Source organism: Lampetra fluviatilis, chromosome 21 (assembly GCF_964198595.1).
Source record: "Lampetra fluviatilis chromosome 21, kcLamFluv1.1, whole genome shotgun sequence".
In the NCBI taxonomy this organism is placed as follows: domain Eukaryota; kingdom Metazoa; phylum Chordata; class Hyperoartia; order Petromyzontiformes; family Petromyzontidae; genus Lampetra; species Lampetra fluviatilis.
This window is the reverse complement of record NC_136295.1, coordinates 11,519,984-11,580,931: the sequence shown is the minus strand read 5'-3', so window position 1 is coordinate 11,580,931 and position 60,948 is coordinate 11,519,984. Positions and strand designations below refer to the sequence as shown.

Genomic DNA, 60,948 nt, shown 5'->3' with positions numbered 1-60,948 from the left:
AACGTGGAGAAAGCTGTTGTATAATTATCTCTTGGTGTTATATTCTTCACAATTACGCTATTGATGACTGCGTTTCGTACATTTTATAATTTTACTTTTCGTGTAAATGCGTGGATTATTCAGTCATGAGTTTTGATTACTTAAATGTAACTTCACATGTCAATTAACAATTGGTAATCAGGAAAACAAAGTTTAAAAAGTAAATTCTCAGGAAGGCCCCAACTCTTATCATCCACTCCCTGGCATCTCTGTGTGCTATGAAGCAGGGTCATTGCCCGAAACGTCGCCTATTATAAACATTGAGTTTTTGTAACTTTTCAGAGCACGCGGTTTTTATTGACCAATGTGTTGAGTTTGTTCATAAATTCATGTCTTAAGCGTATCAGCTTACATGGCTTTCCACACTTAAAAGTATCCGGCAGAATATATGTTTACGCGATTCAAACCTCTGCACTTGTTTTGACCTTGTGGGTCTCATCAGCATTTTGTTGTTGTTGTGATCATGATTACTTGGTGGGCAATGTTGACATCCAGATCGTTTACACCAGACATTGGTGGTGGTGGGGGGCAGTTGGAGCTGCCCCCCACAATAATCAAGCGACGTTGGGGAGCGACGGTGGTGGTGGGTGGGGGGGTAGTGGTGGGGGGGGGTGGTGGGGCGGGGTGGTGGGGGGGGGGGCACGGTGGTGGGGGGGGGGGGCACGGTGGTGGGGGGGGGCACGGTGGTGGGGGGGGGGCACGGTGGTGGGGGGGGGCACGGTGGTGGGGGGGGGGGACGAGAGAGTTGAGAGCCCCACGTAAGATGGCGCTCTGCCGACTCGCGCTCAGGCGCCAACGGTGAGTGGAAGGCGGTGGCGATCAGAGAGGCTGTTGGTGATCGAGGTTGGTGGTTGGTGGTGGTTGTAGTTGTTGGTGGCGGTTCCTGAGCAGCCCGGCGAACCCGAGTTCTCTTCCCGCTCACGGCCACGCCGACAACCGGTGACGAGTTCCTGGGGGCCTCCCCTCGCCTGAGGTCGCCTCGGCTCCTCAAACGAGTTGCCTCGGGGCCGCGGTAGTTGGTTAAAAACATCGCCACTGGGGGAGACAAAGGCGGCCGGGCGTGCGTGCGTGCTTGCTTGCTGGCCGTGCCGGCAGTCTGTCAAGGCTACACGGAGCAGGCAGGGAGGGAGGGAGCTGTGAGGGATTTTTGTCCTTTTGGCGGTGCTGGTGGTGACCGAGGAGGGAGGAGGCCATGGCGGTCGGGCGAACGGCGCTTCGGCTGCGCTTGGCGATGGCCGTGCTGGGATTCCTCTTCGGCGTCGCCGTCTTCTGCGTGTGGATCTTCGTGTACGAGCAGATCTGGACGGCCACGTTGGGCGGCCTCTCTGGTGAGAGACACGCGGGCGACGGCGGCGGGGACGAAGGGCCTGTGGGTAGAGAGAGGGCCAAGGGTCAGAGCCTGGATTCGTGCCCTGATGGACGTGGGGTGGTCGGCGGGGGATCTAGGCAAGGGGGGGTCCGGAGGGGATTACAGGTTTACAGGCAGTGGTTGTTACGTATTCTTGGTTCTTTCGGTAAAGTCACGTAGAAGGGAAATAATAAAATAATATAAAAGAATAAACATTCTCATGACGTTTCGACTGCAACACAAGCAATCATCATCAGGTGTGAAATCCACAGCAAGGAAATTGTGTTGCAGTCGAAACGTCGTGAGAATTTTTATTTTATATTTATTTTATTATTTCCCTTTTACGTGACTTTACCGAAAGAACCAAGAATATGAATCCCTGCAGTCACGAAAGCTTTAAATCAAAATTTGGTTGTAACGTGTTTGTGTTTGTTTGTGTTGTTGGTTGAACTTCTTTCGCACCGTACGTTAAACAACCGTGCTAATTGGAGGTGTGGGGTGGTCGGCCTGGGCACCCTCTCTCTGGGCAGTGCTGTGGTTTACTGACAGGGCTGTGGGCAAGGTGACATGTCTATGACGTGTGGGGATGGAGTGGTGGTTGTGTTGATCCATAATTAACTTCACCACCACGATGATCAGTGCCGGCTGGTAAAGGTGTGGGAGCCTAGAAGTGCAGTACAATGGATTTGCTGCACTGCTGCCCACCGCCTAGCCCAGAACTATTTTTTGTGTTTAGTTTGTTGCCTTTTCCCACACCTCTGTTTGGCTACGTACGGTGCGAAAGAAGTCCCACGTACTGTACGTACGTGGCGCGTTATGGTTGTGAAGGGCATTCAATTTGCATTCCTGCCAACCCCATACGGGTACCTCGTGTTCTTGTACAGGGAAATTGCATGTTCAGGTCCAGACGTTTCACAATACGGGTAAATTTTTGTATTTCTATTTCTCCCTCGTGATGGCACTTTGTGGGATGAACGTTGAGATTTATCGGGGCACGGGATGACCCAAAAGGTCTGAATTGGTTTGTAACAAGGTAGGGCACTGGTCAGGGGTTGACAGGTATGTGAGTGTTGTGAATCCACATATCAAGCAAGCAGCAGCATGCACGATCACAGACAGTAGTAGCATGCTAATTAGCATCATGGACACCAATTACCAAAATTAATATATGAAACAGTTTTTGTTTAGTAACATAATGTTTGTCTTTGTTTGTTTCTCCCTTATGATGGCATCTTGTAGGATGAACGTTGAGATGTTTTAGGGGCACGGGGTCACGAATAAGGTCTGAATTGGTAGGCACTGATAGGGGGTTGATGTGTATGCAGTTGTGCTCAGGGGATGATTGACAGGGAGGCGGCAAGGATCGTAAGATGTACAGCACAGACATGTTTGGAGGCTGCGCAGGGGAGGGATAGGGACATGATGATCAGGTCCGGGCAGCAAAGGACAGTGCAGGAAACAACAATAACAACAATAACAACAACAACAATAACAACAATAACAACAACAATAACAACAACAATAACAACAACAATAACAACAACAATAACAACAAGTGGTCGGCTGGACAGCCTCTCTGTGACCAGTGCTGCGATTTATTGCCAGATGTGGCAGGGTTCAGGGACAAGATTAGAATTAGGGCAGGAAAGATGACCTGTTCCCACTGTCATTTAATGTGAGGGATCGCGATGGCTGTGTTTACACAGCCGATTATAGAGACTTGCGGAGTCATACAAACAACCTTGATAATTAATCCACAACACCTCCGTTGTCCAGAGAGTCAAAGTTTGGTGACGATAAGAGGATGGAGTGATGGATCACTGTGTTTTTGTCCAGTCTCCATGTCAGGTCATGCCCTCTTAATAAACAAATGCTCTTTCCTGAAAGTAGATTTTGTTTGGCAGGTTTTTTTTTTGTGGGTGTGTATCTCGTTATAGTAAGTGGAGTGACAGGACATCTCTTAGTACAGAACATCAATAGTCACACGGTGATGGAGACATCAGTGTGTACAGTATACTTTTCAGACTTTTATCACACTGTTTTTCAAGTACGACCGCCACCCAACTGTTATGCAGTTGAGTTATGGACTCGGTTGAACGGGACAAGTCCTGAAATACAACAGATGACGAAAACAAAACAAATGTGACCATTTTTTGTCAATTCACATGCTCTTTATATAATTCTGAAATTATCTGGTGCATTCCTAAAAGTGGCGTTTTAAGGCATTAAACCCAGGTCTCACTTCAAAAGATTAAATGTCATGCCAATGGGCTCCCACCTGGTTACAGTTCCTTTATCTCTGCTACATCTGGTCAGCTGTGTTTGTGCGACCACGTTGAGTCATGTTGCCTTCACCAGATCCCTCCGTGTGAAACAATAGTTTTGTCAATAGACTCTCACTTGGTTATAAATAAGCAATTTGATTTATTGAGTGCCGGACAGAGAGGGCCCGCATGTGGAAATAGAAACCCAGCCCGCAGGCCTTCTCGATTGAGCTGCGTTACAGCTCGTTGAACAGGCCAGCTTGTCACCGAATTTGCAGACCCTAGGTTTTTTTAAATGTTTGTCCTGATGCTGTAAATTTATGAGCCAAGTGTATTTGGTGAAATTTGGCACATTGACACGGAACAACCAGGGTTTACTTTGTGTGATTGAAACAACAACAACAACTGCCATTCGCCACTAAGTGGCGGTGACGTCACCACGACGCTTGTGCCAGGCCATGTGCACCTTGAGACCACGTGAAGTGTCGAATGCCCGCTGGCAGGAGGTCACGGGGCAGACCCAGGTGCCACAGGTCGACTGACTGAGATGACCGAGATGACTGGCTGATGCACCGCCTGTGCCCCCTACTGTACCCGGCGCTCCGCTCGTTGTTGTGAGATAGAAACACGTACACACACACAGTCACTCGACTCCATCCAATGTGGTGTTTAATTTTAAAATGGGAGTCTTCAAATCTCTTAAAACACGAAATTCCAATGCTGATGTCACAGACATCCTGACCACAATTGTCCAATTTCGGGATTGATTGTCACGGATGACTTCCGAGCTGCGTATACTTGACCTTGTGCGAACGGTTAAATCATTCATGAGCTCTCATCAACTAAATAAGAAATTCCGGCCATTCCCAAATCACCAATGGATGTCAGTCATGGGCTTTTTACCACACTTCATGCTAGTCGGTGTGGGTTGGTGAAAAGGGGTTGCGGGGGGAGAGAATGGCATGATCCTATGACCCTGTTCCGATATCACTCACCACTGATGTGAGTCGTGGTCGGGAATCGAACTCTGGTCGCTGGTTTCTCAGCACAACGCCAACCCACTTGTACAGAGGAGATTTTTGGCCGGGTGGAACTGATGGAAAGGCAGAGTGAGCGCGTGAGGAAGACAGGGCTGTGCTTATAATCGGTAGCGGCTGCGTGGGAACGGAAGTTAAAGCCTCTTTTTGTCGTTTCATGAAGTGAGAGAAACCACAGCCATACTGTGGCGATACGAGGTGGAAACAGAAAGTGAAGAATGTCCTTTATGTATGACGAAAACCAGTTTCGACAACATCCTACATTATATTTCGATTTAAAGCTTTTGTAATAGATTATTATTTAATTATTTCCCTTCTACGTGACTTTACCGAAAGAACCAATAATATGTATCCTACATTATGTCCTGCGTTTCCACTATTCACTGTAATTGTATCGCATGTGTAATTGTTCCCGCTTGAATGTATTTCGGTGATGGTACTTAGGGGTAGGGTTGTGGCTGTACAGATACCGGGTGAGCCGAGTTTCATTCCCAGCCATGGCTAGCATCAGTGGTGAGCGATATCTTCACTTGTCCTGGCCTTAGACCACACCTTCAAGCTACAAACTGGCCAGCATGGTGAAAAACTTAATCGGCCAGTATTGCGTACATTGCATGGGGGGAGGCCTTCATCCAGCAGTGGATTGACTTCTGAATGAACCAAGACTGCAAAGAAAAAAATTAAATCATCAGTGGTTAACAGGTGTCACGTGGCACGCTATCCCACACGGCCAGTGTTGGGGTGCGGGGCGGTTGTAGGTTCCGACCACATTTAACAGGGGGCCCAATCGGTGCCCATATGTGCGGTGTCCACTTTCCCATGCATCCTGTGGGCGAGCAAGTTCCACGTCCTTTCCCTTTCGATTCTCCCCACCTGCCACTCAACGCCGAGGATGTTTGTCAGTCGCTGCCTCCTTTGCAGCCCACTAAAATATTTTGTCAAAAGTTGTTTTTGGCTGCGTTGTCGCTTGGACCTCTGCTTTCTGGCTTTCCCTGTGACTCGCTGGGGCTACTAGTTAGCAGTAGTAGCACCAGCTATCATTTGTCTATCACAAATGATCATTTGTCTATCACAAATGATAGCTCAACAAAGTGGCTTATCATGTGGAAATGTATAGCAGCCAAATACGTTAAACGCACGATTCTACATGTGGAGGGAAAAACTGGAAGACCCGGAGAAAAATCCACGCGACCACGGAGAGAGAGATACGCAAACTCCAAATATACAAGAGTCAGGGTCAGGATTGAACCCACGACCTCCTGTATACCAGGCGAGGTAGTTAACATATTGGGCTGCCCCTGGGGCTCGTTGGGTCCCGCGATTGGTTCGTCCCCAATGTGCTTGGCCTCGCTGTCTGGTCCTGGGCCATGCGCTGTGTCGCTCTCCCTCTCCTCTCCCGCGTGTCCCTGCCATCACCAGCCCCCCCCCTTCCCATTTCACCCTCTTCCACACGTTGCTCCCCACTTGCGTGAAGCCCATTGAGATGCGGTCGCATTGAGATGCGGTCGCATTGAGATGCGGTCGCATTGAGATGCGGTCGCATTGAGATGCGGTCGCATTGAGATGCGGTCGCATTGAGATGCGGTCGCATTGAGATGCGGTCGCATTGAGATGCGGTCGCATTGAGATGCGGTCGCATTGAGATGCGGTCGCATTGAGATGCGGTCGCATTGAGATGCTATTTAAATTGGAATTGTTGTCCTTATAATGTAAGAGCTTTACCCAGCAGTGGAAGCTGTGGTTACTCCACGGTGTACGTTTACAAGTAGTGCATTTGTCCCTTTAACACTAGGCCGTCACCTTGTCTTAAATAAAGGTCTTAAAAAAAAACTTATTTGAGGTGGCTGGTTTGCTTTGGTTGTCACAGAGCGCCGAGCTGACACCCTTAAGGTCCTGGATTGGAATCCAGGCAGCCGCTTGTAATTACACTTTTCAAGTATAGTCAACTGATGGTCTCAGCCCAGTTGCCAATGACTGCACAAAATGAACCATCATATACGTCTTTTTGGTTCTACGCAACATTTGGCTCAATTCTTTCTCTGAGGATTAAAAATATCGGTTCGACTGTCGCACAGTGAACATCGCCCCTAGTGGCAGGGCAGGTGAGAGAGCGCTGAATGTTCATGATGAAAAGCAACAATATTAGTATGACGGAAGAGGAAAGCTTTCAATCATTGCATATGACAAATTAATCAGGAACACGGACATTGATGTAGAAAATAAAAAAAACCCCGATGAGTGCACAAAGTAGCATAAATGGATACGTGCTTGAAATGAAACCGAGATACAAAGAGGAACACGTGGATCGGGGAACAGATTAGACACAAATTAGAAACACATTGACGATTAAGGAAAGTAAGTGGGCTTGGGCAGGAGACAATGGTTCCAATTTCAAGTTTATTTTGTTTAATCGGTTGATAACTCGACGGACCGGTATAGTCTGTCGCGTTATCGATCACTGGGCCATGAGTCTACCAGTGGGGGGCGATTTATTGATATTTATGATTCCAATTGAATATTTTGTGGATCATTTGGTCAAATTAGGACCCTTACGCAGGCAAGCAATGGCCTACTCTTGCGAATGACATCAGGGTCTTTAACGTCTTTCACATCAGGGGGTCTTCCACTGTGAAGCAGTAGTGTTACTCTGGTTACTACACGACCGCAGTAATAACCAGGGCGGCCGCTGGATTCGAACTGCGAACCTCTCCAGCAAGCGCCAAACGCCCTTCCACTGGGGCCACGTCACCCATTGATTAGGCCGCGAGTATAAAGGATAATCGCGCATGGACGAGGCTGGTGACGGAATGGCAGTTGATGAGATAATTTTCACGCGCAGAAGTGAGATGGATCGTGGCACCGTGACAGACGGCGATGGGCGTGGGGAGCCCTTCATCCAGCAGCGGATAGACAGTGAGCTGATGATGAAGCTGATTGTTTTAGAACTTGGTATTCAGAAGTTCAAGCATCGGGCATGACCGAACACGCCTCTGCTAAGTTAAATGCGAGCTCCGGTTCTCACTTTTAGCCCAGCAACAGATTACACCGACGCGTTTGTCTCGTTAGAGTTCGCGATAAGTGCACCGGTTAAAAATGAGCTGTCAAAATAAGGCTGACGTCACTCGTGACTCTAAACAATTTTTTTTTAGTTCCGCAACACATTTTCGGAAGCGTTCTGGCGTCCATGTTCACCTTCACGTGCCGCTTTATTAAGAAATAATTTACAGCAGCACGTGGTCAATCCATTGCTGGATGGAGGCCTCCCCAACAAAATATGACAAACATGGAAGATAATGGCGACCATTCCTTTGTGTTTGACATTAGTATCATTCATAATCAATTCATGTTCACCCCTTTGTCAATACACTTGGTTGGATGAAGGCCTTCACCAGTGCCTTTTTGGTTATGTTGTTCGACCATACTTCACCACGCCGGTCCTTACCTGTTGGTGAATGAAGGGAAGGAGGGGGGTGGGGGTTGAGACTTGGCACTGATGTTAGCCGTGGCTGAAAAGAAAACCTCAGCTCACCGGGTTTGAAGCGCAGTGCACCAATCACTGTGTCACAGCTTCACCCCCCACAAACAGCATACCGTTCCAGATGGCCTTGTTGCCATACGACCAAAACCTTGGTATTTTGCCCCCATTGTTTGCTGATGGAGACGTGATCGAATCTAGATTTGAAGTTTGGTTCTTTCGGTAAAGTCACGTAGGTGTAAAATAGAATAAATTAAATCACGACGTTTCGGGCGCAACACAAGCGTCCGTCATCACGTGGGACAACCACAGCAAGAAACAATTGCTGAAGTGGGCCCACTTTATTTTGTTTTATACCTACGTGACTTTACTGAAAGAACCAAAGAGTAGAGACGTGATATGTTTTTTTTGCCGAAACAAAACGCGAGGTCAAGGTGCAGCGCTTAAGTTGGTGGATTTTCATCTTGGTGCAACTTTGGAGTCTCAAGTCATAAGCGAGATGATTAACGATTTCCGATTCACCAATAGTAGCGTGGTGATAGTGACAACACTGCCCGATGGTTTACCTATTGGCTCGTACGATCGGTGTAACGGGCATTGGCCGTTTATACCCCAGCGCTTAAAGATGAGCTGCAAATTACCCAATAGGGATGGCTTGTAGCAACATGTGACCTACCACAAAAAAAAACTTGGGTAAACAAGCGTAATGTAAGTAATAAATAAAAAAGAACAAAAGTTCAGTTCTGTGTACTGTTCTATCAAAAACAAGGTCAGGGTGATTTCCTCCTCAAATGAGCATTGAAGCATTGGTGCCTATCTCCCGTTTACAGCCCTGCAAAGCAAGTGGTGGAAATTCCACATACCTATGGTGGGAGTGAGTCTATCCATAGGACAACCAACCACTGTTGACTATCCCACAAAGTAGTACTTATTAAACTATTTTAATTCTAGCAGGTAATGCCCTCTGAGCTATATAGCCCTTTTTCAGAAGAGCACCTGGCCACATAAGATAGCTCAACGAAGTGGCTTATCGTGTGGAAATTGACAGCAGCCAAATAATATAAAGGCACGTTTCTAAATGTGGAGGGGAAAACCGGAGGACCCCCTAGAAAAAAATCCACGTGACCACAGAGAGACAGACACGCAAACTACAAATGTACAGCAGGCGTCAAGGTCGGGATCGAACCCACGACCTCCTACATACCAGACGCGTTAACATCTTGCCACGGTGGCACCCAGAGGGATGCTGGGCGGAGTCAACTCCCAACCAGGATTTGACCCCGTGACCTCCAATTATGAGCTGATCGCTTTGTACAACCCGTTTGTTAATCCACTGCTGGCTGAATGCCCCTCCGCGCAGGCATTTAGGGTTACTTGACCATACTTCAGGCTGGCGGTGAAGTAGTCGCAAACTTGCAACTCGTATTTTGTAAAAGGACATTTCTTGTCGTCTTGGTTCTTTCAGTAAAGTCACGTAGAAGGGAAGTAATAAAATAATAAAAATAATAATATAATTCTCACGACGTTTCAGCCACAACGTAAGCAGCCGTCCTCAGGTGAAAACCAGGACGGCTGCTTGCGTTGTGGCCGAAACGTCGTGAGAATTATTTTAATGTTTTATTTTTATTATTTTATTACTTCCCTTCTACGTGACTTTACCGAAAGAACCAAGAAGATGAATCCCTGCAGTCACGAAAGCTTTAAATCGACACATTTCTTGTGTTGAAGTTCACGGCGACGTTCGGCACCAATGCCCGTCCTTGAAAGTCTCCTTTTGTTACACGCTTTTTTTTTAACTCGCTCTTCCTGTCGTTGTTGTATCCTCAAATCTTGTAACTCAATTTTAACCCACTTCCCAATGTGGTATCGACTGCAAACTTGGTATACGTATGTCATACTGATGACAATACTATATTATATAATAATAAAAAAATATTTTTAAACATTTTTTATATGTTATGTTTCGGCTTGGGTCTAATTGTCCACGCTCAACTGAGGTTGCCTGTAAATGACCACGGTCCCTTACGTTATGGCAAGCTTCGGGGCCACTTCCTGGAGTCGTAGAGTTCTGCCATTACTCGTACGGTACATTTCATTAAAGCGTGTTTAAAAAAAAGTTATTTTAAATATTACTTATTGTTTTCGGAGTTATAAACGCGATTACCGATTTGGTGAAGTCATGAGCAGGATGATGGTGACTATGGTTGGGCTTTGCAGAGTCTTGAGCTGGGCAAGTGAACCCAGAATTAGCATCAGAATATTTATTTATACTGCAGGAGGAATCTGATGAGCTATAAATCTCTTTTTCACAGATGTTCAGTAGGGGCACGGGGTCAGAACGTTGTAATAACAAACAATACAAAAACACGATAGGAGTGCATAGTATAGGAAAGGTAAACAAATCAAATTTTGATTTAAAGCTTTCGTGACTGCAGGGATTCATATTCTTGGTTCTTTCGGTAAAGTCACGTAGAAGGGAAATAATAAGAAACGTCGTGAGAATTTTTATTGTTTTATATTTATATTATTTTATTATTTCCCTTCTACGTGACTTTACCGAAAGAACCAAGAATATGTAAACAAAACACTTATACAAAATATTTTTAAAAACGTAACTTTTTTTTCACTGAGCTATGAACTTATTTTTCAGAAGCAACCTGGCCACATGTTAGCTCAACAAAGTGGCTGATCACGTGGAAATTTCTAGCAGCAACATAATCTAAATAGTAACCCAGTTCGAGCGCCAGAGGAACTACTCTCCCTCACCCTCTGCACCAAATTTAGTTCTTGACGGACCAGCAGCTCACAGAGTAGACCCTGGGGAAATGGATGGTGGGGTGGGAGGGAACTGAGATGATGGGGAGGGGGCGAGGGGGGGGCCTTTTGGGGAAGGGAGGTGTGGAGGCGGGGGCTTGTTGGCATGGAGACGTCGGTTTAAATGTTTTTCCGTCTTTTCCCCCCCACCCCCTTTCCAACCCCGAGTAAATCCTGCCCCGGTTCACTTTCAAAACATTCCGCTGTCCTACCGTAATTTCCCTGTGTGTGCGCGCGCGCCTCTGGCCCGACCGTGGCGTTTGTGAATGTGCTCACGTGCTGGTATGTGAGAGTGCGTGTGTGTGCGTGTGTGCGCGTGTGTGCACGTGTGTCTGGTGTGGGGAGCGGTAGTGTAGTGGTTAGAGCTCTTACGCTACGAACCCAGAGACCCGAATTCGATTCCCGCTCACGGCCAACACCCAGTGACGATTATCCGCACCGGTTCATGGCATCCCCTCGGTCGACTCAGCCTCAAATGAGTAACGTGGTGCAGTGTGTAAACATCTCCACTGGGGAGACATAGGCGACCGGGCGTGGTGCTGGCCACCCACGTCCTCGTGTGCCGTGCCGGCCTTCATAGGTTGCTCGCTAACAGCACTTGCCCCAACAGTCTAGTAAGGCTATACGGGGGATCTTTGTCTTTGTACGTGACTAGTGTGTGCATGGGTGGAGCCGTGGCCGCATGGTTTTCACGGACTGTTGAGGAAAGTGCTGCTTGCGAGCACTTCTTAAGGCTGGCATGCTGACATGTGGATGTGTGATGTGGCCCACTGTGTGGGCCACTAAGGAGATGTTATGCCTCGTGCGTGAGTGGGGAGCGGTTGCGCATTGGTTCGTGCGCTGTGCCACGAACCCAGCGACCTGTGTTCGACCTGCGTTCGATTTCCAGCCACGGCCTTTCCTAGGTCGGCTCAGCCTGAATTAAGTACCTGGTGCAATGGCCCAATCAGCAGCACTGGGGTGACATCGGTAAAGGTTGCCAGGAGTGGTGCTGGCCACCCAACCCCATTCGTGCACCACGCCGGCCTTCACAGGTGCTCGCTAACAGCACTTTACCCAATAGTCTGATTAAAAGGCGATACGGGGGAACTTTTTCTTTGGAGATGAAAATATCCTCGTAATGTGTATATATATGTGTGTAAGGTGTTTTAAAATTTAAAACAAACGAGTTGGCCGCAAATGTTAAGTGTCCACACTCTGGCTAACTGCCGCGGGCGGGCAGGCGCTAGCCGGTTGACCGGCGTGCCTCTGCTTGCTGTTGTGAGGTCACACACAAAGGTCCCCCGTGTAGCCTTAACAGACTGTAGGGGCAAGTGCTGTTAGCGAGCACCTATGAAGGCCGGAACGGCACATGAAGGGGTGGGTGGCCAGCACCACGCCCGACCGCCTTTGTCTCCCCAGTGGCGATGTTTACACATCGCACCAGGTACTCATTTGAGGCTGAGTCGACCTAGGGGAGGCCCAGGACCGGTTCAGATAATCGTCACTGGTGTTGGCCGTGAGCGGGAATCGAACCCGGGTCGCCAGGTTCATAGCGCAGCGCGCTAACCGCTACACTACCGCTCCCCACTGTTGTGAGGTCACATACACACACATATACACACAAAGACAAAGTTCCCCCGTGTAGCCTGCACGAGACTGTTGAGGACAAGTGCTGTTAGCAAGCACGTTTCAAAGCCAGCACGAGGTGGTGGTGTGGCCAGCACCACGCCTGGCAGCGCCCGCCTTTGTCTCCTCAGTTTCCGATGTTTGCACACTGCACAAAGTACTCATTTAAGGCCGAGTCGAACGAGGGGAGCTCCCAGGACCGGTTTGGATAATCGCCACTGATTATATATAATCAGCCATCGCCGGGAATTGAATTCAGATGTCTGGGTTCATAGTACAGTGCGCGAACCACTGTGCCACCATTCTCCACCCCACACACACCTCGCACCCACCCACCCTGCCTCACCGCAGTCCTCCGTGGATTTGCTGGCATGCAGGTGTATCAGTCTGCATCCCACGCCACCGTAAAAGGGTAAAGGTGCAGCCCTGCAATTGCTTGCTCATGCCACTGCTGCTGTAAGCTTCTCATATTAGATGGAGCTTTAGAAAGGGCCGCTCTCGAAGGTATTTGGCCTACTCTTCCACGTGGAAAGGGGTCTGAGTACTCGCACGTTTCCGCACCCTAAGCGATCTGCCTATCTGCTGGGCCGACAGACGTGGCGGGGGGTGGGGTGGCATTAAGAAACTTGGAACGTTGTTTCAACTGCAGCGGCCGTGATATGGAACTGGCGGCACCTGCGTTGCGGGTCTCATGTGGCAACGGTTACGCCATTGGCAGCGTCCTCCCTATTGGCAGACCGGCGGTGGCAAACACAGGCTTCCCAGTTGCTTCATGCCCACGCTCTTGGCCCCGTTGGCCTTGAGCAACAAGCGTTTGACGGACGCTGCCGATCAAGAGCTGGGCTATCCAAATATTTCAAGGAATTGATGACTGTTTATCGATTCGAGTACACGACGCATTGGGTGAGACAAACATAGTTGGGGAGAAAATAAAAAAACCTCGCGTTTGTTCTCACGTCTTCCGTTCGACGGAGGTGGGGGGTTGATGACATCGCCCGCATAGTCGGCCGCATCACGTTGGGCATGGATTAAATATCGGGGGTTTCGTGCCTTTGGAAGGCAGTATACCGGGGCAACCAACAGTTTTAAATGGGCTTGTGTAATAGAATGCGAAAAGGAGCCGATCTAAATTTTTTAGTCGATTGATTATCCCAGCTCTAGTTTGCACCACCTCCTCATTCGTGCGCCGTGCTAACCTTAATCGGTACTACCTGACGATCTGCCGCGACTTTCCACGCAATCTAAGCATGGTAATCGCTGCCTCTTGTTGTGTTTGTTGCAGGCGTGCTGGCGCTGTGGGTGTTCGTCACCCACGCCATGTACCTGCAGGACTACTGGCGCAGCTGGCTGCGGGGCCTCCGCTACTTCCTGGCGAGCGGAGTGCTGGCGTCGCTCATCGCACTGACGGGCAGCATCACGATGCTCGCCCTCGCCTGCCACAGACAAGAGAGTAAGGCTATGCCATTCGGTCCACACCACCTCACCGCCCTCTCCACACTGTTCCGTCTATACCACACGAGCCACATCGCATTCGGAGACCACTTTTTTTTTCAATAACTAAGAGATCTGGGGAAAACCCACCACGCATACCAGAGCGTTACGCTCAAAACTCCACACCGATAGATTTAATCCATGGACACATGAGGTGCACATTGCAAATGAGGCCGTACAAACAAGACAAATAATATCTTCATTCTCGAAGACGTGACAATTTGGCAAATGTTTGGTGGCGGAGGGTTGTGAGTTGGGTGGGATGTGAATCTTTACCAACTCTATACCACCAGCTTATGGACTGGACTCGCAAACTTCACAAAATGAGTTGGACCTGGGCTCCAAGATGTTGCTGTTCACGAGCATCTGGCAATCCAGCAGCGTTTATTTAACGCTGCTGATGGGATCCGGACGGTTTCAATCTGTCCAGAGTTTCCGTGCTTACACAAATACAGCTGGATTATAATTGATCTAGAAAGCCAACAGGTTGATGGACGGAAACATTATTCATGTTGACACACAGAACAGATATATGCTCATCTGTGCTCTTACCCATAATGCTGCACAGCAATGGATGAGTTTGTAATAATCTCTGCTCGTTTGATCATGTCTTTTGGAGTTAGTGTGGTTTTTTTGTTTTATTGATTCAAAGTAATTCACTGCCCCTTTTGCCAATCCACTGCTGAATAAAGCACACACTCATGGGGGCTGTTTGACCATACTTCACCAGGCAGGGCAATGCTGGTTGGTGATGGTGGGGTGCCCACGACTGGTTCAAACATCACTCACCACTCGTGTTAGCCATTGTCGGGAATTGAATAGAGATCACCAGATTCATAACGCAGTGCGGTAATTACTGCACCACCGCCACTACTCTCATGCACAAAGACAAAGATCCCCATGTATGTATGTTGAACTTCTTTCACTCCGTACGTAGCCAACCATGCTAATTCGAGGTGTCTAACCTTTAATAGACTGCTAGGCAAGTATTGTGAACATTTGAGGCTGAGTTTACCTGGAGGAGGACGAAGACCGATTCTAGAATATAATTCAGGTCACCTGGTACATAGCGCAGTACGCTAACCACTGTGCCTCCGCTCATCCTTGCTGTTTACACTATTTGGCTTTCGTTTGCACGTTGCTCGTCGGTGAAAACTAAATCGCGAAGCGCACTTGTGTTTTTATTGTTTAATTGAAAAGCCGACCACAATTAGCACCGTCCACGCAGTAGCTCACCGACAGGGCCCGTCGTGATATTTGTGGTAACACAGCTCATTAGCCATGAAACCCAAGCTGAGCCACATTGCCTATTCATAGCCTGTCGGCAGTGTCAGGCATTCCAATTCAAAGGGAAAATATTATTTATTTTTCAGTTCGTGAAGGGGATCTTTGGGAATTGCTGACTTTTTTTTTACATAATGTTTATGGATTTGTGTTTCTTTTAACAGCATGACATTTGATTTGTCGGTGTTGTGTGGCCACGGAGCGTACAGATTTTCATTCGGGGCCCCCTGGCAGAAAGCAAGCATTAACGTGGTCCCGTTTTAGCGCAGCCTCTAGATGGTATCAGATCACAGATCTACTTGTGAGGTCCATTCATTTACCTCTCATCCGCACTGGCTCCCGCGCCTTCTCACACGCTTCTGCTTTTGAAGAGTTGTCTGTCGCGTGACAAACGTAATCACTCTCCGATGTGTTCTCGGGTGATCCCGCCTGTTTTTCGTCATGATGTCTTGACGGTTCGCCCCACTTGTTTGGGAGTTTGTTTACAAGGGACCGAGTTGAGCGACTTATTATTTCTCAGAGGGCACATTTGTTGTATCGGAGCACGTTTGTTTGCATGCATGTTCACCATAAGTACGTGTGGTTAATGCAAACTTGATTCCTTTTTAAAATATTTATGTTTGGTGTTTGGAAATCTTAACACCTGTTTTATTGCCAGAATGGGTAAAACTTAATATTATTTTTAATACTTTGATACTGGCAAAAAGGTCCCATTTTTCAAATAATTTTCTCCTTAAATTTGAGCTGCTCAATGCAGTTCCTGAAGATGCTCCCATCCAGCACGCGGAGCGAAACGTCGGACATCATGCCCAACGACACGCGGTACCACCCGAGAACATAGCCACAAGTGCAACTTTACTTATGCAACTTCGTTTCCGGGTTCCTTCTTTTTGGCGTAGTCTTGAAAGGAGCAACACAGACTCCAACATGGTTGTTAGACGCAGAGGAAAACCTGTGCCGCGGTGCGCCGCCGATCATTTTGCGGTCGGCGTGTGTCTTGGCGCTCGCCACCCTGAGCTTGACCTTTTTTTCCCGCTCATCTCCCGTTTTTTCGCACAGCGATGAAAGACCCGCGGAGTCTGTACTGGAGCGCGCTGGCGAGCGCTCTGGCGCTGCTGTGGGCGCTGCTGCTTGCAGCCTTCTCCTTCGGCTACCGCCGGGAATTTGCCGAGTTCAGCCTGCTCATGGACTTTTGAGACGTGGAGTCTCACCGCCTGTCATCGCTCACGACACCTCCGCACCCATCCCCCTCCCCCCCCAAGCCACCCCTTGAAATACAACCTCGTGGTCAGAGCGCTGAGCTGGCGCTGCCGAGATGCTGGGTTCGAATACAGGTTTCACCCGCCTGTGATTATCCCAGGCTTCCAAGTATAGAGAGTTGATGATCTCAGCCCAGTCACTTATGACTGGCTTTTTTTTAAAGCAATGGCATCAAAATTTGGCTCTGCGCTTATTTTTGTGAAGTTTTAGCTCAGTCTGACTATGCGTGAGATGAACATTACTCTCATATGTAGAGCGGGTGGGAAAGCGTTGCCCTTCACCATGTGGACACGAGGTCACTTGAAGAGATCTCAAAGATTGTTCTGCGATATCCGCTTCTGTGAGCCGTTCTGTAACGTAGAGGGATGCACTGCTCTGCGAGCAATCCCATTGGATACGTAGGGTTATAACATGATGCTGATAGCACAATCGGCGTAAAACTGGGTGGGGGGGAAGGAAGGGGGCAGTGGGCTGTTAAAAAAATGGAAACAACGCCAAGGCCGCCTTCTCCACCCGGCTTCCCAGGGCGATGGGAGTGTCGGTTACTTTTGTGGGCAGTGAGCGTCGCTTGCCACCCAGTGGGGGTCGCGCGTCTCTGCAGTTGAACGCTCGCCAAGCAGAGCTTAGGTTTCGGCGGGGAGGGCTTGTACTTTTAAATATAAATGCTTGTGCGCAGGTTTTTTTACACGTATATATGGGTATGGGTCGGTTTGTAGCGGCAAAGGGTTGTCGGAGGAACCCATTTACAATATTTACAAAACATGCTTTGGAACAAAATAAGCGATATTTTGGTATGCAATTGGTATCCGCCCCCCCCCCGCTGCTAATGTACAATAGCTTTTCTGAAATGAAAGTAAATATGGTTGGCATATCAAGACATGGTCTATCCAAACGGCACAAATTAGTAACCCATTAATTAAATAGACGTAATAATTTTAATTATCGTGAAAAAGGGACCGTCGACCTTTGTGCAATTTTTATTGTGACCGCTATTTGTCTTTGTGCGAAGTGCAGCAGAGCCTGCTGCGCTCATTGGTTATTTATTTACCGTTATTGTGACATCTTTTTGCCGAGCGAGCTTTGTTCACTGCTGTAGAGATGGACGCGGGTCGGTTCAGATTCGCGCCGTAGAGACCGAAGATAACATTTTGTTTACTGGTCGTGGTGTCAAAGTCGCCACCCCACAGTCTGCGAGCGTACGGCTTTAGATGAGTACAAGTCCAGGCCGTTTTTCACTACGCTGCTGGATGAGGGCATCACCACACCGTGTCGGCAGTGAGGGTTATTTACCCATACTTCACCGTACTGGTTGGTGAATGTAGTGAGAGTCCAAAACAATGGATTTTTCTGCACTGCCGTCAACTGGCCACAGTGCACAATACTTGGTGGCCAATCATCTAAGCAATGCCCAGGCTCCTGCTTGGCTTCTGAGGCGCATTAAACCAGCTCATTGTCATCATGCAAACTGGGACAGCACTTAATTCTCATGTATGTAATTGGTAGGTTACATATCTGTACCAATATAACCAAACATGCATAGAATGTTTTGTATATAACTTTGTGTATTGTATGGTATGTGTACAGGAGGGCAGTTGGAATGTTTAGAAAACGAGGGATTGAAAACGAGGGATTGAATCTAGACCGGAAGGGTTTCAAGAGAGGTGTTATTTTAAGACACGTCTGTGTTCGCCATTCGAGCAACGTGGATGTTCTTCGAAACCATATTGCAAAAGTAAGAGTGTGGATTTAATAACTCGCGTTCAAAACGTGGTGACCAGCCCCTCCTGTCAATACTTGTGTTACTTTTTAGATTTTTGCGGCTGTGGTGTTATATTGCTCTCCGCTCTGTTTTCGAGGTTGTGCAGAATGATGTCCGACGTTTCGCTGTACTTGCTGCGAGCTTCTTCAGTTCCGAATATACAACCGGTTCAACCAGAGAGCTTATCGGAGAGCCATACTTACGTTACTTGTTTATTTTAAGTGTGCTCTATTACAGAAAAAAATATACTTTTGATAAAGGGATTGAAAACAAACGGGTGCAAACAATGAAACAACTCTTGGACATTGCACTGTTGTTTGTACGAGGAGACTGGCTAACCTGACTATGAGGTCACGACCTCGACACTTTGCCGAGCGTTGTGAATTGTGCTTCTCAAATGTAGCTGTTTCCATGTGGGCCAATGAACTAGCTCAGAACCGGTCTTCAAAACAGCAAGGAGATTATCGAGTGCTCCTTGGTTCCGGCGTCTTTCCTGCTACAAGCACCAGTGGGCACGACACGTTTTATCGGTTACAATCGCGCGCGATACTTGCAATCATCTGTGCACCTGTGAGAATACATTATGAACGATATATGTGAATCACATGCTCTGTTACATTGAGGCTTGTGGAGCGAGCGAGACTGACAGAAACAAGACTAGACCGGTTGTAATATTGACCCGAATTAATCGATTTGTCGAGGTGTGGGGGGGGGGGATAAATTGTCACATCCATATAAGCCACATAGGTTAAATTCCAGGTCACGACATCGTCAATTCACATCTGAACCTGATTTGGGCTTTCCGTTTTAGGTTATCGGGTCAAATAAAGTTGTATTTTTATTAAATAAAGAGGTAGCTCATCGTTTAAAAAAAATTAACCCTCAACCATTGCTGGATATTCCACCATGGGGGACAGTTTCATTTGGGCAAAAGAGACTGCAAAAATTTGACAAAAGAGGGATCGATTCTTGAATCAAAACGTGACCTTGAAGCGTAACAATTAATCAAATCGCGAGATGGTCGTATTGTTACATTACCTCGTGGTTAACATCAAAACCTCTCCCCTCATCCCTATGGTAGCTTGCGTGGTGGTGATTTAATCATTAAGGACTGACTGGACATCCAAGGTGCTAAGGAGCTCACAAGAGGATGAACACGTGCAATTTACTAAAAGGGATGACATTGTGGATTATAACTCTGCTGTGGCCACGGCTCATGATGGCCAGGCCTTCGGGGACCTCGCTGGACTGCGTATGTTTTAAAGTGATGTGCACGTTTGTCGTTTTATTCTTTATTCATTTAGTGCTGAACTTGTTTTTATTGTCATGTGGGTTGATTTATTTTCGTGCAGTGTTGCGACACGTTTAATCACAGCCAAAGTGTTAACGTGTCATTTTAGCGGTCGCCAGTACGAAATATATTTTGGTTTAAGGGAGTCTGCCAGTAGCATCAGGTTTGGGTCAGTAACCTCAATATGAAATGGCTCCATGCGTTACACTAATGTACCCGTCTTTTATCTAACTATAACTGAGGGCTGTCTTGCGCGTCTTGGCAAATGCATGGGGCATCATCGGGGCCACCTGTGGATTTGTGCGTGTTGTCGGACATGCCTTTTGTATCGTTACATTTTTATGACTGGGGTGTCAACATTTTAATTAAAGCTTGCAATAAAAGCACGTTGGTGTTACAATTCTTCTTAATGCAGTACATGTGCACTTCAGTCCGCGAACAAAGTTATTGATGAACCGAAGGTTAATATTCCGAGTTAGGCGACGTGTCGAGCATTTGACAAGGTTTCTCCACGCACTTCTCTGGGCATATTCGGGATGTGGCGAAAGCTTCTCCTTGTTGTGATGCCCACAGGAGAGCGTGGCAAAGGCTCTCAAGAATTTGCCCAACACGTGGCCTAACGCCGAAGACAATTGGGTTATGAGTGGCTGCTAGTTTTTTTTAGTCAACTGAGACTCCATAAAATGTAAAATGGCGTCAACAGATGTGAAATGGCGCCCCCATGTGGACTTGGCTGACTGACGCATGGTGAATGATAAATGTCGGACACTGAGCCCAGCACTTGCTTGGGCTCGTGGTTTAGAGACAAGCAAGTGATTTGGTGGTTTTTAGAAAGCCAGGTTTCCAATGACTGCACACTTAAAACCCCGACACATGGGTGGCTCAAGGCTCCGAGCTGGCTTCAGCCACTCGTGATTGGGTTCCCTCGTGCAGTGAATTGATGGGCTCAGCCTGGTCACCAATTATTTCTCAGAAATAAGTATGTTTTTTTGTAACTCGCTTAATTTGGAAGAAAAATCCAGCGCTGAGAAAAATGTAGACCGGGTGACGTATTCTTCCGTGAGAGTTTCAAATGGAAATTTCTTCATATCATCTGCCTATTGCAAACCAAGCCTTTCATAGTGAGTTACAGGGGCAACTACAGTCTACAATGGGAAGGCCATATTGAAATTGTGGTCTGCCTTTATTATAATTGGTGTACTGTACTATAATAAAAAAACGTTATATAATTGCTAATAGATACTCGCTAGTAAAATAAAAGTTTTCTTACCAGAGCGTTAAAAAAGAACGACCATATTGTATTTTGTTTATGCTTGAAGTGGGTTATAATTTACTAGATTTTGAGAAATGTAACCTGGTTTTAGTATCATGGTTTATAGACCAGTCTGTTGCAGTTTCCGTGCAAAGATCACATGAGCCCATTATTCCTGAAGGATTTGAAACTTTTAATGAAGCAAATTTGATTAATTAAGTTCCTTTAGATTTTCCTGGATACACATTGAATGCCGTCCCTGGTCTAATGATTACACTATGTAACACAATTTTTGTTCCTGGGTAGTAAATGTTATTTTGACTTAACTTTCGGGACTGCAGGAATTCATATTCTTTGGTTCTTTCGGTAAAGTCACGTAGATAGAAAAATAATAATATAAAAGAAAGTCAACAAAAAATAAACTGAGACTTTGAACGCCGCTACCAAGGTCAGGATAACGAGAACATGATGGGAGACTACATTTGGGGGCTGATTCGTGAAAGTGATTTACAGTATAATCGTAAATCTCGAAAAACTACTCGCTTCTAAATCTTTTGTAGTGATTTTTGTATTACTTTAGTATAAATACATGTTAATTTTTATTCATATGTTTATTTTCTGACTTTATGTGAACGAAAAGATACAAATTCGCCAGTTTTTTTTATTGAAAATAGGTAAATTTCAAAATATCACTGTCCTGGTCACAAAAGCAAAGTTTGTGGGGAATAATAGCCAATTTCTCTACTTTTGAGGCATAAGCAATTAGGAAATAACACTTACTACCCAGGAACAAAAAAAAATGTGTTACACTGTTATCACACGACTCGATATCCCGGTCAAAACAATGGGTTTGCATGTTGACCCCCCGGTGACCCACAGGGTGTGAGTGAGGTTCAGTGCGTATGAAAGTGTGAGGGAAGTTGAGTTTGTGTGTTCGTCACCATGTTTTGCATGGGTTTCCTCTGGTTTCCTCTCATAACTTTATTTAAAAAAACATTGCAAACACCCCCCCCCCACACACACAATATAACTCGTGCTACGTATTGACCAAAGCATCCCAATCCTGAAGATTTACCCGCAAATTTCTCGATTGCGGCTACACATTGCGACGATCATCGACTACATCGCAACCGTGAAAAATAAGTTTAAAGATTTGGTGAGGGGAATAACACATTCCTGCGGAGGGAGCTGGTAGGAACGTTGGGTTGCTCGGTCAATGGCCAGGGTCAACGGCGGCGTGGTGTATTCCGCAAATATGGGCGACTGTGAGGGCGGGCACAAGCCGGCGTGAGTAGATTTAACGTTGATAAGGGCACCACGGGGTGACCAGCCCCTCCCCACCCAGCCCCAACCCCACCCTCCCCACCCAGCCCCTCCCCACCCTCCCCACCCAGCCCCTCCCCACCCAGCCCCACCCTCCCCACCCAGCCCCACCCAGCCCCTCCTCACCCTCCCCTCCCCACCCCACCCCACCCAGCCCCTCCCCACCCAGCCCCTCCCCACCCTCCCCTCCCCACCCAGCCCCACCCCTCCCACCCCCCACCCAGCCCCACACTCCCCACCCTCCCCAACCAGCCCCACCCTCCCCACCCAGCCCTTCCCCACCCAGCCCCTCCCTGCACGACGGATGGACGGACACAATAATCCCCCGTGGGCTGGTGTAACCAGGAGGTTCCTACCAGTATTATAATAAATAATTGCGGGTGCAGTAGAGTAGTTTTGTTGATAGCGACCTCTAGCGGTGTGAGCCACTTGGGACCAGAAGCCACCAAAAGCCATGCCCGGGCATCGCCTCCCCGTGTGCAGGTGACGTTGAGTTTAATCATCAACAGTCTCTAAATTAACAACTTCGCTTTTAATTATAAATCTCTTTAACTACACGGAGGGGGGGGGTCGTGTGATGAGCTGCGATTGAGCTATTCCGGCGGTAATTTGCGTTTTAATCGATTGCGTGTCGGCTGCCCTTGGTGGTTGGGTTGTTGTTGTTTGTTGTTGTTGACATTGTTTTGTTTGTTTTGCTTGGTGAGGTGGTCGTCTCTGTCTCTCTGTGTTTGTGTGGTTCTGCTCGGAGCGAAGGGTGGAATGGCGAACTGTGAATCATACTCTACGTGTACAGTGCGTGCAATGTCAAGAAGTGATGCCCCCTATTGTATGCACTGTATATGTGTGTGTGGGCCTCCTCGAGGTGGACTCGGCATTAAATATTAGTTCGTGGTGCGGTAGTGTAGTAAACATCGCCGCCAGGGAGACAAAGGCGGTCGGGCGTGCGTGGTTGCTGTCCTTGCCACCCCTCGTGTGCGCCGTGCCGGCTTCTCGCTAACACCACTTGCCCCTACAGTCTGTTAAGGCTACACGAAGGGGGGGGGGATCTTTGTCTTTGTATACCTAGTGCTGTGTAAACAATAGAACTGGGGGAGACAAAGGCGGCCGTGCGTGGTGCTGTCACACGACCACCACCACGTGCGCTGTGCCGGCCTTCATAGGTGCTGCTCGCTAACAGCACTTAAAGACCCAGCAGTCTGTGCAAGCTGCACATGGGATCACGTCTTGTGTGCAGTATGCGCTAAATCCTGTCGTGGATGTGTTTGTTGTTGTTGTTGCAGATCCTTCTTCAGAGCCCATGTAACGCTCAACCACATCGTGAGTTCTATGTAAAGCGTATTTATTGATTAACCGTACACATGATGCATGCATGACGCTTGACAGTGTGGAGGCCGTCATCCAGCAGTGGATTGTCAAAAGAGATGGAAATTATTATTTTATACGAATCGCTGTCATGGTATAATGACCAACATTGAGGTCGCCAGTTGCACATTTTTGTTCAATTAATGAAGGACCTTCCCAGCTCTAATCGCCAGCTTGTAGGTCAGCAATATCAGCTATATTATGAATAGACCGGTCCCCACCATAGTAACATCAGCTCAATTGACTCAGGGCAGCCGGTGGAGATGAGCGCAGCCCCAGTGAGTGCCAAGTAGATTTTTAAAATGTTGCAATCCACATGTGGAATAAATATTTGTGCAAATGATCCTGTCTGTACAGTCTCACAGAATAGACATGCACGCAGCAGAGCCGAGTACTTGAATAACAGTCTCGCAGTACTCGACTACCAGCCACTCGGTATAGCCGTGGGCATCACAGTTCAGTTGCTGTCACAGTACAGGGACTCCTCTACGAGTTAGATTACCAGAGGTCCGTTCGTAAGTCGATTTATTCGTAAGTCCAACTTTACGCCTGTTGATTCCAAACACGTTGTACAGCATGCGAACTAATCACGGGGAATGGTTTCAAAAGTTGTATAATCTCCTGTCGATGAGATGCCACCGGTTCTTCATATTCTGCAGATGTAGATGCCACCACAGCCATTTATTGCACGGCGGTTTAACTTACGCCGCTCGATCCCAACAGATAACTGGATATATGGACAGGTTTGTTCGTATCTCTGAAAGTTTGTGAGTCGAATGTTCGTAAGTAGAGGAGTCCCTGTACAGTCAGTCTTTCACTACAGTCACACTCACAGTACGGCCAATCAGTTCTGCCAGTCTCACATTACACCGAGTCATTCAAAACAGGCAATCGCTCGGTACAGCCATTCAGTACAGCCGGTACTGAATGCAGCCAAAGCGTCCGAATTCAGTTCCAGCACGTGGCACGACACATCGGAAATCATAGCGAAGAGCATGCAGTTCCATCGCAAAACAAAAAACACACATCGGAGAGCCGTAACACAACGACCGCGACAAAAACCTACGTTGCAACGTACGGACTCGCTACTTGGGCCGGGGACGCTGTATCACGTGCGTCTCGTGTCTCCCATGCCAGGCGATGAGGCCAGCAAGCAGCGCGGCCTCTGAGCCGGAGGTGGTGCTGGCACGGACGGGCTGCGCCGGGGTGGCGCTGCTCAACCGGCCCCGCGTCCTCAACGCCCTCAACATCTCCATGATCCGCCACATCCTCCCACAGCTCAAGGTGGCGATGCTGACCTCGTCTGCGCCACTGCCGCCACGATTTTCCGCTGCCACCCCAACCGCCTCTTGTTGCCACCAGGATCATTGCCAGAAACTGTCACGCGCTGCACGCAAGAATCCACGTGTAGCCTCGTGCACCCACACACGCTGGCTATGTGTTTCATCCCGAATTTGGTTGCATCCTCACAAACACAAATCTGGGCCCAGTACGACATTTCCGATGAAAAATAATCGATATTCGAATCATAAATACGTACCGTACATGCCAATTGACCACCTGTGAATCACTGCGACTGGCTGCTTTGCCCACCTCCTACCGCTGCAAGGTTATGCTGCTACTCCACTAGGTTGCATGTACATTTATTTTACCTATCACACAGGTACATTCATGCCCAACACGCATCAATCACTGTCATTGCTATAGCCATCTGGTTCTGCTGCAATAATGAATGCTACTACTATATGCTGCACATGCATGCACTGTACCTGTTGCACGTGTGTGAGGTGTGTACATGCCCCCATGTGCACATCTATGGACCACTCCCACCACTAGTGCAACCTGCTGCTAGAATTAATACTGGCACAATGTGCTGGGCCTTTGCTAATGCACGTGCATTGAATGTGTCTGCATTTAATGCATAAGTCGTCTTATGTGTTTGCATGCGTGTATGTGTGTGGGGAGCAGTAGCACAGTGGTTAGTGTACTGCACAATCCGGTTCCCGCTCACAGCAAACACTGGCGATGAATAACTGAACTGGTGCTGGGCCCCCCCTAGGTCGACTCAGACTAAATTAGTACCTTGTGCAGTGTGTAAACATCATCGGGGAGACAAAGACGGCCGAGCGTGGGGTTGGCCGCACCACCCCATCTTGTACCAGGGCAGCCTTCATAGGTGCTCTCTTACGGCACTTGCCCCAACAGCCTGCTAAAGGATATATGGAGGATCTTTGTGTTTGTGTGTATTTGTGTTTGTGCGTGCGTGTGCCTCCGTTCGTCACGTCTCAGAAATGGGAGGAAGACCCTGCCACCAGCTTGGTGATCATAAAGGGCGCCGGCGAGAAAGCGTTCTGTGCTGGAGGTGACATCAGAGGTCAGAGCCGATATGTGGTGTGTGTGGCGTGAGGTATGAGCACATAGGCCTAATCGATCGTTGTTCTGCAGCTGTGGGTAGTAGCAGTGTTGTTGTCGCTGCATTGCACGCGAGTTTGCTGGCTTCCTGCCTGTGGCAAACGTCAGTTGCTCATGGAGCTCACGTAGCAAGAACCTGTCCCTGGACTTCTCCAAGTGGAATCGGATGGAATGCGAGTATCTGATGTGGTAGTGTATGAATGGCAGCACTGAAGAGATCAAGGCAGCCAAGTGTGGTGCTGGCCTCCCCTTTCTACAATGTGCCGTGCGGGTCTCAATAGGTGCTCGCAAACAACAGCCTCCTCCCACGGCCTGTAAGGCTAAACTAGGGACCTGTGTCTTATTGTTGCAGCTGTGATGGAGTCAGGAAAGCGCGGTGACAGCCTGGCGAAGGACTTCTTCCGAGAGGAATACATCCTGAACCACGCTATCGGTATGCGTCCACACCTCAATAACGCAAAATGTAATCTTTTTCCCTCGAAATGTTCTCAATTGTGATATTGTCATCCTACCGTGAGACGAAGGCATCCATTCGGATCTCTCGCAGAGCATTGCAATCCTTCGCGTTAGAGAATGGCTCGCGGATATCACAAAACTACTACTGAGATCCTTGCAAATGGTCTGTTATGCACACTAGGTGGTGAGAACGTTTTCACCCACACTACTAGAGAGAGACACTTTGTTGCATAACAAACTGATCATTTTTATTCTCAGAGCTGAAATTTAGCCTGCACAGCCATAATATAATTACTCTGTGTTTTTGTGCAATCATTGGTGACTGGGCTAAGACCGTCAACTTGCTACACTTGAAAACGCAGTTTCATCACGAGCAGCTGCGTGGGTCTCGGTAGTGCCAGCTCAGAACTTGTGACTCACTCAGTTGCAGAAGTTTTGTCCACGATTGATGTACAAATACACATTTCCGTGGTTTTGTGAATTATATTGCCATTGAGTTAAGGTTGTGTCGGTCACGTGGGTGATATGAGCGTGGCTCTTGCGTCTCTCCCGCCCATTCGTAGGGACGTTCAAGAAGCCGTACGTGGCGCTCATAGACGGCATCACCATGGGAGGCGTAAGTTTGTCTGCGAGCAAATTTTTCGGCAACATCCCGGAACAACTAGAATGCAGTTTGGATTAATATAGCGTCAAGATACAAACGTATCTCAAGACGCATCTTCAGAGCAAGTTGGCTGCAGCAGTAGCAGAGCAGATGCCCAATTGGGCACTCCAAAGAGGGTGCCAGTAGATTAGGGGGTGGTGCCAGCAGTTCGTATATGATGACTGTGGTCTAGGGAAGGCAGCAATATAGTTAGAGATGATATGAGTAGTTCATAGATGCCAGTGCAGGGAACTGTGAAGAGTTCAAAGATCGTGCCAATAAATCAGAGATTATGTCATAATCTAGAGAACGTACCCAATACCATGAGGCATGAGCCTGGAGGCAAGGCTATTGAGTGGTGACTCATGCACAAATTACGGTTATTTCATTGCACTATCAAAGGCAGATGTGCGATCTGTCATTGGCCACCCTTGCCAATATCGGCTCTCTTTTTTTTTTTACGATCAGTGGAAACAAGAAGATGCTCGGTGTATTTGGCACTTTGCTTCGTTCATCATTTCGTAAATTTTTTTTTTAACTTTACTTTATGTAAATCCCCACCTCTCACTCACTCTCTCGCTCGCTCTCTCACTCGCTCTCTCGCTCGCTCTCTCGCTCGCTCTCTCGCTCGCTCTCTCTCTCGCTCTCTCTCTCGCTGTCTCTCGTTCTACACGCTCTCACAGCAGTAGACGCAGCAGTTGTTTTAGTTTAAAGCTTGCCTCTGTCTCTGCTCCCTGGATTTGGATCTTAACTCCGGGTCGGTGTATTTTTCTCCGGTGCAGGGCGTCGGGCTGTCGGTGCACGGGCACTTCCGCGTCGCCACCGAGCGCACGGTCTTTGCCATGCCGGAAACCGCCATCGGTAAGCCCAGAAAAAAAACTCTCCGCGGGAAAGTGTTACAAATATACGCTTGTATGCGCGCGTCTTTGTTCGTTTCACTCGGTTAACACATAACACCTGGGTCTGTACTGTGATCAGATGCCAGTGAGACACATTTTTTCGTGTTTAGTATGTTGTCCTTTCCCCGCACCTCCGATTAGCATCGTTTGCTACATACTGTGTGAAAGAAGTTCAACATACATACATCGTTCACTTGGGGTGTGTCCTTTGTCAGACCGCGGCTAACAAACAATGGGCACAATTACCATTCAATCAGGACTGAAAAACACAGCCTCGCAATAATAAAAAAACGAGTTCTTTTGTCGCGTTATTAGATTCGGCAACTTATCCAAAACCATCCCACAAGGTACCATTGAGGCACCTAGAAAAACGTGGCCGTCCAAGGAAAATTTGGTGAATTCAGAACGTCGCAGAATGGGCCGATTTCATCCACAACCAGCTGATCCGTGAGGTTGAGAACTGAGCAAGGTGGAGGGAGATGATGACCTGAGCTGACAACACAGTGTACCATGGACCTCATCATCAGAGCAATCGTGGAAGATAGACGATTGCCCTATGTCCTCTACCCTCTGCCGATGACAGGTCTCTTTCCGGATGTCGGGGGTGGCTACTTCCTCCCACGTCTTCCGGGGAGGTTGGGTCTCTTCCTGGCACTCACGGGATTCCGGCTCAAGGGCCGCGATGTGCAGCACGCCGGCATCGCCACGCACTTCACCGAAGCCGCGAGGGTGAGGCCGCTAGGGTGGGGCCGCTAGGGTGGGGCCGCTAGGGTGGGGCCGTCGCACCGCGCTGTACCGCACAGCACCACCCCCAACCAATACCAATACCCGCGATTCGCCACCAAGTGACGGTGACGTCACCACGGCGCCTGTGCCAGGTGATGTGCACTTTGAGGCCATGTAAAGTGTCGAAGGTTCGCTGGCAGAAGGTCATGGGACAGACCCAGGTGCCATGGGTTGACTGGTAGATGCAGCAGCTCTGCCCCCTACTGTGCCACACCGCAACATACACCACCGAACCACACTGCGCTGAATTCACTGCACTGCGTTATTTTTTATGTTATGACCAAGTCACCGCACGGCACTGCACTGCGTAAATAACGTGATTATTATTATCGCTATTGCATGAGCTAAGAGCATGAATGGTAGCTGTAAGCGAGTGCCGTTTGCTGGTTTCCTTGCAGCTGCCGTCCCTGGAGCAGGAGCTGGTGTCACTGTCCAGTCCCTCCCTGCAGGACGTCGCTAGGCTGCTGGACCGCTACCACCAGGAGGTACCAGCAGCAGCAGTGCGCCAGCACTTTCAGCAGAAGTGGCATCAGTACCAACAGCACCAGCAGTAGGGTCTTGACATCCATTCATATCAGCAGCAGTGGCAACAGCACTAGCACCAGGAGTAGCAGTGATTCATCATCAGCAATGACACATCAGCAGCAGCAGATACCATCAGCAGATACCATCAGCAGATACCATCAGCAGATACCATCAGCAGATACCATCAGCAAATACCATCAGCAGCGGCAGTCAGAACAATTTTGACACCCATCATCAGCAATAGTGACACCAGCGCTAGCATCAGCAGTAGTATTTAATCATCACCAGGAACAGCAGTAGTGACACCATCAGCAACCGCAGAAAAGTATCTGGAAATAAACCAGCAGCAGGCTCACAACCTTCTTGGTTCTTTCGGTAAAGTCACGTAGAAGGGAAATAATAAAATAATAAAAATTAAACATAATAAAATAATTCTCACGACGTTTTGGCCACAACGCAAGCAGCCGACAGACCTGTTCTTCACCTGAGGACGGCTGCTTGCGTTGTGGCCGAAACGTGAGAATTATTTTATTATGTTTTATTTTTATTATTTTATTATTTCCCTTCTACGTGAGTTTACCGAAAGAACCAAGAAGATGAATCCCTGCAGTCACGAAAGCTTTAAATCGAAATTTAGGCTCGCAACCGTTGATCAAACCGCCAGATGTCGAGGGTGCGCCATTACAAGCCTGCTCTTAACCTGTTGTACGTCTGGGACTCGATGGCGCGACTGAGACATGTGCTTGGGTCCACAGTGCAGGCTGGATGAGGCCAAGAAGTTCGTATTGGCCGAGCACAGAGAGAAGATAGACAGGTGAGTGATGCGGTGCTAAAAAGTAATTTGTATACAAAATGAAAATTGTTCAATACAACTTACTTTACGGGAAATGTATTTACTTTCACGGGGAATTATGTTCGTGAAGTTTTTTCCATATCTCTCATAATGTGGTTGTTTCAGCTCTTATATTTGCTTTATTGCACTACTGCATTGCTTTTGCCATTTTGGCGACCGAGGTCACTAGCAAATGAGTCTCACCCTCGTCTCCTGAATTTTCACCTGGTTATCCAAAGTTACTTGAACTTGGTGGTGGAATGATGATCCTGCGAGTGTGTCCTTGCGAGTGGCTATGGTCTGCCGACCACCTCTTTATAGCGAATGCCCAACAGCTCGTCAGCTTTGCGTGCACACGTACAGGCCGTTTGCCAATCCACTGCTACAGGAGGGCCTCCGTAACACCGTGTGGTTTGTGTGGGTTAATTGACCATACTTCATTACTTTGGTCAGTGCGGTTTGGTGAACGCAGTGTGTTTGTTCGTGTTGTGTTTGGTGTGTGCGCGCGTGCATGCGTTTATAAACCTTAAACTAAACTTTTAATTTTTAGAGGTAAAGCCCACTGAGCTATATAGCTGTTTTTCAGATATAATCTGGCCACAAATTATAGCTCAACGAAGTAGCATATATGGCAATTTATAGCAGCCAAATACTCGAAATGCATATTCTTAGGTTTTTTCGGTAAAGTCACGTAGGTAAAACATCAAAATTAATGAAAATAAAATATAATAAAACAAAAATCACGACGTTTCGGAGGCAACACAAGTCTCCGTCATCAGGTGGGACCGTCACAGCCGAATTAGCTGCATCAAGTGAGGCAATGATTCAAGATGTAATCCCTTATAAGCAAGTTGAAGGGGGGAGGAGAGGGGGGGCTCATCAGAATGTGGTAGCCAATGAATGGAAACGTATCGGGAGGGAGGGGGGCGGGGCTCAAAGACAGCACGGAGTGCTCAACACATGACGGCACGGAGTGCTCAACACATGATACACATGATAGACAAAAGAACGAAAATGCCCATGTTTATACCAATGCTGGCTGAACAGTGAAGAGAGTACTGTTAAAAATAACTGGGGATGTTAACACTCGGTAAAGTAAAGTAAAATAGTGCCTGTCAGATAAGATGGTCCAAAAAAGTGTAATTAAGTCTTAATTACACTTTTTTGGACCATCTTATCTGACAGGCACTATTTTAATTAAGTCTTAATTACACTTTTTTGGACCATCTTATCTGACAGGCACTATTTTACTTTACTTTACCGAGTGTTAACATCCCCAGTTATTTTTAACAGTACTCTCTTCACTGTTCAGCCAGCATTGGTATAAACATGGGCATTTTCGTTCTTTTGTCTATCATGTGTATCATGTGTTGAGCACTCCGTGCCGTCATGTGTTGAGCACTCCGTGCTGTCTTTGAGCCCCGCCCCCCTCCCTCCCGATACGTTTCCATTCATTGGCTACCACATTCTGATGAGCCCCCCCCTCTCCTCCCCCCTTCAACTTGCTTATAAGGGATTACATCTTGAATCATTGCCTCACTTGATGCAGCTAATTCGGCTGTGACGGTCCCACCTGATGACGGAGACTTGTGTTGCCTCCGAAACGTCGTGATTTTTGTTTTATTTTATTTTATTTTCATTAATTTTGATGTTTTACCTACGTGACTTTACCGAAAAAACCTAAGAATATGAATCCTTGCAGTCACGAAAGCTTCAAATCTAGAAATACTCGAAATGCACTTTTCTAAATGTGGACGCGGAGAAAAATCCACGCGACCATGGAGAGAGACATGCAAACTCGAAATATACCGGCGTCAAGGTTGGGATCGAACCCACGACTCCCTGTGTACCAGGCGAAGGAGTTAACATCTCAGTCTTGTACCTCACCGTGTCCTCCTGACCCCTGACTCTGGACCAGGCTGTTTTTGGCAGACAGCATGGAGGGGATCGTGGCAAACCTGGAACGCGACGGCGGCGAGTGGGCCACCCAGCAGCTCCAGGTTCGTCTGGCACTCCTCCACCCACGTGCCACGCCGCGCGCGTTGATGTGCGTTGATGTGCATGTGAGACATTCCTTTGACCAGCCTGTGTGTCCGTAACTGCCGTGGGCTTGTGCGTAAATATTGCATTCTGTGCAATAACGGTATTCAGGAAAGCCTCCCTGAATTTCGATTTAAAGCTTTCGTGACTGCAGGGATTCATTCTTCACCTGAGGACGGCTGCTTGCGTTGTGGCCGAAACGTCGTGAGAATGATTTTATTATGTTTTATTTTTATTATTTTATTATTTCCCTTCTACGTGACTTTACCAAAAGAACCAAGAAGATGCCTCCCTGAATTTTTAGACTTTTTAAGGAGGCTCCTGCAATGCGATGTTTGGCCAATTCTGTATGTTGTGTGTTTTGTGTACGGTGAACGGTAAAGATGTAGCCCTGCAATATCTTGCTCAAGTCACTTCTGGTGGAAGAGCCTCTGCTCACTGGACGGTATTTTGGCCTCCTCTTCCACACTGGACAAACGTCTCGGAAGAGGTTGGAGTACCCTCACTTAAACCTACCACACGTGACCTGTTGTGGTGTACCCCTTTATACCGCTGGCAATAATGAAGAATTGCAAGTATCTTCTTGGTTCTTTCGGTAAAGTCACGTAGAATGGAAATAATAAAATAAAACATAATAAAATAATTCTCACGACGTTTCGGCCACAAGCAGCGTTGTGGCCGAACCAAGAAGATGAAACCCTGCAGTCAGGAAAGCTTTAAATCGAAATTGCAAGTATATTTATAAACGCGCAACTCTTATAACCTAGGTAATCACGATTGTGCAATATTCATACACTGTGAGCTCTATTAATCAGTTACGTCTGATATTTTCCACCGAACTGGTGAACTGGCTGCATAGTCTCAAATATTGGGCAGTGGCAGCGAGTTCCAGGCCAATGGGCCGTTAAGCGCAAAGCTGCGAGGTCCAAATCTCGCCGATCAGATCACCACGAGCCGACACTGTGGATCATCGCGAGCCTGGTGATTGGAGAGGCAATGCCGCGACCCTGTGTCGTGCGCACAACGTGCCCCGTCTCGACTGCTCTCCGGCACCGCCCGACCGCCCGCTCTCTCTCATGCTCGAGTGCAGACGCTGAAGCGGATGTCTCCGACCTCGATGAAGCTCGCGTTGAGGCAGCTGAGCGAGGGAGGGCGCCTCAGCCTGGCGGAGGTGCTCACGATGGAGTACCGCATCACGCAGGGCTGCATGGTGGGGCTCGCGCACGCGTGCACACACACTTGCACATACACGCAGACAAACATCCCCCGTATATCCTTTTCAATAATCACTCGCCGTAGTTAATACATCAGTTGCCAGGTTGATATTGCAGTGCGCTAACCACTGGGTCACAGCTCCACCCTTCAGCACTTGTCCCAACAGTCTATGAAGGCTATCTTTGTTTTGTGTATGTGTACGCCATTTACATCCCCTATAGTTGAAGCAGCTTCATTAACCAATTCAGTACCGTCTCATCTCGTCTAAACATAGCACTGTAATGGCCACCTTTCTATCCAGTGCCTTGGAAACCTTAAGGAATAGGGGCTTCTGCAGTCATATTGATGCAAGCTGGAGTGGTGGTATTAAACGATTGGACCGTGTTGCTTGTTTTCACAGAGAGGGCACGACTTTTACGAAGGCGTGCGTGCAGGTGAGTGCCTCGGGACGGTATTCACATTGCGTTTGCTATAAAAACTTGGTCACACGTTGCGTTCGTGGACGCGAGCATCGTGTACGTTTCGCGAAATCCGTCGAGTGCCGGCGGTGGCGACGTCCGCTTTTTTTTTTCTCTCAGTGCTCATCGACAAAGACCAGAAGCCGGTGTGGCAGCCCAGCCGCTTGGAGGACGTCTCCGGTCAGGACCTCGACTCGTACTTCAAGTCGCTTGGGCCCAGCGACCTGCAGCTCTGAACGCAGCATCAACAATGGGTCTCAGCGAATTTATTTTGCGCCGGAATAATTGGCTTTAATCCCCAAATGTTTGTTCGATCTTGGAATCATTACACTGGTCAACACACTTTTTCTGGCATAAGGTATTCCAACGGTTATAAGGTAATTTTGGGGTGCTGATTCCAAATCTGGTATCAGTTTTTGTTTATCACATCAGGTTTTTGAGATATCAAATATTGCATTTTCAATAAAAACTGTGGAAGAAAAATATTAAATAAATGTGGATATCTACATAAAATGATATTATAAACACACTATCCTAAAAATACAGCACCATATTTTAACACTAAAGCAGTCACTGACTCGCAACAACTTGCAATCATAAGTGACAGAGTTAATTTCGGGTATAATCAATGAAAATGGGGTATGCCAATAGCATAAAAATGATGTGATAGAGCAAATTTGAGATCAGATTTGGAATCAGCACCCTGAAATTAGTCTAAAACAGCTGCAAAAGTCCAGGCCAGAATTTTTTTTTTTGTTGACCAGTGTTATTTGGTAATATAAGCGGGTGATAATATTCGGAGGGGAGCCAATATTCCTGCATATTAGCTCCCCTTGTGAATATTTGTACCCCCTTATTTAATTACAAAAATGTGCAAAGTCTCTAATGCATCGTATTTTGCAGTTGTGCTGTGCAGCTACTCCGATGTGTGTTTGGATTGTGCCGCGTGTTGATCGGTACGTTGTCCCGACGTTTCACTTCACATGCTGGGAGCGACTTCAGCAACTAAAGTGAGCTGCTCAATTCAGTGTTGGACATCGTGCCGAACAACACGCCTCAAAACCCCGAAACACATTTATATATTTACGCGATCTAATCCAAAAAACTCTATTATGGATGACATTGGTCGCGAAAGCCTAAGTGTTCAAATCACATGGGAGAACTCGGCACAACCGTGAAAACCAAGCGATGTTGGTACCCTTTCTCTGAAAATGTGTACCTCATTGTTTTGCAACACGGTAATCTTTCCCTGCATTCGTTTCCAACGAAAGCCTTAATTTTCAGACTAATTTCCAAACTTATTTGTGAAGCAATTGCTTGCAGTGTAGTTATTTTTTTTGTACCATCTGGTGCTAACTTTTGCATCGACGATTGCATTGTCTAACCCTAACCCCCAACTCTAATCTCTAACCCGGGGGGTACAAGGAGCAGGGAACAAGTGGTCACTGGTGGGAACAAATCGTCGTTCCAATTGGGAAAACAAATATTCGCCAAAAATTGCTTCCTGGGGTACAAAGGTTCGGGAAAACAATGTTTACATTCTAGAGTTGAAGCTTTCGTCACTGCAAGGATTCATACTCTTTGGTTTTTTCGGTAAAGTCGCGTAGGTAAAAGATAAAATAAATGAAAACAACTAAATTAAATCACGACGTTTCGGAAGTAACACAAGCATCGTCATCAGGTATGACCGCCCCAGCAAAAATATACGCTGCAGTGGTTTTGCTGGGGCGGTCATACCTGATGACGGATGCTTGTGTTGCTTCTGAAACGTCGTGATTTAATTTAGTTGTTTTCATTTATTTAGTTTTATTTGATCTTTTACCTACTTGACTTTACCGAAAAAAACAAAAAGTAATGTGTACATTGGACAGGGGATTTACAGTCTGGCTGAAGTGTTTGGAACATGGATTGCTCTTTGCAAGCGCAGTGCGGTTCACTAAGGCTGTTGTGAACGTGAAACGGGGTCGTGGCCGTTGTGACAGTGCACTTAACACTTTGGTTGCTGTGATTTGGCGATACTGTGATGTATAAAATCGGGTCCACGGTAATTGTGTAGTCCACTTTGCAAAATACCACATCTTCATTATTGTCGATTCTATATTTCTTAAATGTTTTCTGACTATTTCTGAAATTGAAACCTCGGTAATCAAGGTTGCAAGCATCGCTGTGATGCATTCAATTATTTATCTGCGAAATGTTTTCTGGAGTAATTGACAGCATGGCAAATATGATGTCATACATTTTGTAGTTCACTAAAAATGTTCTTGTGTGACTGACGTCATGTGCGTTATAAGTATTATAATGTGTAAGATTAGCAATGATGTTTCAGTGAACTGAAAGTTGAACTACGTTTAAGCAATGTTGATATCGCGTGTGGATTTGAAATTCAAAGCTATGGGAAACCAATCTCGCGATAATCGTCGTATCGTGTAATTGTATCGTCGTGAAATATGATGTTGTCGCAAGTGGGCCCCACCGTGAGGCCCAATGGTGAAAGTTTGGCCGATGGCTTTGCAGGAGGGGGGGGGGGGGGGCGGCTCCTGGCTCAAGCGAGGAAATAAACGCCGATTGTGTGCCCTGAAATTCTGTCCGGCTGCATTTCTTCGTGAAAACTGGTACATGTTGGAGGGTGTTTTTTTTTACAATGCTTTTTCTTCAGCAATATCAGCCAGGCTCAAATCTACTGCCATCTCACACAGTCCAGTGATGCAACAGTGGTTAGTATGGTATTATTTGCCCCCTTAGATTTTCTTCCCTTAATAGTATATTTAGCAGGTGTACAATATAGATCTGCAGTTTATATTGTCAAATATAGTGACCATTTTTAGGCGAATTTACTAATAAAAGACTGGTTAGGATTCCATTTTTTTCTGTCCAAATGTTTCTGAAATTTCTCCTGATATTCTTCCATTAATACTACATTTATCAGGTGTACAATATACATCTGCTGTTTTTTTAAACAAAATTTTTACATCAATTTTGCTCAAAAACGACAGTGGTTAGTATGCCATTTTTTTCAGTCCCAAATTTTTCTCAACATTTCCTGATATTCTCTCATTAATAGTACATTTAGCAGATATACAATATAGAGCTGCAGTTATTATTGAAAAATATCGTGAAAAGTTTAGGTCAATTTTACTCAAAAACGACAGTGGTTAGTATGCCATTGTTTTCGGTCCCGAATTTTTTGCAATATTTCCTGATATTCTCCCATTTATAGTACATTTATCAGATATATAATATAGATCTGCAGTTTTTATTGAAATATAGAGTGAAAAAGTTTAGGCCAATTTTACTCAAAAACAACAGTGGTTAGTATGCCATTTTTTTCGGTCCCGAATTTTTTGCAATATTTCCTGATATTCTCCCATTTATAGTACATTTATCAGATATATAATATAGATCTGCAGTTTATATTGAAATATAGAGTGAAAAAGTTTAGGCCAATTTTACTCAAAAACGACAGTGGTTAGTATGCCATTTTTTTCAGTCCCAAATTTTTCTCAACATTTCCTTGATATTCTCCCATTAATAGTACATTTAGCAGATATACAATATAGAGCTGCAGTTATTATTGAAAAATATCGTGAAAAAGTTTAGGTCAATTTTACTCAAAAACGACAGTGGTTAGTATGCCATTTTTTTCAGTCCCAAATTTTTCGCAATATTTCCTGATATTCTCCCATTAATAGTACATTTAGCAGATATACAATAAAGATCTGCAGTTTTTATTAAAATATATAGTGAACATTTTTAGGCCAATTTTACAAAAAAAAAGACAGTGGTTAGTATGCCATTTTTTTCAGTCCAAAAACTTTCGCAATTTCTCCTGATATTCGCCAATATACCTCCTATAATCACCCAGGAATGTTTGTCCTGAATGCTCATGACGTCACTCCACATCGACGAGCCCGCCTCATTAATATTCATGAGCAGGTGACGTCCTCCAAATGGACACCTCCCCCACCCCTCATTAATAATCATGAGTGGGTGACGTCAATCAATATGGAGCACTCCCCCTCTCACTAATTATCATGTGCAAGTTACGTCACTCCACATCGAACAGCCCCCCTCATTAAGAATCATGAACCGGTAACTGGTGATATTTTCCATTAATAGGACATTTATCAGATTTATAATATAGATCTGCAGTTTTTATTGAAATATAGAGTGAAAAAGTTTAGGCCAATTTTATTCAAAAAACGACAGTGGTTAGTATGCCATTTTTTTAAATCCCAAAATTTTCGCAATATTTCCTGATATTCTCCCATTAATAGTACATTTAGCAGATATTCAATATAGATCTGCAGTTTTTATTTTAAAATATAGTGAAAAAGTTTAGGCCAATTTTACTCAAAAACGACAGTGGTTAGTATGCCATTTTTTTCAGTCCCGAATTTTTTGCAATATTTCCTGATATTCCCACATTAATAGTACATTTAGCAGATATACAATATAGAGCTGCAGTTTTTATTGAAAAATATAGTGAAAAAGTTTAGGCCAGTTTTGCTAAAAAAAAAAAGACCGGTTAGTATGCCATTTTTTTCAGTCCCAAATTTTTCGCAATATTTCCTGATATTTTCCTATTAATAGTACATTTAGCAGGTGTACAATATAGATCTGCAGTTTTTATTGAAATATAGAGTGAAAAAGTTTAGGCCAATTTTACTCAAAAACGACAGTGGTTAGTATGCCATTTTTTCAGTCCCAAAATTTTCACAATATTTCCTGATATTCATCCATTAATGGTACATTTAGCAGGTGTGCAATACAGATCTGCAGGTTTTTTTTAATAGTCACAATTTTTACGCCAAATTAACCCCAAAATGACAGTAAATGGGATGTAATTTTTACGCCAATTTTACAAAAAAAGACAGTGGTTAGCATGCCATTTTTTCAGTTCCAAATTTTTCGCAATATTTCCTGATATTCTCCCATTAATAGTACATTTAGCAGATATACAATAAAAATCTGCAGTTTTTAGTAAAATATATAGTGAAAAATTTTTGGCCAATTTTACTAAAAAAAGACTGGTTAATATGCCATTTTTTTCAGTCCAAAAACTTTCGCAATTTCTCCTGATATTCGCCAATATACCTACTATAATCACCCAGGAATGTCTGCCCTGAATGCTCATGACGTCACTCCAGATCGACGAGCACCCCTCATTAATATTCATGAGCAGGTGACGTCCTCCAAATGGACACCCCCCCCTCACTAATTATCATGCGCAAGTGACGTCACTCCACATCGAACAGCCCCCCTCATTAATAATCATGAACAGGTTACGGGTGATATTTTCGCATTAATAGGACATTAATCAGATATATAACATAGATCTGCAGGTTTTATTGAAATATAGAGTGAAAAAGTTTAGGCCAATTTTACTCAAAAACGACAGTGGTTAGTATGTCATTTTTTCCAGTCCCAAATTTTTCGCAATATTTCCTGATATTCTGTTAATAGTACATTTAGCAGGTGTACAATATAGATCTGCAGTTTTTATTGAAAAATATAGTGAAGATGTTTAGGCCAATTTTACTGAAAAATGACAGTGGTGAGCATGCCATTTTTAGGCCAATTTTACTGAAAAATTACAGTGGTTCGTATGCAATTTTTTTCAGCCCAAAATCTTTCGCAATTTCTCCTGATATTCGCCAATATACCTCCTATAATCACCTAGGAATATCTGTCAACGCTCATGACGTCACTCCACATCGACGTATCTCCCTCATGAATATTCAAGCTTCAAATCTAGAATTCAGGAGCAGGTGCCGTCCTCCAAATGGACACCCTCCCCCACCCCTCCTCATTAATAATCATGAGCAGGTGACGTCCTCCAAATGGACACCCCCCCCCCACCCCTCCTCATTAATATTCATGAGCAGGTGACGTCCTCCAAATGGACACCCCCCCCACCCCTCCTCATTAATATTCATGAGCAGGTGACGTCCTCCAAATGGACACCCCCCCCACCCCTCCTCATTAATAATCATGAGCAGGTGACGTCCTCCAAATGGACACCCCCCCCCACCCCTCCTCATTCATATTCATGAGCGGGTGACGTCAATCAATATGGAGCACTCCCCCCCCCCTCACTAATTATCATGCGCAAGTTACGTCACTCCACATCGAACAGCCCCCCTCATTAATAATCATGAACAGGTTGCGGGTGATATTTTCCATTAATAGGACATTTATCAGATTTATAATATAGATCTGCAGTTTTTATTGAAATATAGAGTGAAAAAGTTTAGGCCAATTTTATTCAAAAAACGACAGTGGTTAGTATGCCATTTTTTTCGGTCCCGAATTTTTTGCAATATTTCCTGATATTCTCCCATTAATAGTACATTTAGCAGATATACAATATAGATCTGCAGTTTTTATTGAAATATAGAGTGAAAAAGTTTAGGACAATTTTATTCAAAAAACGACAGTGGTTAGTATGCCATTTTTTTCGGTCCCGAATTTTTTGCAATATTTCCTGATATTCTCCCATTAATAGTACATTTAGCAGATATACAATATAGATCTGCAGTTTTTATTGAAATATAGAGTGAAAAAGTTTCGGACAATTTTACTCCAAAAACGACAGTGGTTAGTATGCCATTTTTTCAGTCCCAAATTTTTCGCAATATTTCCTGATAGTCTCCCATTAACAGTACATTTAGCAGATATACAATATAGATCTGCAGTTTTTATTAAAATATATAGTGCAAATTTTTAGGCCAATTTTACAAAAAAAGACAGTGGTTAGTATGCCATTTTTTTCAGTCCCAAATTTTTCGCCTTATTTCCTGATATTCTCCCATTAATAGTACATTTAGCAGATATACAATAAAGATCTGCAGTTTTTATTAAAATATATAGAGAACATTTTTAGGCCAATTCTACAAAAAAACGACTGGTTAGTATGCCATTTTTTTCAGTCCAAAAACTATCGCAATTTCTCCTGATATTCGCCAATATACCTACTATTATCACCCAGAAATGTCTGCCCTGAATTCTCATGACGTCACTCCACATCGACAAGCCCTCTCATTAATATTCATGAACAGGTGACGTCCTCCTAAATGACACCCCCTCCACCCCTCCTCATTCATATTCATGAGCGGGTGACGTCAATCAATATGGAGCACCCCCCCCCCCCCTCACTAATTATCATGTGCAAGTTACGTCACTCCACATCGAACAGCCCCCCTCATTAATAATCATGAACAGGTTACGGGTGATATTTTGCCATTAATAGTACGTTAATCAGATATATAATATAGATCTGCAGTTTTTATTGAAATATAGAGTGAAAAAGTTTAGGCCAATTTTACTCAGTCCCAAATTTTTCTCAACATTTCCTGATATTCTCCCATTAATAGTACATTTAGCAGACATACAATATAGATCTGCAATTTTTATTTAAAAATATAGTGAAAAAGTTTAGGCCAATTTTACTCAAAAACGACAGTGGTTAGTATGCCATTTTTTTCAGTCCCAAATTTTTCGCAATATTTCCTGATATTCTCCCATTATTAGTACATTTAGCAGATATACAATATAGAGCTGCAGTTTTTAATGCAATATAGAGTGAAAAAATTTACGCCAATTTTACAAAAAAAGACAGTGGATCGTATGCCATTTTTTCAGTCCAAATTTTTTCGCAATTTCTCCTGATTTTCCCCAATATAGCTACTATAATCACCCAGGAATGTGTTCTTAACGCTCATGACGTCACTCCACATCGACGAGCCCCCCTAATTAATATTCATGAGCAGGTGACGTCCTCCAAATGGACACCCCCCCCTCACTAATTATCATGCGCAAGTGACGTCACTCCACATCGAACAGCACCCCTCATTAATAATCATGAACAGGTTACGGGTGATATTTTCCCATTAATAGTACATTCATCAGATATATAAAATAGATCTGCAGTTTTTATAGAATTTTAGTGACAATTTTTACGCAAATTTTATTGAAAAACAACTGGTTACTATGCCATTTTTTTGGGTCCCAATTTTTTTGCAATATTTCCTGATATTCTCCCAATAATAGTACATTTAGCAGATACACAATATAGATCTGCAGTTTTTATTGAAAAATATAGTCAAAACGTTTACGCCAATTTTACTGTAAAATGACAGTGGTTAGTATGCAATTTTTTTCGGTCCCAAAGTTTTTGCAATATTTCCTGATATTCTCCCATTAATAGTACATTTAACAGGTGTACAATATAGATCTGCAGTTTTTTTTAAAACAATCACAATTTTAACGCCACATTTACTCCAATATTAGAGGAGATGGTGTACAATTTTTACACCAATTTTTCTCAAAAACGAACGGTTAGTTCGTATGCCATTTTTTTCGTTCCCAATTTTTCTGAAATTTCTCCTGATATGCTCCCATTAATAGTACAGTTAGCAGGTGTACAATATAGATTTGAAGTTTTTTTAAACAAAATTTTTACTCCAATCTTACTGAAAATTTACAGTGGTTAGTATACCATTTTTTTGATCCCACATTTTTCACAATATTTCCTAATATTCTTCCATTAATAGTACATTAAGCAGATATACAATAAATATCTGCAGTTTTTATAAAAATATATAGTGAAAATTTTTAGGCCAATTTTACTGAAAAATTACAGTGGTTCGTATGCAATTTTTTTCAGTCCAAATTTTTCGCAATTTCTCCTGATATTTGCCCATATAGCTACTATAATCACCCAGGAATGTCTGTCCTTAACGCTCATGACGTCACTCCACATCGACGAGCCTCCCTCATTAATATTCATAAACAGGTGACGTCCTCCAATTGGACACCCCCCCCCATCCTTCATTAATAATCATGAGCGGGTGACGTCAATAAATATGGAGAAATCCCCCCCTCACTAATTGTCAAGTGCAAGTGACGTCACTCCACATCGAACAGCCCCCCTCATTAATAATCATGAACACGTGACGTCCTCCAAATGGACACCCCCCCCCCCCCCCATTATTATTACCGACTATCATGAGCCAAGAACGTCTGTGTGCAACGCTCGTGACGTCACTCCACGTCGACCAGCCCCCCTCATTAATAATCATGAACAGGTTACGGGTGATATTTTCCCATTAATAGTACATTAATCAGATATATAATATAGATCTGCAGTTTTTTATTGAAATATAGAGTGAAAAAGTTTAGGCCAATTTTACTGAAAAACAACAGTGGTTACTATGCCATTTTTTTCGGTCCCAAATTTTTCGCAATATTTCCAGATTTTCGCCCATTAATAGTACATTTAGCAGGTGTACAATATAGATCTGCAGGTTTTTTTTAATAGTCACAATTTTTACGCCAAATTAACCCCAAAATGACAGTAGATAGGATGTAATTTTTACGCCAATTTTACTAAAAAACGACAGTGGTTAGTATGCCATTTTTTTCAGTCCCAAATTTTTCGCTATATTTCCTGATATTCTCCCATTAATAGTACATTTAGCAGATATACAATAAAGATCTGCAGTTTTTATTAAAATATATAGTGAAAATTTTTAGCCCAATTTTACAAAAAAAGACAGTGGTTAGTATGCCATTTTTTCAGTCCCAAATTTTTCGCAATATTTCCTGATATTCTCCCATTAATAGTACATTTAGCAGATATACAATAAAGATCTGCAGTTTTTATGAAAATATATAGTGAAAAATTTTAGGCCAATTTTGCTAAAAAAATACAGTGGTTAGTATGCCATTTTTTTTGTCCCAAATGTTTCTCAACATTTACTGATATTCTCCCATTAATAGTATATTTAGCAGATATACAACATAGATCTGCAGTTTTTATTGAAAAATAGAGTGAAAACGTTTAGGTCAGTTTTGCCAAAACAAAGACAGTGGTTAGTATGCCATTTTCTTCGGTCCCGAAATTTTTTGCAATATTTCCTGATATTCTCCTATTTATAGTACATTTATCAGATATATAATATAGATCTGCAGTTTTTATTGAAATATAGAGTGAAAAAGTTTAGGCCAGTTTGCTAAAAAACGACAGTGGTTAGTATGCCATTTTTTTCAGTCCCAAATTTTTCGCAATATTTCCTGATATTATCCCATTAATAGTAAATTTAGCAGATATACAATTAAGATCTGCAGTTTTTAGGAAATAATATAGTGAAATTTTTTAGGCCAATTTAGCAAAAAAAAGAGTGGTTAGTATGCCATTTTTTTCAGTCCAAAAACTTTCGCAATTTCTCCTGATATTCGCCAATATAGCTACTATAATCATCCAGGAATGTCTGTCCTTAATGCTCATGACGTCACTCCACATCGAACAGCCCCCCTCATTAATAATCATGAACAGATTACGGGTGATATTTTCCATTAATAGTACATTTATCAGATATATAATATAGCTCTGCAGTTTTTATTGAAATAAAGAGTGAAAAAGTTTAGGACAATTATTTCCTGATATTTCCCACAAATATGCTAAATTCCTCTTGATATGCAAATTCTTTTGTCAAGGCGCCCTTTCCCCCCCTTCCAACCCAGCTTAAATATATGCTCCAAGCATGGTGCTGTTTCATTCAGACGCTGTCGCCTCGACAGACCTGGTTTTCACCTGAGGACGGCTGCTTGCGTTGTGGCCGAAACATCGTGATAATTATTTTATTATGTTTTATTTTTATTATTTTATTACTTCCCTTCTACGTGACTTTACCGAAAGAACCAAGAAGATGAATCCATGCAGTCACGAAAGCTTTAAATCGAAATGTGTCCAGATTTTTCAAGGATCTGTGAACTCTTCACACAATCCAGTCTGGCTAAAACCAGGCTAGCCTGAATATTTCAAATCGGCGCAGACATTCATTTAGAGGGCTCCACGTTTGGCAAGCATACAGAAGGGCATGACCATGGCCGGGAAGACCCGGAGCTTTGGAAAGACAATGCCGCTCGACTGATTCGGAGCGAGACCTCGGCTGCCAGACCGAAGCTGGTCATCAGCACACTGCCAAAGTTCGGACCACTTCTCGACCCTCTCCACAACTGCCCCGTTACCGTCACAACCATCAGCAGCAGCAACAGCATCATCATCACACGAACAGTAGGGGGCGATAGCGTAGTGCGAGCTCGTCATGGTTCGTGAGCGGGTAGGTGCCTCGCAAACGGCAACTTACCCCCAACAGTCTGGTGAAGGCTATCTGGGGGATCTTTGTCTTTGTGGATGCGTTTGGAGGAGAACGAGGCATGTGCGATGAGAAGCGATGCCCCCACCGTCATCATCAGTCCTCTTCTTCCACGTCGTTATCTTAATTGCTCTCGCAAGCTAAGCAGGTGTTGAGCCTGGATAGCTCTTGGATGGGTGACCACCACCGTGGCCAATGCACAGGTGCAAGAGGCACTGCGGGCTGTCGAGGGTAGTGCAGCAAATCCCAATGTTGTTCTGCGCTCCTCGTCCGCCTGCCCACCATCAGCGACCCGCACTGACCGGCGTGGGGAAATATGGTCAAATAATTCTAGATTTGAAGCTTTCGTGACTGCAAGGATTAATATTCTTAGATTTTTTCGGTAAAGTCACGTAGGTAAAAAAATTTAATTAATAAAAGTAAAATAAAATAAAAATAAAATAATTTATTTTTATTTTACTTTTATTAATTTAATTTTTTCTTACGTGACTTTACCGAAAAAAACCTAAGAATATGGTAAAATAGACCTCGTCCAGCAGTGAATGGACAAAACACGGTTTGCATGCAACGCTGTATATAGAGGTGTGCGCCCACGTGTACTCGCGGTTGTGTGTACATGTGCAGGAAGGCAAAGATCCCCATGTTGCCTTTCACAGACACGCGCACGTTGGCTACGTACGGTGCGCAAGAAGTTCAGCGTACATGCATGCAGCACACACGCCGAACCAGATGGACTCATCATGTTCAGTGTACCACCGGTGGCTAAACTATCATCCAGACGCGACCTATACGTCCCGCCCTCGAGGTCTGCTCAGCCCCCCCCCCCCCAAAACCAACTTCATAGTATCCATATTCTTAAGTTTTTTCGGTAAAGTCACGTAGGTAAAAAATTAAAATTAAAACGTCGTGATTTTTATTTTTATTTTACTTTTATTAAATTTATTTTTTATTTTTTACCTACGTGACTTTACCGAAAAAACCTAAGAATATGAATCCTTGCAGTCACGAAAGCTTCAAATCTACATAGTATCCACCACTAGATCACACCCGCTGCGTTCAACATCATCAGCCTCATCAGCACAGGGAGAGACAAAGGCGGTTGCAGTCAGTCGCTGTCCGCCACCGTGCCCACCACGGTCCTTTAATAGGTGCTCGCTAACAGCGCTTCGAGCCTAGATTACATGAGCCACGCAAGTTCGTATGCTGAACTTCTTTCGCACCGTACATCGCCAAAGGTGCTAATCGAAGGTGCGAGGCTTTGAGTTCGGCACCATCGTGTCTGAGAGGCTTTGAACGCGCTCGGATCTGGTCGGATATCGGATGAGCTAAGCAGGGGGTTGCGCCTGGTTCCTACTCTCACGCGGTGAGATAGAGAGACACACACACACTTTGTGACCGTACTGACCGGCGTGGTGTAAAAGCCACGAGGTTTCATTTGCCCGCCCTTCGCCACAAATCGCGGCAGGAGCCTCGCGCGAGCGCAGATCGGAGGAGGAGGAGGGGAGGGAGGAGGAGGGGGAGCAAGGGGGAGTGGTGATCGGTCACGCCTCGATCATTGAGCGCCGAGAGAGAGAGAGCCAATTGTGGGGGGGTGGGGGGTGGAGGAGGGATGCGTGTATGCGCGCGCGTGTGCCTGTATGTGCCTGTGTGTATGTTTGCATATATAGAGGTTGTGAGTGGGTGTGTGCCCGCGCGTGTCTGTGTTGTGTGGGGAGCCACGACGGAGCACGGCGCGACGACTCCCCTTCTTGCCCCCACACTCTGCGAGATGCGAGCTCCGTCACCCTCGCCTCTGGGACCATGAGGGCTGACACCGCTCGATCCGCGTCTCCTGCCCCGATTCTGCTCCGATTCGCGGCCGCCTGCGCCGCGCTCGGATCCGCGGCGGCTTACTTCGGGTAAGGGACCCGTGGCACCAACTCGTAACGTGGAGAGAGAGAGAGAGGAGCGTGCTGGACTCCCGTGTGTGCCGCGTGCGTGTGGGGTGCCACGGTGGCGAGGAGATGTTAACTACCTCGCCTGGTCTACAGGAGGTCGTGGGTTAGAGCCCGACCCTGACTTCTGTTTATTTGGAGTTTGCGTGTCTCTCTCTTTCTCTCATCATCATCATCATCACGGTGGCTAGGAGATGTTAACTACCTCGCCTGGTATGCAGGGGGTCGTGGGTTCGATCCCGACCCTGATGCCTGCTCTATATTTGGAGTTTGCGTGTCTCTCTTTCTCTCATCATCATCATCATCATCACGGTGGCTAGGAGATGTTAACTACCTCGCCTGGTATGCAGGAGGTCGTGGGTTCGATCCCGACCCTGACTTCTGTTTATTTGGAGTTTGCGTGTCTCTCTCCGGGTCCTCCGGATTTCCCCTCCACATTCAGAAAGGCGAGTTGACATTTTTTGGCTACAATAAAATTCCACGCGATAAGTCACTTCGTTGAGCTATCATTTGTGATGGCCAGGTCGCTTCCGAAAAAGCGCTCTATAGCTCAGTGGGGCCTTACCTGGTAAAATAAAAAATAAAGTTTAGTTTGTGGCCACGCTGACTGCAACTGCTGAGACTGATGCGGTGGACTGCGCATTTCCATGCTGAAAGTTTAACCGACACCCCACAATCACCACTACCACCATCACCATCATCATCACCACCATCACCATCACCACCAACACCACCACCACCACCATCATAATCACCACCAACACCACCACCACCATCATCACCACCACCACCACAACCACCATCACCACCACCATCACCGCCTCTCCCCTTATAAGTTCTTATCGTCAGCTCGACGCGATGTTTTTCGCAGTCGGTTATTAATTTGTTTGGCTGCGTCGGGTGGTGGAGGGTCTTACCGACGCAATTTCAGGTTTTAAATTCGCGTTGTTTAACCAGCTGGGAGGAATCAAGAGAGACCCGGGATACACACCGATAACAATGAAGTACAACAGCAATGAAAGCAAATTAATACCAGCACAACAACAACGACGAGAACAACAACTCGTCGCATGAGATTTATTTTAAAAAACACGTACAGCTAATTCGGTGGCGTATCATCTAAAACAAAAAAGCGAATTGCCATCCAATCTCCTGCTGGGGAGTCGAGTCGTGGTGTTGCTGCCACAGTTGCTGCCGAACCCCTGTCGACGAGGTTTCAATTTGTAGCCGCGGTGTTCGTGTGTCGCGTGCGCAGAACGCCACGTGACGCCTCTCTGCTGCGCGTCCCACGTGCGTCTGAAGGCTGTGTCGTGTGTCCCTCCACCACCACCAGCACCACCACACCTGAGTTCTGTTTGACCCCCCCCGTCTTTTAAACACAGTCACACTAACAGAGCCGGACTTGTGTCTACATCAGCGGGATGATGATGATGAGTATGATTGTCACGAATGCCAGCTGTCCGATTGGTCATCATCACCACCATTCTCGCATAACGCGCGCGATCGGTATCGGCATCGTCATCATCATAAGCATCATCATCATCATTCCATCTACATCACCATGCGTTAATCTACATCATGATCGTTACCATCCTCACATTATACATCGTCTGTATCAGCATCGCTCAGTATCGTCATCTGTCACGAATGTCATCATCGATAGCATATCATCATCATCATTCTATCTGCATCAGCATCATCGTCGATAATATCTGCGACGACATATCCATCAGCGTCGAATTGAGGCTTACAACGTTACATTATAACTTATTGCGGCGGGCGCGGCAGCCTGAAACGACTGCACAAATCTACACCTCAACCTAAAAGTTTATATATCCCGCCACACACAGCCTACATGTCATGTAATTACATTTTGGTATGTGATTAAACGGGGGGGGGGGGGGGGGGGCGCCAATTTTATAGTTCGTCCCCGGGCGCAAAATATCCTAGCTACGCCACTGGGATCTGCATCAACCCTGCCACCACCAACCACCGCCAACGCCACCAACACACTGTGGAGGCGACCATTGTCACCGTGGTAAAGGTCACAGCGCCATGCCAGTCACGCCAGCCACACGGGAGCCATCCCTCACCGACACCAGCGAGCGAGCGAGCACGTGCTCTGCTCGTCGTCGTCACCATCCATGACGTCGCGGGCCGCCATCCATCGGCTTTAGCGTCACACTCCACGGGAGGCGAAGTCTATAATTATATAATTATATACAAGTGTGGTGGCATAGCGCTGGGGGGACTCCCAACCCCCCCCCCCCCCCCAAATGTGGGGCCCGGGGCGGTCGCTCCGATTCGCCGTACCACAGCAGGGCTGCTGTGGATCTTGCCGATCCGTCCCGGAGAGGGGAGGCGTGAGAGGGTGAAGTAGGCAGAGGCGAGTCCATGAGGGCGGGGGGGGGTGCGACCTTGACATTGACACGGGGTTGGATTTGACGCGAGAGGAGCGATGGGAGGATTTGGGGGAGTCTGGCACCCGCGTTCTGCGTCATTGGGAGTGTTCGGAGGTGAGGGAGGCTTGTTTGTACGTATGTTTGAATGTATGTATGTTTGTATGTATGTTTGTATGTATGTATGTTTGTATGTATGTTTGTATGTATGTATGTTTGTATGTATGTTTGTATGTATGTATGTTTGTATGTATGTTTGTATGTATGTATGTTTGAATGTTTGAACGTCTTTTCGCGCCGTAGGTAGCCAGCCGTGATAATCGGAGGTATGGGGGCAGTGCAACGAGATGTGAGAGGTGATGGAGGGATGTGTGGGGTGGTGAGGGGTGTGGTGATGAGGTGGGGGATGTGTGGGGAGGTGAGGGTTGTAGTGACGAGGTGAGGGGTGTGTAGAGGTGAGGGGTGTCGTGATGAGGTGATAGTTGTGGTGATGAGGTGAGGGATGTGTGGAGGTGAGGGTTGTGGTGACGAGGTGAGATGACGAGGTGAGGGATGATGGAGGTGAGGGTTGTGGTAACGAGGTGAGGGATGATGGTGATGAGGTGAGGAGTCTGGTGATGAGGTGAGGAGTCTGGTGATGAGGTGTGGTAACGAGGTGAGGGATGATGGTGATGAGGTGAGGAGTCTGGTGATGAGGTGTGGTAACGAGGTGAGGGTTGTGGTGATGAGGTGAGGAGTCTGGTGATGAGGTGAGGAGTCTGGTGATGAGGTGTGGTAACGAGGTGAGGGATGATGGTGATGAGGTGAGGAGTCTGGTGATGAGGTGTGGTAACGAGGTGAGGGATGATGGTGATGAGGTGAGGAGTCTGGTGATGAGGTGAGGAGTCTGGTGATGAGGTGTGGTAACGAGGTGAGGGATGATGGTGATGAGGTGAGGAGTCTGGTGATGAGGTGAGGAGTCTGGTGATGAGGTGTGGTAACGAGGTGAGGGATGATGGAGGTGAGGGATGATGGAGGTGAGGGATGATGGTGATGATGGTGATGAGGGTGATGAGGATGCGCGACCTCGTGCCGGGTGGGCCACGAGACGAGGGTCGGCAGCGCGAGCTCGGGGATCAACATCAACAACAACAACGACAACAACGACAACAACGACAACAACGACAACAACGACAACAACGACGAGAACTTTAATATTCCCCTCCATCATCATCACCACCACCACTACGAGACGACATCCCCCACTAAGTGACGGTGGCGTCGTCACAGCGCTTGTGCCAGGCTAGGTGCACATCTCTGAAGCTATCATTTCTAGGTGTGGAAGGGTAGGTGACAGGAGAACACGTGACATCGTCAGGGGTTATGGGTTGACGGGTGACTTGGCAGGTGCACCACCACCACCACCACTTGTCACCTCCATCGCAATCCACACTCACCACTCACTCACTCATGCTCCGTCACTCACACCTCACCCACTCACTCACCCACTCACCCACCCACTCACTCATGCTCCGTCACTCACACCTCACCCACTCACCCACTCACCCACTCACTCACTCATGCTCCGTCACTCACACCTCATTCACTCACCCACTCACTCATGCTCTCTCCGTCTCACCCTCTCACTCACTCATTCTCCCACCCCACTCACTCACCCCCCCCAGGCTCACAGCCAAGGAGCCTCTGCTGGTCCTGGCGATCCGAGGAGGAGGAGGAGCGGGAGCAGGGGACGGACCGGACTCGACCGGTGGCGGCGGCGTTGGTGGAGGAGGAGGCGTCTCCGGCTCCTCGTGGAGCAGCTCGTGGAGCCACTCGGGGCAGCAGTGGGGCCACGCGGGGCAGCAGTGGGGCCACGCGGGCGCTCCGCCTCTCGGCTCCGCGCGGCATCCCGCACGGAGCCGCTCGCACCTCAAGCTGTGCGACGGCCTCAAGCTGCAGCGCAAGCAGCGCCGCCTGTGCCGCCGTGACCCGGGCCTGGGGCCAGCGCTGCTGGAGGCCAGCGGCCTCGGCGCGGCCGAGTGCCAGGCGCAGTTCCGCGCCGAGCGGTGGAACTGCAGCCTGGAGGCACCGCACCGCGCCAACATCCTGAAGCGGGGTGCGTCGGGGTTGGGGGCGGGGGGGGGGCCTAGGGCGGAATGAACGTAGAGTGGTGGTGCTGGGTGATTGCGGTGTTGGTCGTGAGTGATGGTTGATGATGATGGTGGTGGGTGATGGTGGTGGATTGATGGTGGTGGGTGATTGCGATGTTGGTCGTGAGTGATGGTTGATGATGATGTTGGTGGGTGTTGGTGGTGGGTGATGGTGGTGGGTGATTGCGATGTTGGTCGTGAGTGATGGTTGATGATGATGTTGGTGGGTGATGGTGGTGGGTGATGGTGCTGGGTGATTGAGATGTTGGTCGTGAGTGATGGTTGATGTTGGTGGGTGATGGTGGTGGGTGATGGTGCTGGGTGATTGAGGTGTTGGTCGTGAGTGATGGTTGATGATGATGTTGGTGGGTGATGGATGATGGTGGAGGGCGATGGATGATGGTGGAGGGTGATGGATGATGGTGGAGGGTGATGGTTGATGGTGGATGGTGATGGATGATGGTGGAGGGTGATGGATGATGGTGGAGGGTGATGGATGATGGTGGGCATGGTGATGGTTGGGGTGGCGGTCTTCCAATGCAGTGGGGGGGGGGGGGCAAGAGGAGGTGACGATGGGAGAAGTGGATCGGGGTCCGGGGGGGGGGCACGGAGGGGAAAAGGGGGGGGGGGGTCCTGAAGACAAAGAAGGGATCGAGGGTTAGATCCCGTGGCAGAAGGTGGAATTTATGGGTTTGGGGATAAGGAGCCTGGGGGGGGGGGGGGGGTCCGTTGATAGGTTCACCTTTAACCCTGCTCCACGGTGATCACTGCTGCACACTGACCTGACCCCTCCTCCACCTCGACTCGGCTCTACCATGACCTCTACTGCTGACCTCTGCCGTACCATGACCTTTACTCCTGACCTCTGCTTCGCTCCACAATGCCCTCTAACCCTGCTTCCACCTTGCCCCCCTCCTCCCAACACACCCCACTGCACGTGTGTTCAACTTCTTTCGCACCGTACGTAGCCAACCGTGCTAATCGCCACTGCTGCCCCACCCCCCCTGTCCACCTGCCCTGCCCGGCCGCAGGGTTCCGCGAGACGGCCTTCCTCTTCGGCGTCTCGGCCGCGGGCCTGGCCCACTCGGTGTCGCGCGCGTGCAGCGCGGGCCGCCTGGAGCGCTGCACCTGCGACGAGGCCCCGCAGCTGCAGAACCGCCAGGCGTGGCAGTGGGGCGGCTGCGGCGACAACGTCAAGTTCGGCCTCAAGTTCACGCGCGCCTTCCTCGAGCAGCAGAGGCGCGGCGGCGGCATGGACGTGCGCGCGCGCGTGGACGCTCACAACTCGGACGTGGGGCTCAAGGTGGGCGGAGGGTTGGGGAGGGTGGGTGGAGGGTTGGGGAGGGTGGGTGGAGGGTGGGTGGAGGGTTAGAGTGGGTGGAGGATTAGGGAGGGTGGAGGGATAGGGTGGGTGGTTGGCACTACATTAAAGCCCTTTGGCTTCATCATCGTCATCATCACTGTCATCATAATCACCGTCGTCACCATCACTCCAACAAACTCGAATAACATCATCATCACCACCACCACGGTTTCTCCCATCATCTATTCATCACCAACACCACCCCTACCAACACCACCCCTACCAACACCACCATCGTTCCATATTCACCACCACCACCAACTATCATCATCACTTCTTCACCCGTATCCTCATCATCAACGCCACCGCAACTCCCACCCCGACCATCTGGAGTCGTGCGTCGGGTCGGGAAGCCGCGCACGAGAGGGTGGGCGGGTGGTCAGCACCACCCGCGCCCAGCCGCCTTCGTCTCCCCAACGCGGCTTGCCAGGACGGACGTGACGCGAGGTGCGGCAATCGGTCAGGTGGGGGCCCCAACTCGTAGCTCTGGCCAGCAGGCGGGGGGTCAAGGCACCCCCTGCCCCCCCCCGCCCCCCACGCTAGTTACGTTACCGGGCAGCCCTCTACCACCACGATCATCACTGCTTCATTGCCCCCCCTCCCCCCTCCCCCCTCCCGTGCCCCCCAAGGTGGTGAGGAGCGGCGTGCGCACCACGTGCAAGTGCCACGGCGTGTCGGGCTCGTGCAGCGTGCGCACCTGCTGGAGGCAGCTGGCTCCCTTCGGCGAGTCGGGGCGCCTCCTCAAGAGGGCCTACGACTCGGCGCTGAGGGTCACGGGACTCGCCAACGGGGCCACGGCCGACGGCGGCGGCTTCCCGCGGGGACCGGCGCGGCCGCCACCTCCGCCGCCAGCGCCATCCTCACCGTCATCACCATCATCATCATCGGGAGCAGCAGCAGCAGCGTCGTCGTCGTCGTCACCGCTGGAGATGGACCTCCTCCTGTTCTACCTGGACGATTCGCCGAGCTTCTGTCGGCCCAGCCGCTTCTCGCCGGGCACCGGGGGCAGGCCGTGCCACAGGGAGGGCAGCTGCGAGTCGCTGTGCTGCGGCCGGGGCCACAACACCCAGAGCCGCGTGACGCAGCGGCCTTGCCAGTGCCAGGTGCGGTGGTGCTGCTACGTGGAGTGCAAGCAGTGCGTGCAGAGGGAGGAGCTGTTCACCTGCAAGAACACCTGAGCGGTCGCTATTGGAGTCTCGAGGAGGATGGCGGTGGCGGTGGTGGTGGAGGAGGAAGGTACAGAATCAAGAGGAAGATGATGGAGGAGGTGGTGGTGGTGAAGGTGAAGGTTGGTGATGGTGGCGGAAGGTTGCGGTGATGGGGGATGAGGAGGAGGAGGAGGATGGCGACGTTTGGGGGAGTTGAGTGGAGAAGAGAGACTCAAGGGACGCACAACTGAAACATTTCCACCTCCATCAACAACAGAAGCCGTTCTCAGAGATTCCGCCTCCCACGTTCGGACGCTCTGACTGGCGGTGCGAGTGCTGTTAGCGAGCACCTATTGCGCTTGGGACGCCACGCGAGATGAGGTGCTTGGGGACTGAACCGCACGCGTCCGGCCGCCTTTGTCTTCCTTACGCCGATGTTCGCGTGACCACGTCGCCGCGGCACGGGGTCATCGTTTTAGGCCGAGTTAACCCTGCGGATGGACACGCACACGCGAGGTTGATGCGCATTGTCGCCGACGGTGGCGACGAGGGCGGCTGGAGCCGTGGCCAGGAATCGAACCCAGGTGGTCGGCATGAGCGCAGAACGCGATTGACTGCTACGCAACAAAGAGTAACAAAGATCCCCCGTGTAGCCTTAACAGACTGTTGGGGCAAGTGCTGTTAGCGAGCACCTTTGAAGGCTGGCACGGCACGCGAGGGGGTGGATGGTCAGCACCACGCCCAGCCGCCTTTGTCTCCCCATTGCTGATGTTTGCACACCGTACCCAGAGTCGACCTAGGGGAGGCCCAGCACCAGTTCAGACAATCGTCACTGATGCTGACCGTGAGCGGCATCGAACTCGGGCGGATGGGTTAGTAGCCCAATGCGCTAACTGCTGCACCACCACTCCTCCGAAGGCCACACACGGAAACACAAGACAAATGTGCCCCGTGTAGCCTTGAACAAGGGGCAAGTGCTGTTACCGAAGGCTTATTAAGCCTGGAACAACACACGAGGCGGTGCTGTGGATGGAATAACCACGCCCGTCCCTCCGTCTTTGTCTCCCCAGTTCCGACGAACACGTATAAAACACGCGTGTAGAATAACACACACACACATGCGCACGCGCTCCCACACATGAACACACACGCGTGTGTTTATTTTCTTGAGCTGCGTTAAGATGTTAAGATTCATCTCGGCGAGAGGGTCTGTAATAATGACGACTTCGACGCACTTGTCTTGAGATGGTTTCTTTATTAAGGAGCCACGTGCTGACACTTGGACAGGCGGAGACCCCCACTGCAACGGCCCCGAGTCTCCCGCGCATCTCCCCCTTACATACGGTCCGAGGCCACGCCCCCATTCCCAGCTGACTCCACTGCCTCTTCCGTCACCTGGCGACGCTCCTATTCTCGATCATTCTCGTAGCTACCAGTCCACTCGCACTGCAGGCTGACTCCCCTGTCATTACTTCCCATGGCCACTAGTCCACTCGTACTGCAGACTGACTCCCCTGTCATTACCTCCCGTGGCCACTAGTCGATTCGTACTGCAGACTGACTCCCCTGTCATCACCTCCCGTGGCCACTAGTCCACTCGCACGGCAGGCTGACTCCCCTGCCACTAGTCAACTCGCACCGTAGATTGACTCTACTGTCATGACAGCTGTAATAAACGAGGTTGGAGTAATTTGACTGTGAGCGACGAGGTTAACAACAAAGAGGAGCTTGAGGTTTAAACGACGGCGTGCCACGGCCACGCGAGATCGTGGAGCGGAGAGGGGTCACGAAGACACGCGGGGAGTTGGACACTCACGTGGACAAGACAGACACGCGGGGAGTGAGTCAAGTGGCCAGAAACTTTGAGTAGTTAATCAGTCAAATTAGATACGCGGGTGGTTAATCGGTCAATTAGGCAGACACGCAGGTAGTGAGAAAATCGAAAAGACAGACACGTGGGGAGACAGACACACTTGTTGCCTGTCTGTCTATTTGACCGTCGACCACGTGTGTGACATGGAAAGGACAACAATGACGTTTACGGACATACAGACAGGCAGAGATACAGAGCGGCATACAAAGACATCGGGACACACAGACACACAGACATGTGCTGTACATATGCACACAAACAGACAAAGATCCCCCCCCCCGTGTAGCCTTAACAGACTGTTGGGGCAAGTGCTATTAGCGAGCACCTATAAAGGCCAGCACAGCACACGAGGGGGCGGGTGGCCAACACCACGCCCGGCCGCCTTTGTCTCCCGATGTTTACACGACGCACCAGGTTCTAATTTTGAGGCTGAGTTGACCTAGGGGAGGCCCAGGACTGGTTCAGATAATCGTCACTGGTGATGGCCATGAGCGGGAATCGAACTCGGGTCGCCGGATTTGTAGCGCAGCGCGCTAACTGCTGCACCACCGCTCCCGGACACTTACAGACACACTGACACACACACAGACACACACTAACACACACACACAGACACAACTAACACACGCACACACACAACTAACAGACGCACACAGACACAACTAACACACACACAGACAACTAACACACACACACACAGACACACTAACACACACACAGACACACTAACACACACACAGACACACTATCGTTCCGTGTGTGCGCTCTGATATTTAACTCCAGACGAAACAACCGCTCCTCCACATCCAACACCGATCACCACCACCACCTCCTCCATCCTCTTCATTCGCCTGATGAAGATTGACGCAACTATCGTCAGGGCACCGCGGTGGCTAGGAGATGTTAGCTACCTCGCCTGGTATACAGGAGGTCGTCGGTTCGATCCCGACCCTGGCGCCTGCTGCTGCTGTATATTTGGTAGTTTGCGGTGTCTCTCTCCCCGTGGTCGCGTGGATTTTTCTCCGTGTCCTCCGGTGTCCTCCGGTTTCCCCCCCCCCCCCCTTCTACATTTAGAATCAACATAATCGTGCGTTCAGAGTATTTGGCTGCTGTGAATTACCACGTGACGATTACAAGCGACTTCGCTGAGCAGTCATTTGTGATCGCCTGGGGTCGCTTCTGAAATATCAAGCTACAGCGCTCGCTGGGGGGCCCTTACCTGGTAAAATAACAAAAAATCGTTACTGCCGATCACCGAGACGGCCTTACTTGCGAAGACAATCAACAAGGGGTTAAAAAGAATAGGCTGTATAATGCGGGAGGTGTTCAGATGTCCAAACACTTTCAATAGGCACCTTTTGCAAGGCATCACGCGTCTGCACGAACCACACACATCATATGCTCGTGGTAAAACACGCAGACAAGCGTCCTTTGATAATCCGTGTACACGGATTGTCCTTGAAACTGAACGACCTACAGCAGAGGCTCCCTCCTCTGTGGCCTCGTCTGCCCACCGGTGTTAGACCGGAGAACAACAGTGAGGATAAAAATATCAGCAGTCACGTCTCTAGGCTTGATAGCCTTTCGGGCAATAACACAGGAGGAGGAGGTGGTGTTCAAACAGAGACAGGTTTGGATATCGTTCGCCGCCGCCGCCGTTGTTAGTTCGTCCTTGCCGGGAATCGAACCCATCCCGGCAAAACCATTGTGCCACCACCCCGCCGCATGACACTGGGACAAAGACAAAGATCACCCGTATAGCCTGCAACAGTGCTGTTAGCGAGCACCTATAAAGGCCGGCACGGCACACGAGGGGGTGGGTGGCCAGCACCACGCCCGGCCGCCTTTGTCTCTCTCGCGGCAATGTTTTTACACACCGCTCCGGGTACTCATTTGAGGCCGAGTCGACCTAGGGGAGGCCCAGGACCGGTTCAGATAAATCGTCACCACTGGTGTTGGCCGTGAGCGGGAATCGAACTCTGGTACAGACATGTATATACACACACACACAGATCCTCCCTGTAGCTTGACACGTTGTTGGGATGAGTGCTGATCGCGATACACACAGACACAGACTCACACACAGACACAGACTCACACACAGACACAGACTCACACACAGACACAGACTCACACACAGACTCACACACAGACACAGACTCACACACAGACACAGACTCAGACACAGACTCGCACACAGACACAGACTCGCACACAGACACAGACTCGCACACAGACACAGACTCACACACAGACACAGACTCACACACAGACTCACACACAGACACAGACTCACACACAGACACAGACTCGCACACAGACACAGACTCGCGCACACGAACGCGCTTAGGCCGGTGTTTTCGCGTGGCAAAACAATTAAGTTATTTACGTTTGTTGTTGTTGTTGTTGTCGTCGTCGTCGTTATTACCGTTGGTATTACAATTACGCCTTCACTACGACGATTATAATTGTGATTTCTACCTCGCTGTAAAGTGAACAATTGTGGAGAAATGTACATTGGCAGAGAAAGACATAAACGGAGTCGTCGTTTCTGAGACTGCGTGCGAGAGTTCGTGGGTAGCTCAGGTTTTCGCGTTCCACGAGGAACATCTTCATTTGTAACGTTGACGTACAGCGCTCACTCTCTCTCTCTCTCTAAGTTTCAGTTTCATTTATTAGGTAAAGCCCTGTGAGCCATGCGGCTCTTGACTCGGGTGCAACCGCAACAAACAAAAACATGAACAAGAAAACACCTTAAAGTGACTACGCGCAACAGAAAAATCCAGGAAAAAAACAGTAAAGTTTTTTTCTCTCGCTCTATCTCTTTCTCGCTCGCTTTCTCTCTCGCTCTGTCTCTCTGGCTCCGTCTCTCTTAAAGAGACGACAAAGAGGATGACTCAGAGGCGCGAGGATAATCCACAAACGAGGAGGCTCCCCCGGCCACGCGCGTGAATTACGTTTCGTGAAATCGGTGGCGACAATAGTCGCCCACCACCACGTGGTGTTAGTTGAGGTTGGGTCAACGGTGGCCGTGAGTCGACGAGGATCACCGAGCGCGACGAGGACTACGACGACTGCCCACCCGATTTCACAACCATCATCATCACCTTTATCATCACCTTTATCATCATCATCACCTTTATCATCATCATCACCGTCACCACCCGATATCATCATCATCACCTTCACCTGTATCATCACCTTCACCTGTATCATCAACTTCACCATCATCATCATCACCTTCACCATCATCATCATCACCTTCACCATCACCATCATCACCTTCACCATCATCACCTTCACCATCATCATCATCACCACCCGATACCACCATCATCATCATCATCACCATCATCATCATCACCTTCACCATCATCATCATCGTTACCACCCGATATTACCATCATCATCACCTTCACCATCATCATCACCTTCACCTGTATCATCAGCATCACCATCATCATCATCATCTTCACCTGTATCATCACCTTCACCATCATCATCATCACCTTCACCATCATCACCATCATCACCTTCACCATCATCATCACCTTCACCATCATCATCACCGTCACGACCCGATACCACCATCATCATCACCTTCACCATCACCTTCACCATCATCATCACCTTTATCATCATCACCTTCACCATCATCATCATAACCATCATCGTTACCACCCGATATTACCATCATCATCACCGTTATCACCATCATCATCACCGTCACCACCTGATATCATCATCACCTTTATCATCATCATCATCACCTTTATCATCATCACCTTCATCATCATCAACACCATCATCATCATAGCCATCGTATTCACCATCATCATGACCAACATCATCACCAGCATTACCACCATCACCATCTACGCCATAATCACCACCACCATCATAATCTTCATCACCACCACCACCACCATAATCGTCGTCTGCCCACCAAAGACCGAAGCTTGAGCGACTTTGACGAATCGATGTCAACTCAGTCGGAGCGAAGACGCAGACTCAGGCCACCCAGTTTAACACGTGGGAGGATTCTTTCGCGACCAAAATCATCCATGAATGATATAGGTTATTGTTTTGGGTTAGATCGCGTAAACAAATATAAATGTTTCGTTAAACCCGCCACCACCAGACACAGCCAATCAGTAAGGGTTGTCACTTAAGCAGAACGTGCCAATTCGTCACTAGTACAGCAACACCGGTGTGTTGGGGAGCCAAGCCACAAAGTTTACAATCTGATCACACGAGTCGCGCTGCCAGGAACCGCAGTGCACCGAAGATGAAGACCAGACGTGGCTATTGGCTTTAAGCGACTGTGCACAAACAGAGTCACCGACTTCACCGATTGCCTGAGAGCTCACCCATCAGGCTGCGGAGGGACTGCCGCGGCACCCTCGCACCAACCTTCAGTAGCCACGCGTCTGAGTCAACCACGTGGCTACAGTAGTCCACAGGCGCCACGGTGGCTAGGAGATGTTAACTACCTCGCATGGAACACAGGAGGTCGTGGGTTTGATCGCGACCCTGACGCCTGCTGCTGTATATTTGGAGTTTGCGTGTCTCTCTTTCTCTCATCATCATCACGGTGGCTAGGAGATGTTAACTACCTCGCCTGGAACACAGGAGTTCGTGGGTTCGATCCCGACCCTGACGCCTGTTGCTGTATATTTGGAGTTTGCGTGTCTCTCTTTCTCTCATCATCACGGTGGCTAGGAGATGTTAACTTCCTCGCGTGGTATACAGGAGGTCGTGGGTTCGATCCCGACCCTGACGCCTGCTGCTGTATATATGGAGTTTGCGTGTCTCTCTCTCTCATCATTATCACGGTGGCTATGAGATGTTAACTCCCTCGCCTGGTACACAGGAGGTCGTGGGTTCGATCCCGACCCTGACGCCTGCTGCTGTATATTTGAAGTTTACGGTGTCTTTCTCTCTCCCCGTGGTCGCGTGGATTTTTCTCCGAGCCCTCCGGGTTTTCCCCTCCACATTTAGCATCCACGTCACCACGCGTTAGAAGAGTATCTGGCTGCTGTATATTTCCACGTGATGATGATGATA

General features: G+C 47.6%; 3 protein-coding genes across 3 annotated transcripts; all 3 read left to right on the top strand.

Annotated features, from left to right (window-relative positions):
• Nucleotides 1–843: 843 nt before the first annotated feature.
• On the top strand, nt 844–20,053 carry LOC144938237 (heme transporter hrg1-A-like). Its single transcript, XM_078866071.1, has 3 exons — nt 844–1,367; nt 13,868–14,035; nt 16,420–20,053. The coding sequence occupies exons 1-3, from the start codon at nt 1,232–1,234 to the stop codon at nt 16,554–16,556; spliced, it is 441 nt and encodes a 146-aa protein (XP_078722197.1). The 5' UTR covers nt 844–1,231; the 3' UTR covers nt 16,557–20,053.
• A 2,600-nt stretch (nt 20,054–22,653) lies between these two features.
• On the top strand, nt 22,654–35,579 carry HIBCH (3-hydroxyisobutyryl-CoA hydrolase). The gene is made up of 14 exons (XM_078866070.1): nt 22,654–22,728; nt 23,526–23,562; nt 24,745–24,891; nt 25,897–25,981; nt 26,372–26,452; nt 27,039–27,091; nt 27,901–27,979; nt 28,601–28,746; nt 29,202–29,288; nt 30,084–30,142; nt 32,079–32,160; nt 33,291–33,410; nt 33,816–33,849; nt 33,994–35,579. Exons 1-14 carry the CDS (start codon nt 22,700–22,702, stop codon nt 34,107–34,109), a joined length of 1,155 nt encoding a protein of 384 aa, XP_078722196.1. The 5' UTR covers nt 22,654–22,699; the 3' UTR covers nt 34,110–35,579.
• An 11,068-nt stretch (nt 35,580–46,647) lies between these two features.
• Nucleotides 46,648–54,951, top strand: LOC144938071 (protein Wnt-9a-like). Its single transcript, XM_078865766.1, has 4 exons — nt 46,648–46,933; nt 51,033–51,463; nt 52,529–52,800; nt 53,490–54,951. Exons 1-4 carry the CDS (start codon nt 46,653–46,655, stop codon nt 54,036–54,038), a joined length of 1,533 nt encoding a protein of 510 aa, XP_078721892.1. The 5' UTR covers nt 46,648–46,652; the 3' UTR covers nt 54,039–54,951.
• The last annotated feature ends 5,997 nt before the right edge of the window (nt 54,952–60,948 follow it).

Coding starts and splice junctions, on each gene's coding strand:
- LOC144938237 (XM_078866071.1), top strand. CDS start 1,232: ATGGCGGTCGGGCGAACGGCGCTTCGGCTGCGCTTGGCGATGGCCGTG. Junction 1,368..13,867: donor CACGTTGGGCGGCCTCTCTG/GTGAGAGACACG, acceptor TGTTTGTTGCAG/GCGTGCTGGCGCTGTGGGTG. Junction 14,036..16,419: donor CGCCTGCCACAGACAAGAGA/GTAAGGCTATGC, acceptor TTTTTCGCACAG/CGATGAAAGACCCGCGGAGT.
- HIBCH (XM_078866070.1), top strand. CDS start 22,700: ATGCCCGGGCATCGCCTCCCCGTGTGCAG. Junction 23,563..24,744: donor ATGTAACGCTCAACCACATC/GTGAGTTCTATG, acceptor CTCCCATGCCAG/GCGATGAGGCCAGCAAGCAG. Junction 24,892..25,896: donor ACATCCTCCCACAGCTCAAG/GTGGCGATGCTG, acceptor GTCACGTCTCAG/AAATGGGAGGAAGACCCTGC.
- LOC144938071 (XM_078865766.1), top strand. CDS start 46,653: ATGCGCGCGCGTGTGCCTGTATGTGCCTGTGTGTATGTTTGCATATAT. Junction 46,934..51,032: donor TCCGCGGCGGCTTACTTCGG/GTAAGGGACCCG, acceptor CACCCCCCCCAG/GCTCACAGCCAAGGAGCCTC. Junction 52,801..53,489: donor ACTCGGACGTGGGGCTCAAG/GTGGGCGGAGGG, acceptor GTGCCCCCCAAG/GTGGTGAGGAGCGGCGTGCG.